General features: G+C 37.0%; 2 long non-coding RNA genes across 2 annotated transcripts; both read right to left on the minus strand.

Moving 5' to 3' along the window:
- Positions 1-23,779: 23,779 nt before the first annotated feature.
- LOC116960249 lies at positions 23,780-31,375 on the minus strand. The gene is made up of 3 exons (XR_004406290.1): positions 31,221-31,375; positions 28,632-28,741; positions 23,780-23,871 (listed from the first exon to the last, which is right to left on the minus strand). It is a non-coding gene; the product is annotated as an uncharacterized LOC116960249 (long non-coding RNA).
- A 5,676-nt stretch (positions 31,376-37,051) lies between these two features.
- On the minus strand, positions 37,052-44,851 carry LOC116960248. Its single transcript, XR_004406289.1, has 3 exons — positions 44,735-44,851; positions 40,545-40,677; positions 37,052-37,183 (listed from the first exon to the last, which is right to left on the minus strand). It is a non-coding gene; the product is annotated as an uncharacterized LOC116960248 (long non-coding RNA).
- Positions 44,852-72,089: the final 27,238 nt, after the last annotated feature.

Consider the following 72,089-nt stretch of genomic DNA (forward strand, 5'->3'; position numbering starts at 1 on the left):
TCATTCATTTGAAAATTACCACACAGGTATCATTTGTTGAGCAATGTTAAATGTAGAAGCACATGGAGACAAAGTCTGTACTTCATAATAACTCAGCAATATGGATTTTGGCCTTAAGGGTACATTCATTCAAACAAGAGAATAGCAGTAAGAAAGCCCATGAGCAAAATCTTGCAACCTTACAAAAGGAGATGTTCATTCAGGGGTGAACACTTTATTTCAAGTTTAATAAATTTCATTTTCAAAGAATTGCCAACTCACACAAATTTGTCACTAATCTTCAAATCGGAGATACTTTTTTTTCTGCTCACAGTGCTAGGAGAAGGCACTCGGTTCCTCACCATCAGTTAAAGTCGTTTGCTCTCAGCTACTGCAGTTTTTTCTCAATTTAGATCGTTACTTCCTCCCTGTTCTTGCTGGATTCTCTAAAAAGCATTGCATCTATATTGTCCTAACCTACTAAAGGACAAAATCCCTCAGCAGTCCATGCTGTTTATCCATAGAGGTCTGAAGCATCACAAATGCTGGAAGGATCATTAGAAAGAATCAGGACAGCCTAGGAATCCTTACATGCTGCCTGAAAGACTCTGCTTGGGAAGCCCCATCTCCAAAATCATCCTGGGCTTACAAGACAACAAAGTTTGGTACATAAAATTTCCTAATGTCACACCTCTATGCCCCATCCAGTATCATTCTCCTTTACTTCAAAAACTTTTATAACAGGGCAGGATGCAGAGGGGTCTTTTTTTTTGATAGTCACCTAAGACACCAAAACAGGCATTCTAGCAACTCACATATTCAGGGGGAACAAGAGGGACTCCCTGAAGTGCAGAGAGTTGTATGCATTTCTTCCACTGCCATGCATATGTGCAGATTTGCTGGGAGGGAGTAGTCATATCAACTGAAAGCTAAGGACAGCAACCCAACATCACATTAGACTCCACTAGACTCTTTCTTAGTTTTCTAGCAGCCAGACCACCCAACTTTATAGGCCTTCCTAAGCCTGAATGGCAGCTACAACTGCAAAGTGACTTCTGGATCCCATCTAATTCCTACTACCTCCACTGCTCCATTTGATATGGCAAAAAACTTACCATGCCTACCTGCTTGACTTCCAGGAAAGATGATCTCTTTAGCATCATCTGAAAAGTGGGAAAAGACCACATCAGTGAGGGATTAAAAACATACCAGTTTCACAGAGGGATGGAGGGACTGTGATAAGATATTCTTAAAACTGATCCCAGACACTCTGTGCCCTCTGCCTTACCCCACAGGCTTTGACTTCAGATTTATCCACAAAGCAAGGTCTCAGCACTGCAGTAGCTGCTCAGAGAGTTGTGGTTGACACACGGAACAGTCAAGCTACTGCCAAAGCAGAACATGCCCTCCAGCTCAGCGAAGAGTAACAACCTTTGCATATTTTCTCTGCAGGGTCTGTGCAGCCCAAGCACTGGAAATCCCAGAGGACATCAAGATTTTCTTCCATTGCCGTTACCAGCACTTCCAGCAACAGAAGGCATGACTGAATGCTCAGGACTGCCTCACTACCCCAAAGAAGTCCCAAGATCATTTCAACCATACATGGATAAGCAGTTTGACAGAGAAACTTCATGCCCCCAAGAGGCACATCTGACCTTGCTCATCTGCCACCATTAGGAATATGAGGTGACAAAGGACCTGTGGCAGCACACATTTCCAGGCACTGAGAGGAGAACACAACAAACTCTCCATCAGATTACTAAGAGGTCCCTGCTTCCATCTTCTGGCTGAAACTTCCTGGTTGAACACATCTGATGCAATCCGCTGAACACACAGGAAATAGTCATTAATTTTCAGCTTTTAACCTGCTTTTTATGTCAGCTTCCCCAGGACTGGAGAGTCACGGCAGATAAACAGTCCTGTTGTGAACAGCAAGTATCCCTGGCTAAACAGAGGAGCTGTTGGATGGTAGGCCTGGAAAAAGTGCCCCAGATAACAACTAAGGGCCAAAAGACTGTTTTCATTTTTCCTTGAATATGCCTGTTGTAGGGAAAGGTGCAGTCCATGTTCTTTTGCAGATTTTACCACTGAAAACTTTTTAAGGATCTCTTGCATGGACAACTCAGAGGTAGGATTCTTCATCCAGATATGAGGGGCAGAGAGGAACAAGGGCCCCCGATTTTGTCTATGCTTTTTCCACAGATAACAAGCTGATGCTACAGGAGCAGCCTTTGTTTCTTAGGTACTTTGAAACAGAACATCATCAGAACAGTTTGAGTTTACATTCATTGTCTTGCAGTATTTTGCACCAAATGATAGTCGTAAGAGGGTCAATGGATGTAGTAAATCTGAACAGACCTGAAGCATTCCAGATCCCCCCATCCAGTCAGGGGGACTGTCTCTATGACAAGCCTGTGCCCAGACTGAGCTGGCCACTATAAACAGAGGGGACTGTATGAAAATAGTATCTAGCTGTGCATTTTCAATACTGTATGATGACTTCAGTAATCTGGGATCTCTTTATGTATTCTGTCTACATTTTGACTAATATGTGCTGGGTTGTATGTAAATGTTTCCTGCCGCTGTTTGTTTTGGGGGATTTTTTGGTTGGTTGGTTGGTTTTTAGGGTTTTTTTTTAATTCTTCTAAGGGGGCATATGGTCCTTGGAATGCCATTAAATGCAGGACTACACAATCATCAATACACTCTCATTGTAAGGCCAATGCAGATTGTTTATACTTGTCAATAAGAAGTTTTTACATTTAGGCCAAGCATTTTTGTGTTTCACACCACCTTCTCAAAGTCCACAGCTCCATCATTCCCTTTCTGAAAGCTGAAGAGCAAGGCCACCTAGCCATTCCCTGTTCCTGGCATGAGGGACATCAGTGCATCTTGGAGCAAGCCAGTAGTTTTTCATAAAACACTTTTCCACAGTTCCCTTACACAGTGGAAATGAGGAGAGGCAACCAGTGAGAGTAACTGCAGAAAATATGCAGAGAAAAAGTGTACCTCAACTTGTGCTTCATGGTTACTCTTCTGGGACCAAAAGCTGCAGCTGTAACACAATAAGCTGAGGAAGTTTGGATCAGAATGGCCATGCAGAATATAAATTCATGTTGTATGACTGGGTCTTGCAATGGGAAGACCCACTTTTTCAGCACTGGCATATTCCAGCCTGTATGACCAGAGCAGTGCTTGTTAGGGTAATGCTGGTTAGAAACTGTTCACAGGAAGGAAGAATAGCAGCAAAGATGTGGAGAAATTGTTTGAAAAACAAAGGGCAGAGGGCTGAAAAGTCTAGGGAAAGAGGAATATAATATTTTATGTCTGGTTAAAACAGCAGAGGGGGTTTATGGCCATAGAGCTGGAGGATCAGGAATCCCAGTCAAGGATGGGACCTCCTGAACACAAAAAAGCATGGAAAAAGGTATATGGAAAATGCACACCATTGAGAACAGAAACATAAACACAGGTGGAAATTTGGTAGAGTGTTGTAAGAGAAACAGAGGTAAAGTGAGAAGCAAGAAATTAATAATCATGAAGATGAAAACTAGATGAAATTACAGCCTATGTTAACTGCCCAATCTTCCCTTTCTTCCTAATCACTTTTGGATTCATTGCCCTATGTGACACAGAATAATTAGAGGTAATTATATCCCTACAGATTTAATGAAAATTAGAAGTATGGAGAAAGACCTATGTAGCATCTCTACCATATATAGAAAAGGCAGATACAAAGCTACTTCCATTTTGCAGAAGACAGCTGGCCAGTCAGCACACGTGCAACTCCTGTCCACTGACAGCATTGCCATCTCTTGCCCACTCATGGCGTGGTTAGGAAAAGATAAAGGATACGTGCCTTGGAGGCCAGACTTCATTTGTTCTTTTGCTCATGAAAACATCATGATATTCTGTTTAAATCTGAAGACTTCTGAGTAAATTATGAGTTAAGAGCCCTACTTCACATGCAAACAATAATGAGGTAGAGATCTTTTGTTTGACTACTAGAATTCTAATTATTCTAATGATATGCTTTTTAGTTTACTATTGTAGACTAGACATTATTAAGGAGAATTTACTCTTGATTAAGATGAGAATGAGGGAGCATAGTCTCAATGATTTATGTGCTTCCAAAGTTTGACAGAGTACAAATTTACTGATTTCCATAAAAGTTCAATGTAACAGTTTTAGAATTCAAGATAACAGTGTGAAGTCTTACTTAGAAATTAACTAATTGATCAATTAACTACATAACCTGAAAAAAAAAAAATTCCTCAGCATTCTTAACTTTCTCTCTATGCAATAAACAAAGTCTCACCAGTGTCTGAAAATTACTCATAAAAACAAATCTAAGCAATCTTAAAGAAGAGTCTCATATAAGAATAAGCTAAGATAAAAAGCCCATGATTAACAGTACAAAAACATGTGTAAAGATAGGAGACAAATTTTTGCTACTCACAATATAACATATGCCATTTCTAGTGAAAATGTGTGTAGATTATGCATATTATAAGTAAAAGGAATTAAGAGATTTTTCAACATCACTACTATATACCAAATTATATTCACATTGGAATATTTTTAAGACACTGTTCTAACAACATCTTACATTTTTCGCTATATTAAGGAAAAAAAATATTCTGTATATGCATAGTGAAAATTCAGACATCATCTAGCTCTTCTAGGCAGCTCAGTTTATAATAATGTAAATTAGTGAGGCATATGCTGATTATAAATGTAGAAGATAGCTACCCATATTCACAGATATTTTAAAAGGAAATCAGTATTACAACACAGAGACTCTGCTTGAAGCTCTAGCTGGTTGGTGAACAGTTCAAGAGAAAACAAGATGTTTACATCAGAGCCACCTATAGATCTTAGCTGTTAACAGAAGAGATGATCTTCCCAGGTAACTGTTTGCACTCTCTCATTTGAAATACATCTTCACTGGTAGAGCAACAGATTGAGTTTGATGGATATTCTTGTTGCATTCTGAGGTGTGAAGAAAAGGCCTGAACTGTGCATATGCTATAGAAGACAGTTTTTGCTATTACTTCTGGTGGCTCATTGTAGCTGTTACTGCTTTGTTCATACCCTTTGCACTCCATGATGTCTCTTGAAAAAACAGCCTTTATTTCACTGGTTGCCTTCAATTAAAGTGGCATTTCTGCTTTGGAGTATAATCTGTAAAATGACATTTGACTCAGTTTTTCTGTGACTCCCAGTCAAGTGTGTTCATTTTACGTATGTAAATGTGCATGCCAGCTACACAGGCACAACCTGATAGTCAAGCTGGTTCTTTTCTTCATCCTGTCTCTGTGAATGTGCCCTTAACTAACTCTTAGGTTGCTTCAATGTAACTGCTTAGATATAGCTGTGAAGAAGATGCAAAGAATGGATATAAACCATCTTGCCCTACTGCAGTTGTTTCATATCTGCCCTTAAATAGGAATATAAATTAGTTAAAAAAAAAAATTTTTTTTTGATAAAACAAACAGTGATTTATGCATGAACACATATGTCTAGAGAAAGATTCTGCTAAATCAGTATTTGCATGACAGGTTTTAAAAAGTTACATTTCACTTTAGTCAGGAAGAATCATGTAGTTCATGAGAAGGTTGTTCATGAGTGTGAGACATGGATTTGTTCTTTGGTTTGGTTTGTTTTCTTTTAACTTGGCTTTTATAAATACTTAAAATACAGCAATACTCCCTCATACTGCAGATTGGAATGATTGCCAGCACCCTTTGGTATAAGGAATTTGAAAGCAACTTAAAGCAGAGAGGATGAATAAAAACTTGATGCAGTCACATCTGTACCAAAGGCAGATTTGATCTTAAGTCCTCTAAAACATCTTCCTTTTCTTTTTATTTCAAGTTTTTCCCTGAGAAAATAGCATTTCTGAAGAAAATCCCATCCAACCAGGACTGATACTTATCCTCGTATTAATCAGTTGTCAAGAGATCATCCCACTTGGATGGCATGATAAATACATCTTAGAATGAACAAAATCCAGTAGGAGTTGGAAAGGACAGCTTGTACATTTCTGATGTGCTTTCCAACACAAGCATAGATAGTCTTTACAGAACTGTTCAAGACAGAAAGTATTAGAATTCCTCAAAAACTAAACCTACTGACTTTAGTTTTTAGAACAGGGTTTTTTAGAGCTTATTTAAGGGTCCGACGATCTTGAGAGAATTGGAATAGTAAGTCTAATTTAACTTCTTATTCATACCCTCATAAAAAGCTTTCTGTAGGAATGAAGACTATTTATTCCATTGAAAAGGTATTAATAGCAGGAAGAATTAAAAAAATAAGTCTGAAAAGTATGGGAGGCATAGTACATACTACAGATACCCTGTGATATAAATTTTTAATTTTTCTCAGATACATGTAATTTAAATCTAAATATTTAAGAATAAAGTATTCAGACCTCCAGTCTTTCTAAAGTCACATCACCCCACAGATTTTAAGGAAATTGGTGAGATACATATTTTGTAAGTCTGAATGTAGACTTAGTTATTTGGCATCCACGTACTCCGTGCCAACTGATACTAAATCTCTTTAGCCTCAGAGTAATTTTTCCCTGTTTCTTACATATGCATTTTTATGTCTCTTCTCCTACAATTTCCTTTAGATGTGAGCAAGACAAAACCAGCTGCTTGGAATATTGCTCAATGTATACATTGAGATTACAATCATTCAGTTAAGCACAGGTTCGTATATCTATCATACAATGCTCTTCCGGATGTTCTTGTATTACTTTCCCATATAACAATTAAAGCAGCTTTGGAAATAGCTTGTCACATATTTATCTCAAACAGGCTAGTTTCTAACAGATATCAGCTGCATCCATGAATTTTATGCCCACTGTATGAAACAGTAATATCAGTCCATATATGCTGGCTGAAACACTCTTACTCAAAGTCTGAACAGATGGCTGATTCACTGTGTATATAGACTCTTCATGGCCAGCATTTTAAGCATAGTGCCTTGCCACTAATAAGACACTGGCACTGCTTTAGAAGAACATGTTCTTTCGTATTTCAAAACAACATTTCCACCCTGAAAAATACCAGTAAACAGTCTCGGAGATGTCCAAAAAGAGTATCAGCCAATCCAGAGGATTCAGGAACAGCAGTATAGGATATTTTTTGTTGTCATGCCCATAAAGATTTTAATTATACTGGCTTGTCTTTTCAATTGGAGGTAGCATTTCCTATTGAACTGCTATTATGGTATTGACAACCTAGGTGTTCAATTTTATTCTTTTGCTCAGAGCAACCAAATGACTTCATATTTATACTCTGGACTAACATTTCAAAAAGCTATGAATGGATTGATGCTGCTGTGGATACACTACCAACCCCTGGCACTTCACTTTGGAATGCAATGCTAACCAAAACCAGCAGTTGACATTATTTTTCTTAGCTGATTTAAGGAGATACATTCCCAAGGATTTTTTAAAATATCAACTGCTATTATTTTGTCATATAGATAGTATTTTAGAGCAGGATTCATCTGCCCAAATATAGATGAAGCTATCTGCACCTGAGCTGCTTGTGAGGGCTCCCTTTATAGTCAGTGGAGAGAAACAGGCACTTTTAGACTGCAATTGATCTTCTCTTAAGATTGACAGCTACACTGTAGACATCTAAAGTTGGATGAGATTAATAGTGTCCCCAACATTTGTTAAATTATGCAAGATTCTATATAAATAGAAGACAAAGTCTCTTCCCTAAAGAGCTTTCATCTTCAGTCAATACATTTCCAGAACGGAGCATCTAAATTGCCTGTCTTTGTCAGATGCCTTGCTTTGATGTTATTCCATAAGGTGCTCTCTGGTTTTCCTGGACAACACACAGCACTCGCTTGAGAAAGCAGTACATTCAGGACAGTGAACAGAAGAATTACCAAGAGAATCTCTGAAAGCTGTTTTTCCAGAATTGTGATAGGTAACTTTTTGAAAAGTTTTTATTTATCTTTTTAGAAGTGAGTTGTATTTTGTCAGTTTTTACTGACAAGTTGGAAAGGTAAGTACTTCAAAGTAGAATGAAGAATAGTGTTTGCCTGCAAGAGCCTACTCTTCCCACATGTGCTGATTCTTCTGGGAGACAGCAAAGTGAATTAGTGGCTCCTCCTCTTCACTACTCTGTGACATGCATGCATGTACACAAGCACAGAGATATAAGGCAGCTAGCAGCATTACTTGTGCCATTTTCCAAGCCTTGGACAGAGCTCTGAAGAGGTAGGAAACCATGGGCAATATAGGTCTGATGCTAAGCTAAAGCTAAATATTACCACCACTCTTACTTTTGCTAACAAAATTACAGCTCAGGGACATAGCACAATTTGACTTTTCTAAGGCAAAAGGCTTGTTTAGAAGAGGACAGGAACAGCATCTACACTTGCATGGAACACACAAATAAAACATCGGAAAACTGAAGATTTTGGTACCTTGATTTGCTGTAACAAAATGAAAAGCAAGCTCTCAGTATTTGTAACAATCAAATATGCACAACTCAGTTTCTAAGACAAAATCATATTTTATGTATTGCTATAATAAGAGCTCAAGATGCTAGAGTGAACAGCTAAACTCTGAAGTACTGCTCTACAAGGTAACTATCTTAGATTTTAGCTAAACAAATACTAAAACACAGCCATCAACATCCATATTTCCATGGAGTGCACGAGTTACTACAGGAATTGTTATAATTAAGAACACTAACAGGTGAGACATACGTCTCATAATATTTCTATATAAGGATTAGAGACAGGGAAACCTTTCAAGGTTCAGTTTTAAAAAAATAATACCTAAAATTTTGCCTGCCTAATCTTAAATGACCAAGTGGATTGAAACTCATTGGCTTATTAAAAACTCACAAGTCACAACCACTTTGATAAGATTTCTAATACACCATTCCCATTACAGTAGGAGATAACATTCAAAACAACACCACACACAAGCTATCTTTTTCACAAACCTCTATATGGTTACACAACAGCTACCATATTTTTTTTCTCTCTTACTACTCCCATGTTCACTTCAGTAAATCTGAGAACACATGACTTCAGGGTTTTTAAAAAAATGTTGTGAATTCCAAAAATTAAAATTTTGCATTCTATAACTAGCTCCCCTGAGATGGTGCATAAAGAGCCTATTAACATGTTGTCAGTAGCAGTGGTGAAAGATATCTTTTTTCATATACAGACTTCTTTCTGATAGGCTTCTGAACCAGATTGGCAATTTCCAGATGGGCTATCTACAGCAGATTGAAGTCTAACCCGTGGGGAAAATAAATAAATAATTAACTTGCTCACAGATAGAGGAATAACTCTGTCCAGAAGCACATCAGTTTTGTCAAATCGATGCAGGATACATCTAATTTGATGAGCTGGACTGTAGAAGAAGTTGAAAGTAGATTATTCTACTGAATATGAGATACCATAACTAAAACACCCAACCTGATAATTAAAGTATCCCCAGTAACAACAGCAGGATAACACGTGTATTTATACTTGTCAGGTAAACCTGTTAAAACAAAGCCCTGGGATTTTTAAAGAATTTTTCCTACCTCTTGTATTCTGTCACTGGATAACTAGTCGAAAGAGAACATTCTTGTTCATTACATGTAATCTCTTCAGCACATATTTAACTATTCAAATTTAGCTAACATACTACTTTTGCTAAAATATAAAGCAAAACAAGATCTCAGTCACGGCCACAAAATCTTTTTTAATGTATTCCTTGTGCTACTTCTGAATATTAATAAAAATTAATAATTAATTTTGCCTTTGGCATTGCAAGATATACTAGTTTTAATTAGTGTACTGTACTCCTATACAATTAAAAAATAATTGATGTCCACACTTATTGGCGGTCTCTGTGATCTCTTTTCCTGTTGTTGTCAACAAATGCCTCAAAAAACAAGTTCAAGAATGTTTTGCTGTCCACTTGATTTACACACCAAAAGTAACAGACAAATCTTTTATGATGAAACAGAACAGTTTTCTGTTTAAATTATACACAAGTATATTAACTAGAAAGAGAAAATTAAAAGCTGATGGCTCAAAGAAATAATGGAAAGACTATCATAATGTTTAGTCTATCAACAAATTTGCCTGGATTGTATGAGTGGGTGACAGAGTATTTCAACTTTAATGCAGTGGCCATCTTGTATTTGTTACGTCAATCCTATTGAGCATTTAATGCTATTTCCCCCTTGATCAGTTACAGCTATTTAAGTTCAGTTTATCACGTTACTGTTTTCCTATATCATATTAATTGTACCATGAACTACTTCATTATATAACACTAAAGTCGCTCTTTCTCACTCTAAAAGAATGAGTCAAAGAATTAAAGTGTAAATTCCCATGGGGAAAAAAAAACTAACTTCCTTTCAATATATTAGCATCAGGAATCTTGGATAAATATAAGTTTTCTTTATTACAGCCACTGAAACAAAGACATTGAATCCCAAATGTAAATTCTCCAGCACAGTTATGAAACAGAACAAAAAAAATCATATGGTAAAGAACAACCCAAACCAACTACTCCTCCTCTAATCCAGAAGTTCATGCTTGTAACTTGAATCTAGGTCAGAAAAGGCATCCAGAAGAGACATTTTGGGACATGACAAAAAGCTAACTAAAAATTGCTGAGCTTATTTTTTCAATATCACAGTACTACACACCTCAGATTTAGACACAGGACAAGGGCTAGATAAACAAACAGAAAAGCAAAAAGGATTTAGACAACACAGGAATAAAAATGCCTTTTTTTTTTTTTTTAACCTAATCCACATGCTTATATGAACATGAAAAATCAGCAACTCGGATATTTATTTAATTAATGTTTTTATCATGATTAATGATCTCAATGGTCATTTTAACTAAAAATGGATAGTAATTCTAGTAACGTATTTAAATAAATATCACTGAAGAACTGGTAGCGTTACAAAGTACATTCTTATTTCTGAAGGTTTTTTGAAGTTATTTCTCAACAACTTTTCTGGCACTACACACAGAAGTCAATGGCTTGACTCAATTAGAGAAATTCAATTGGTTTCCTTTTATGCTTAAAACGGGAGGCGAGTCAGATCAGTAAAATTGCTCAGAGCTGCCGCCGTGGCCTGCGCTGTGAGGGGATCCCTCACGGCTCCCAGCGCCGCAGCATGCCTGCACCGCAGACGGGGTGGCACAATTACCTGCTCCTGAGGCCCAGACCTTCAGGCTTGCTGCTCTGCCCAAAGGTGTGAATGCCTCAGTTACCACAAATATCTGTAAGCTGCTTATTATAGAACAGAAGTCTTCAGTAGATTTAAAGGTAAATCTTACTATTGAAAACAAACAAACAAACAAGACAACAACATAAATAGGTCAGAGATACACAGACATCCTATTTCAGGGAATGACGGAAAAGGCATGTCCCTTACACCTGCCATATTGAGAAACATTAGGTACCAAGAAGTTGCAGTTTTGCTGTGAGAAGCTGTGCTAGCTGTGGAGGACACCCAGAGGCCTTTCAGGCTCCAGCAGCATCAGGAGGCCTTAATGGCACTGAGCCACCTCTTGCCGCCCCAGCCCAGGGGCCCCCTTAGGCCCAGGCCCTCCCAGCCCCGCGCTGCCGTGGGATTTTGAGCAGTGACCAGGGGCTACACCTGGTACTTGGCCTTCGCTGCCGTCCCCAGCCTGCCACCCATGCAGAGGGTCTGCACCCTCCTTGGGAGGGCCTCGCCAGCCCCAGCTTCCCGGCTGGTCTCGTCAGAGAATACAGATGCTTCAGGAGTGTTTTCTCTTTTACACAAATTCAAGCTGGTGCCTGCTTACTCTTTTATTGTCTAGGTGTCTGCCTTTAAAGTAGCTACCTTGGGAACAAAACTACCGAAGTCAACACAGCCACCTCCTGGTTCTCACAGCATACATGTTCATCACCTGCTCATGACACCCAGTAGCTGGGCACCTTGCCCAGTACAGCAGAGCTATGACACCCTTCAGCTCACCCACCTAACCACAGCCTTTAATTGAAGGCTTTCAGTGCCTAATATGGCAAGATGAAACTCGCTAAAAGCCCCGCATGTTCACATGAAAAGCAGCCAAGAGGCCTCAAAAACCCCACTGGCCACAGCTACACCACCACGCCATGGATCAGCCACCACTGCCTCTGCAAACAGTCTGATCACTGCTGCAAACAGTGCTGCCTTTAATGCTGTTTCATTATGTGGATTTGCACTACAACACAGCAAATGGGCGATACAGGTTCCAAAATTTGGAACTTTCTAGTTAAATGCCCAAGGTTTGGAGCTCTAACACACAGTTTAGTAATTCTGGCACTCCTGCTGACCTCAGTTACAGGTCACTGCAGACCAAGTTTATCAGTTAGCAATTGAATGGCACGAGTGGAAGTGAGATCTTTTTACCAAGTTCCTTCCCCCGCACTTTCAAAATTCATAAGAAATTTCAACTGACTAAAAGGTATTAAAGGAACAGGGACAAGAGTCATTAATTCATATATGACCAGATTTCCAATAGCTAAAACCTCATCTTATCTGTCAAAAAAGTGGTAAGCTGTAGACACTTTAATTCCACTTGTATAGATTTTCACAGTCTATGCACACTTTTTAAGAACTTTTCAACAATTTGAAATTTCAGGGTTTTTAATTTCTGTTTGTAACAGTGCCATGGTTACAACTAGTACAATTCTGCACAATGAGCCCATAAACACAAGCACTGACAATAAACTTCCTTCTTAACCTTTGTAATTATCCTCAGTTCAGGGCAGACAAAGTAATAAATGCAGTCCAAAGACAACTACTGCAGAAGGTCTCAGTAACCCAGCCAAGGCTCCAGAGGTCTACTCCTAGAAGTTTTGAATCATAAGTTTCTTCCCAACCCTCCCATAGATGCAGTCCTGAACAGGATGCTTTTCCCTTTTTATTTATGTGAATTCTCATGACATGTCATACACCACATTTGTAGCAATCACTGACAGATAGTTAAAGTATCTAACGGGCTACAGGGGAAACCATTTTCCACCAACTGTTCTCCTACATGCCAGGATAAAATATATCTTGTGGACTAAATCTCTTCCCACTTGTATCCTGCCAAAAAGTGTGGGTTTTGTTTTTCAAACGAGGCTTGAATGAAATTCCATTAGCTATTCCAGAGCTATGGCAGAATAACTATTCCAGCATAAAACAAATCTAACTACAGATAATTGAACTCGTCTCAAACATGAGTTGTTTTCTGGAAACATGACATGGAATAGACTTCAGTATAACAGCAAAGTTATTTGGTTTGTACAATCTTCATTGAATCAAAACCTGTTAAAAAACACTTGAAAACATAAAGTATGTCAGTGTCTTAGAGAAATATTTTTAGATCAGCTGAGATGTTTTAAACATAGATGTCTTCTTCATGGTTGGATGAATACACACCTTAGCTCGCATGGTTTACAGTCTATGTAAGTGGAAAGCCATCAGAACTCAGAAGTTATTCCAGAATTGCTATCATCACTTTTTAAATTGTTATATAACTTTTCAGTATAATATAAGAAACAAAATAAATTTTTAAAAAGTCAGAAGCAACATTGTTTTATCCATGTTATATTTTTGTGATGTTTTATAATGTTGCTTTTGGTTTTGAATGCTATACCAATGCAAGCACTGAGGAGTGAGAGATTTTATATTTAATTTGTTGTAGACAATGAACGTAAATAGACGATATATATTTTCATGCATAGAAAGAATTAGAGCACATTTCTTCTAAGCACTGAACACACAGAAAATTTAAGTTTTTAATATGCTACTGGATTGAGTTTAAGCTTTGAACAACTGAGAGAAAATGAGAAATTTTAGCCAGGCCACAGTAAATCCAAACTTTGTTGGTGTTTGTATTTGATACATCCAAAAGTATATTCAACATTCCTGTCTTCATGAACCCTGGAAGATCCCAGCTCATGATTTCCTGTATGGTTCACCTTAATTCTTCACAGTTTTTTTGATGCAGATACCATACTGGGAGTTGGGAAGGAAAGAGGGTGGCAGCATCAGCCTCTGTACTTACCATTGCAGATGACTCTAGGAAGAACAGAAAATACATGGCTAAGCCATCCTGCTACCCAAATTCTGCTCTGATCCCCCCTTCTCATAGCTTGGAAAGAAAACTGGATTTTCTCCAAGGCTAGACAGGTGGCAGGGAAATATTTTTTGGTTAATTACCTCAGAATGCTGGGAAAGGTGTGCTGCTACCTCATGTCTGCATTGCGCTGCCTCACACTGGTAATTAAGCTGATCAGTACTGGTACATCTACCCACCAATCAAAGCTGGATATAAGGGTTATTTTGAGGAGACAAAGCGTTAAACAGCATTGAATTAAGAGTTTGGGTAATCAAGATGGCACATGTTCTACTTGAAAAATAAGGCCAATCCTTCCAAAAGAGGGACAGCTGGCATGCTGAAAGTCAATCTTAACTACAAGAAATGTATTTCTTGCTTTAAGAGTCACAGTTGGGGCCTCTGTGCAGGCTTGTAGCTAATGAGTTGATAATGTCTCCTTCAGGAGAATGGAAAAAGGCCACTACTCAAATTCTCCTTGATTCCTCTTCATTTGGGATCCTGGCAAATCAAGGCTGGCTCTAATATTTTTATAATGACCAGTCTTGCCAATGGTGGACTTGGTGACAAGCACACTCAACCCAGACTTAAATTAAACACAGAGTTACAAGTGAAAAATTGGAGACTACACATAAGTGGTTCAACTGAAATTAGGAAAACTACGTGCCTTTACACAGCATGTGTGTTTTCAGCACTGCAAATGTCTTACTGTTTCTGAATACTGGACTAACCCTTCATATTGTGACATTCTTGAACACATCCAAATTTAAACACTATTATTTTTAATGCACTGTTTTCTGTAGGGAATATCATGGCAAAGACAATTTTGTATTATTAACAATAGAAAAAGAGCGATTTTCTGCTATCAGTGCTGCCAAAAAAAATGCAGCCTCATGTATTTCTTTAAAGACACATGAGAGATGTTATCTGCATTTCTTGGAGTAAATAATGTGCTACCCCTGACGAATCCACACCAATGTAAAAAGAAACACAAAGATGCAAAGTTAATGACTCTCTTAATATTCTACAGAGGCAGGATAATTTGGCCCAAGCATGAATATGCATGTGGCTTACTGTACCTGCAATTTGCTGCAACTATCTGTGGAAGCAGGCATGCACATGCAAGTAGACAATTTAGTGTCCAGACTTCACAGTGTACCAGTTACATATTTTCAGTCATTTTTGCTATAGTCTTCATACATTAAATTAATTAACTATTTGGTAAATTTAGACACAGAATTAAGCATGTATGTTAACATCAACTAACCTGACAATGACCGGACTTACACATAAATTATTATGCAAGATATTTCTAGAAACAGGCTGCTTCAGCCTATGGGGCCCAAAATGCAAACTGCAGAAGGGTTTAAGAGTAGTAATCAGTATTAATTGCAGTATTCATGGGAATTTTTTAAACATAAATCAAATTAATAGATTGCACAATTTCTAAACTATTACTCCCAACAAACTTTACTCTAGATAAATTATTGCTTACACTGCTTTTTAAAGACACATTCCTGCCAAGTCTGAGTTAGAAACCAGCTTCACTCCTAAAAAAATAAGTAACTTCAGCATTTGCTGAATTGACCTGTTGTTTAATATAAAAATGCTACAATAATAATATGTATTAAGATGGCAAGTTGAGATCAGAGTCCAATTCTGACATGCAAAGGTGATACAACTTGAAAAGCTGCTAGACGGATCTTCTAATAAAAATGAAAAATACAATCAAATAAATTATATGAGGTCATTAAAGCTATTAAAGTCATTCATCAAACAGAAAACAGATCTTTTGATTTTCGGGGAAATACTAAGACTCCAAACAACCCTCTGCAATCTCTTTCATCATTTCAGTAATTTTCAACATGAGTCCATCCTCGTCTGAATCCACTGTATGCTGCCTCCTGCTCCTCCCCCACTTCTCCTCTAATAGTGTTCAGAGAGAACTTCAAGATGTGGGCTAATGGAGCTGGCATGGGTTGGAGTTTAATATTGCATGTGCTTAACTTTTTGTGCAACTGACCAACATGACATGTCTAACTGTATAAATGGAAGTTTTATGGTGATAAGATCAGTAGTTACTGAGATATTTATGTGACATGCTGACAGATATAAAACTACAAAGCTTGCTTTTATGCCTTACATCCTCTAGAAAAAAAAAATAAATACTAAGATGATGGGTCACTTTGAAGAGAATTTATTATCTAAATTACCTAATACCTGGCTAAGTTCTAATATGCAAGATGAGGTCTCAAAAATGCTATTAAAACTATGAACTTTAATTTCAGAGGATCTTAGTATTCTCTGCCAAATGGGGCAGAGTACAGCCAGTTTGCTTCTCTCTCTCTCTCTAGATCATTGTGCTGTCATCCAAACAAAAAGGAGAATGATGACAAAAACCAGAAAAAGGCACAAGATAATCTCTCTCCAGTTTTTACACTCCGTAGGTTTAGGTCTCTCAGGGAGATTCTCATTGCTGCTGAGGTGGAGGAGGAAGACTATCTGAGAGGAGAGAAGGTCAAGATTAAAAAAAAAAAAAAACCAAACATTTTTTTTGTGTGTCTGTGTATATGCATACACACACACACACGTATGTAAGTATAATCTCTAGATGAAGTGAAGTCTCTTTTACATTTTGATCTCAGGAAAACCAACCTCAGAAATTCTTACAGAACAGATGACGATGTTTCCTGCTGCTACAAGGCAGCTCCCCTCCAGCTGTGCCCACAGCTGAAGTTAAAAGCCTGCTCTACTTCCTTCTCTATTTGATGTGAATGTTACTTCACACACTGAGAAGGCCGGCAGCTGCAGCAGCAAGTAAAAGAAGGAGGAACAGCCTGGTGGCAGCAAAGGAGGGAGAAAAATAAAAATAAATATATTTTTTAAAAGAGTTAGAGACTTGTAGGGAAACATAAGGCCAGAAGGAAAGGAAGACTTCACTTCAGGAGACCTATGTACCAGGCAGTGTGCAAAGAATACTGACTGAGAACAAGATAACTCAGAGGACAAAGAATCAGCAGACTGGGGGAAAAAGCAAAATACTCAGCTCTCCTGTTACTTTCCCATGAGGTCAGACACTATAGAGGACGTTCAGTGCCCTTCATCTCCACCTGAGATGCGCCCCACCCCAAACTCTTCTTGTACATATTTTCCACAGGAATGATGTTCTGCATCACCAGTGCCAAGAAAACCAACTACTTCTTCAGCATCTCAGTGATCCACTATAATCATCCCCTATAGTCCATCCACATCCACACCCACTATGACATGCACTTCTGTGGTTCCTCTCTCACCTCCCACATCCAGACACCAGCAGGAAGATACACACACACCAAACATCTGCCACAAATGTCCAGTCTTTGTATATCTCCAGGCACGAAACAGAGAACAGTTAATCTTAGGTGAGAAGATGTGTTTTACTTAGTTAATCCAGAACTTTTGTTTTCCAGTTTCCCATGAATCTCTGTTTTCTCCTTAAGCCTTTCTGCTGCAGCCTTCTTGATAGCAGCTATTTTATTTCTTTGGCATGCTTCTCGTCTTGTCTGAAACATCTAATGGGAAGGGATAAAAGCAGCGGTGGAATCCAAAGTGAGGTTTGGAATAAAGAAATGGAAGAGCATCAAGTGTTCCTATCCTCATAACAAGTGCACAGGACCACCATGTCTGTGTGTGAACCAGGAGGACACGTGAAGGTTCAGATGATGTTAGACATGAGATGCTTAGCCCAGGCTTTGCCATTTAGAATTACTATGTTGGAAAGAAAGTGCTGGAACTTTTTTGGGGGGAATAAACTTACAAATCTTGTCAGACATACAGTATATATGGCATTTTTTTGCATTGGCTTCTTTTATCTGCAACATTTAGGAGGTCAGACTGAATTATTCCACGAGCTCTAAAGCACCTATACTTGTCTTTGGAAGAATAAAATGGAAATTCTCATAAGAATATTTAGACCTTGTTTAAAAATTAACAGTGTCTAATGGCAAATCTCCATTAATCATGCATTCCAAAACTGGCATTGTTAAATTTCTATGGTGATTTCTCTGGCACCATCATTTTAAGTTGATTTTGGATAGTGTTAGAGAGATGTTGTTGGTTGTGCCAACTGATCATGTTGATTAATATATAATTAAGATTCTTGACAATTCCTCTTGTGTCAGCAGGAACATGTCAATACCTTTGTCTTCTGCTGATGCACAAACCCAGGGCTGATTGCTCAGATATTGTTGGTGGCTTACATATGAGCTATCCCCTAATGACTGGATGGAGCTGACAGAAATCAAATTCTAATAATTGCAGGATAACCACATATTTGAATTCAACCAAAAGTTCTAAAAATATTGTTCAATAGTTGTTGGGTTGTCATATCACCAATCAAAACCCAAAAGCTGGTGGCTCTAGCTGCCTCTAAAAACAAGACATGTTGTATTGAACTAAAATCTAATCTCACAACACAGAAGAAGTAATAGAAGAACAGTACTGCTGTCATTGGAGATACATTGGTGTAAACACAAGAGGGGAGAATCAGAGCATGAGCACTATCTATATGGCATACACTATATATGCTTTGGGTTAAAATAATGTACTGAATAGGAAAAAAAAAAAACAAAAAAACAAACAAGGAAACAACAAATCCCCAACCAAACAGAAACTATCTGACCGTTTTCCCTCCTATCCAACATCTTTCCTGCCCATTGCACAGACACAGTCTTGCTTCTTTAAAACAGTTTTGCAGTTTTGCCAGGCAACAGTCTGTTACAGTATACATAAATGTGATTTTGTTTAGGGGACATGAAGGATGCATGTGACAAAAGAGTAGCAGCATATCAGCCACAAACTAAAATCCGTTACTGTATTTTAGTTTATTGATCTACTGTAAGCTTCTCAACATTGTCTAATTTAAATAAAACTTCAATTTGTAACAATACTATAAATAGAAGGCAATATTGATCAGAGTGCCACCAGCCTGCTGAACTTTTGTTATCACTGAAGCCTGACCAGTTAATGTTGAATGTTACAATTTATTACACTGCAAAGTACAATACAACACAATAGCATTTAGATTTATAAACAAAGATATGCTGAACTACTGAAAGCAAGTTCAGTCAGCTCTGAACAAGACGAGCGTTCTGATTTACTGGTACTCCACAGCACTATTTCCCTACCTGAGGCAATATTTCATTACCTCTCTGATACAAACACCTGTTAACTCTTCTGAAGACTGAAAAATTTTATTTCTTTTAGACTCTTTTAAACCCCAGCAGAACATCTGATGTCCATCAGCAAAGATTCATCACTACACTATTAGGGTTTTTTGAGCTTTTGAGGAACATTAGCAGTTAAGATGGGCAAACGATGTGCTGGGAGACAGAACCTTCATAACAAATAGCAGCAGATACCAGACCCCTAATGTCCCTTCTTTTCTCCCCCTTTTCCCTTTCACAGGAGTAAAAACTGAAGTAAATAGATGTAAAAACAGCATACTTTCAGGTAAAATCCACATTAGAGGCTGTTCTCAGGCAGCAAGCATTCACTAGACAAAGAATATTTCATTACAGTTTTTCTACTCCTGAAGGTGCATTGTTTCAAGGAAATTACTGAATTGCCTTAAAGCAAGTTCAGTGTCCCTGTACTCACCATCCAGGAAAGCACTGGTGCTGCTTTTCAGAAGGCATGTGCTCACTTTCCATTCTAGGTGCAGAAGAGAAGGCTCCTCGTGCTCTCCTCCTCTTGGAGAGTAAGGCCACTGGGATCACCTACAAGACAGAAAAGCATCAAAGGAAACAGGTCTTTGGGTTTTGCTTCAGAATAGAGGAAAATCAACACTTCCCAATCAGAGCTTCTCTACCCTAGAGCTGTAAGTGTGTTCTTTTTTTTTTTTTTTTTTTTAAAAAAAAAAAAAAAAAAAAAAAAAAAGAGGAAAAGCCATTAAAGCCATTAGCTGGGCCTGGAGGCACCACTTCTTAGCGAAACACAATGCTCACCCACATCTGGACAAGAGGACATCATAAACCAGCAAGGCATGGCACAATGTAGACTGTTCAGGCCCTCCAGGGGGCAAATCCTACGGCAGTACTATAACAGACGAGAGCCTCTGTCTGCAAGGGTGGGAAGAAATATTAACATGAGCGACGTGTATTTACCACTTTCCTGTAAAAATCCCAGAAATATGACTCCACCAGTTATTCCACTCAAACTCTGAAAATGTGAAAAGGTGAAACTCTGATATGAATCTGCCTGCACATGTTAAAATGAGCATCAGAGAAGGGATCTGAATCTCAGAAGGTAGGCTGCACCCAAACACAACGGGCAGGAGGGACCCTTCAAAGCAGAGAAGTCCTCTTACCCACTTTGTCTTGCCCAGGCAGATGTCTTCCTTTGTTTCCCTCTGACCGGCAACTTTTAACGATTTCCTGCAACTCTTCCTCCTTCATGTAGCCCGTCCCTATTCTCTGTCATAGCTGGTTCCTTCAGAGAATAGGCCTCTTCTCCTGTCATCACAGAAGTCTGTCTTCTCAGGAGGTTGAAGCCTCCTCTGTGCCCTTTCCTTGGTCTCTGCCACACCCACACATCAGCACATGTCACAGAGACTGGCTGCAACCCAGGCGCACTCTTTATAAAGAAAAATAACCTATGCTACAAAACAAACCACAAACATAAGCCTGAGAGCATCTGTCCAGGACACGCTGCTTTCTCGAAGGAGAACTAAGCCATAGTTTGCCGGGGAAGAAGCTGCAAGAGGAGCAGCGGCCTTCAGCAACAGCCCTTTTTGGAGAGGAATGCCAGCCCCCATGGGCTACTATGAGCGGCGCACCAGCCCCAGCTCCAGACAAGGCAGAAATGCCCAAACACCCGCCAAGGCCCCGGCTGCAGCAGAGGGCAGAAAGGAGGAGGATCTACAACAAATTCAGCTACAAAACAATGCAGGGAAATCATGTACATAGCACCGATACCACTCTTATTTGAATTAAAAAACAATAAAGTAAATAAAGTAATATTAGTACACACATTTCCTGAGAAAATTTTCTCTCTACAGAGCTTGATGTCTATTAGCCTTCAGCCAAAATAAATGTCACCAGACAGTAGATTCCTTCTTTTCTTCCTTTAACAGAGAATGTAATCCAATCTGATGCTTTCAGATTGGGAAATTATTTTATTTAATCAGGAACAGTATCTAAACCACTGTTACAGAAACAATGTCAGCATTTTAATTTGACTTATTTAAAAAAAGAACAGGTATGTTGAAATGTTTTCAGGTGAATGGGACATGATTTAATGGGAGTTTTGTGGGCAGGATATGGATTATTAGATTAACCTTTTAGTCTTTCATTCAAAATTCTGCACATCTAGATATTTTTGATACTGTCATGGTAGGGGTAACATGGTCTTAATGTGTTCACTATTTACAGGTGCATGCACTCCTAGTATGCCCTGACACACATAAATATGCTGACAGTCCCACTGTGCAGGCATTCCTGCAAACATAGTGCATCCCTCCTCAGTACCCAGTAAAGCAGCATAGGGAAACAAACCAAACTAAAATAAAAACAGTCATTACTATGACAATAATTTAAAGCTTCATTTTTAGGTAGCACAGATGTAAGGTACCCAACTTAGAGAGATCAGGTAGTCTGCAAATTAGTAAGATTCCTTGGTCAGGAATTGCATAGGAATTTGGCAAATATAACTGTCATTTGGTCCCTTCCTACATAAAATGTAATTTGATGTGACAATATTAATCAGTTCTTTAAATCTTTCTAGAAAAAACAAATTTTAACTTCAAATCACATCTTTAACTTCAATTTGAAGAATTCCCTAACTATAATTATTAATTTTTAATTTTACGCTGATGAAATCTTCAATCTACACAATTCCTAGTTCTGAAATTCATCCAAACAAGAATTTAAATAATAACATTTTACATCCTTGCAAATAACGAAGACAGGACAAAGCATGATTCTTTGCATAAACTGTTGCAAACATATCAGGAATATTTTCAAATAAAATTCATAAATAATATTAACTAAATAAAATATAGAATGTCTCAATCTGTTGTAGAAAGCTTTAAAAGCAGAAAAGAGGTTACATTCACTGAATATTTTATTCATTAAAAAGTATTGACACCAGTCTAATCAAAACTTTGGCTTTTGCATCCCTCTTTTCCTTTTCCAGCTGTCAAGTTCTGGTCTGAACACCACATTTGTTGACTTCTTCTGCCAAAGTCTTGTTTAGTTTATGGATTCACAACTGGACAGAAGGAAAAAGGGAGGCCTGAGACAGGCCGAAAGATAGACAAGAGGAGAGTTGAATAAAGCCAGATCAGGTGAAAAGGAAATGAGATCTGGAAAAAATCAAAAGGCAGGAGGCCTAGGGAAGGACAGGAGCACATATGGGAGAGGATTTTCAGATTGAAGGATATAATAATGGGGAATGGCAGCTGAGAGACAATGAAACCAGCAAACAGATGGAAGGAAAAAGTACAAGGAAAGAGAAATAAAGTTCAAAAGTGCCAGAAATAGAGTAGGAGCTATTTAACAGAGAATCAGACAGAGAGGGAAAGAAAGAGATAGAATGGAAGATAGAAGATTTGACTGTTGAAAAAAGCCCCTACATTAAACTCTTCATCACACAGGGTTCCACATCAGGAAGCTATATTTCTATTTCTTCCAAGAAAGTCCTATATTTGGAACAGTTTCAATGCTAAGGTAGAGCTGGTTAGAAAAAGAATGTATAACTGAACCTCCTGTATTGTTGTAATGTTAATAGTAACAATATCTATTTTAAATAATCCTACAAGTACTAGCCGGAACCTTCAGAGAGGTCCTCTCCATTTCTCTGTATATAAACAGAAAGAATTCCAAAAGGCAAATAAACACCTCTTGCCATCTGCTGAGAAGCAACCACTAAGGATCTTTATGAGTTCATTTTAATGAAAAACTTTTCAGAAATGCATTGTGTGTAACATGATCCATCAATGTTTCAGTTTCACAACCCTTATTAAGATAGACATGTACAAAATGTAGTAGATTATCTGCTTTCTGAGAACAATATACGAGTTACTGGATAATTTTAAAAAATGTATATTAATTTCTATAAACCTTACTTAAAAAAAAAAAAAACCTTGGCAGTTAGTATAGACCAATGTATACACATATTAGTATAAAACCTCACATATCTGAAAAGCTTACAGATTGCAAGTTTTTTGTTTTGTTTTGTTTTTTTTTACATAAATATGACCTATGCTAAGATATTTTAAAAACACATAGATTAAACTGTATTGGTTATTCATTTTTTTCATTCTTATGACTATTAAGAAAGTACATATTTAGGTGAACAAAGTGTTTAGGTGACCTGTAGAAAATTTTGCTGCCTGTTCACATTGGAAGAAAACTTTAATGTCAAATTTCCTGCCATTGACTAAAGGAAGACTGGATAATCTCTGAAAACAAATGTAGGTTAATAAAAATTTCATTGATAATTCAGTTTCTTCGTTGAATAGAAGGTACACCAAGGGCCTTTACCCTGCAAACAAGAATAAAACAAAGTACATCTACTCATGTCAGGCCTTAGCTCATAAAAAATTAGCAAAGGTCATTATATCGAGGAAACTCAGAACATCATAGATAGTCTAAAGATTTGTCCCATGGAAATCACTTTAATTTTACCTGCCACAGGGATCCGAAGGTCCTGCTCCATATCAGAAGGAATACTCATGCACAGCTGTAGTATCTATGTATTCTCTATAGTTAAAATGGGATAGTTTTTTCTTCTCCTTTCCTGAAAGTAAAAAAATTCTTATAAGAGCTTATTTCCACTTGAGAAGGAAAATGTTTTACAGAAGTGTAAGATCAACTATGAGGGGGCTTATACAGGTACAGCTGTACCATGCACATTCATTACAATTATCACATCACTAACTTTGTTACCAGTATGCAATTTCTGAGTAGTCTGGGCATGAGGTATCTGTTAGTGGACAGACAGGCAGCCCTTATAAACAGCCAATAATATTTCAGAAAGAAATAAATAGATTAATATTTAGGCAGTGTTATACATGCTGAATCACATTAATTTCTTAAATAAAAATGGCCATTGAACATGTGCCAAACCAATCAGCTCCTAACCTTATTTGGGTTGTTTGTTTTTTGGGTTGTGGGTTTGGGATATGTTTTAATGTATATTTTGTTTAAAATAAAGCCCCAGGTCAGTCTTAGTGTAATTTTTTTAGCTCGTCAGGTTATGAACCCTTGAAAAAAAGTGGTTTTAATGGAAAGGTTGACAACTCCTTAAGTGTAGTGCTGTGAATGATGGCACCTTGATCAGAGTTGTAGAAAACGTTCAACATGATATAAGCTACTGAACTAAGTTGTAAAATGACAAGGACTGAGTGAACAGTTTTTAATACAGATAATATTGTTCATGTAGTCTATAAATATAGAATTAAATGTTGACCTCTATCTCCCATGTCAAAAGTCAAAGTCAGTGTCAGCACATATTGTTTTTATTTGTTTCAAGAGAAAAATAGATCAACAACATTAACCTCACAATGAACAGAGAATTGAATGAATTAAAAAGTAGTACCCCATAAATCCCTTTCCTTTTATTGGCACAGTGATAAAAATGCCTAGGGCTTAGAGGAAAAGGGTAGTCGCAGACACTAGTCTGAGATGCTCTGTGTACACAGAGCTGTACATCACATGCTAAAACAGAGGAACAGAGATATTAAGATTTGTACAGTCTCATATAATACACAATATCCATCAAATTGCGTCATGGTATCCTGCAAAACATGGCATGTCAGATATCCCTAAGACAAGTAGGTTATCACAAGATCATTTTCAAGCAACATTAGCCTTCCACCTACATTTGAAAAACACATTTCACTAAACAGATTAAGTATGCAAAAAAAGACTTTATTCAATATTGTCTATAGTTGCAGTATACCAATAATTTAAGACACCACCTGGAACAAATTCCATTGTGTTTAGAGAGTTACTAGCTTCATTGGTCAGGTATCTCTTTAAATTGTTGGCTCATTGTGATAGGGCTGAGAGATATGACATTCTTCTCTTGTTTAAAAAAGTCATTTTTTTCCAAAACACCTCATAATAATAAAGGCTCCTATTTCACAATGCCGTAGTAAATTTGACAGTTAACTAACATGAGCAGTTTCAATTGCAAATTCAGTTTAATTGCAATTTTTAGTGCTGCATAATTAAACTGAAAATGTTCTAAAAAAATTCACATAGTCAAAACTAGGACAGAAACAAAAGCATTTTCACATTGGTTTAGGGGTTTTTAATCAGTTTCTAGAGAAACTGACAAAAAGTAATATTTAAAAATGAATCAGTTTAACAAAAGAAAAGCAATGGTATCATCTGAAAAATTCAGCTGTTAGGTTTTGTTTACATTTTCTTATCCTCCTACAGCTTGTAGGATATACACAAATTCTTTTGGTTTAATGCTCCAATGACTTTGCTGGCAATGTTGCATCATGTGAAAAACATTTTACAGCATTTGCACTGTGTACTAAACACACAAAAGCAACTAATTATGTTTGTCAAATCTGAGGCATGTTCTGTGGTAGCTTACTGGAACCAAACGCTGTTTTTCTTCTTGAAAAGGACTGGCTGACTTCGAGTTTCACCAGCAAAGTGTAGGCTTGGAGTGAATTCTTGACTCATACATACTGCTGAAGGCTGGTATGCTGAAGCTAATCTATACCTCGGCAAGAAGAGCCTTTTCAGGCTGAACATTCACAGGGTTTGAAAGAATTTTTACAGCTGGCTATAAAGAGCAACTTTTCTGCTCCACATGTATTCATGCAGCTTCTGGGCAGAGCCAGTCATGGCACTTTTCATAGCTGGATGATCAGAAGACTTCTCTATAACCTCTACCAAGGAAGCAAAGACATATATTTTATTATACTAAAGGATTATTGGTGTGTAGGGCAATACTGAATGGCTGTATAACCCAAGTCACTTAAGATCTTGCTAAGCTTGTAAACTTAGTCATAGCTTCACATAGAGAAAAAAAGTTCAAACAGGGTAGGTGCTTTCTAAGACACATGGTTGATAAAATTAGCTTCAACCTTGTGTTAAAAGATCTGCTTTTGACTTGAAGAATACAGCCTACTGCACAAAAAAAGGATGAGTTTGTCTCAAAGGCCTAAAAAAAGAAATAAAATGCTTTTTTCCTCTCTTTATGATGATTTAATTCAAAATGGGTTCTTTATACATTAACCCAGCTTGCATATTGGTAACATTATAATATTTTAAGTTTAAAGTTTAGCTGCTACAACAGTCAAGTAACAGATGCATCAACTCTATAGTGAGAATAATATGTTAGTTTATGGTAGGTGGTGGTTCTCCACTGAGAAACAAAAATAAGGTTCTGCATTATGACTTGTGTCAAGGTGCCCAGCTAGCAGTCTGGCAGCACAGACAGCTGCCAGTCTGCACCAGAAACTATTGGGACGAATACTAGTAGAAGTGAAGCTCTGCAGAAAGGGAGTGAAGAAGAGTCACAGAACTGCTGGATCTCCAGCAGCATCTCTGGAGAGTGTGCTGACTGGGGCAGGAGCTCAGCTGGGAGCTAAGCATGGGAATGATGCTGCAGTCTCCTCCTTGGCCTCATTTCTTCAGCTCAGCCCTTTAACTCATGCTTCTCTCAGTACACTGATATGGTTTGTTGAGGCTTGTTGTTCTTAAATGTTAAACAGCAATAAGTTCACCCCTTAAAAATGTCAAGTTTCCTATATATTTATAAAAATAATGACCACATTTATTAAACTGATAACCATATTGCTTAACATAATTCCAACACTAACAAGATGCTGAACACAGACAACTTCAAACATTAAAGAAGATTCAAGTATATGAACAGGAAATACAAAAATGACTGATAGTGACTGTTGATACTAACAGATAAAAACAAAGTTTATTTGTAAATAATAGTATCCCAACTCATAACTATTTACAATTTAAGAAATTCAGCAATCAATCCTGTGATATGAATTCCCTGTTTGTCATTTTCTCTGAGAATTTTGAAAGCTTTATTATGTTTGTTGTACAGGTGGGGAATGTCTTTCTCCAAACATCACCCAAGAAGTTTGGCATCAAATGTGGCATGATGGATTGCACAGATATATTACCTGGCATAAATAAATCAGCTCAAGTCTCAGTGTAGATGCAATTATAGATTACAAATAGCATATCTATATGTTAGGCATGTCTACGATTTTCAACAACATTTCTTATACAGTTTTTAAATATGTAGATACCTTTTCAAAAGTACAGCATTTAACTCACATAGCCTTTTTTCTAACAAATCTTCAATGTTAAATGACAACACCCTAGATTTATCAAAAATTGAAGATGTGTTCAACTTATTCAATGACCTTCTTAAATTCAGTGAATTCTTAAAAAGAAACATAGTTAATGTATTTACTATTTATTATTATTACTATTATTATATTAATAGCGAAATCCAGACAAGTCTTTGGCTAGTTGAAATTTTAGCATGAGCTCCAAAAACTTCACACATTTATCATACTGATTCCAGTTATGGAGAAGCAATTTAGAAGATGAGCATTGTAATAATCATTAGTTAAAATTCTCTGATACAAACTGGTGTTAGCTTCCACATTCAGAGCTGAGGAAAACATTCATAAGCTTTTATGTCTTGTAATAGAGAATTCACTGTTGACTAAGATTCAGATCCCATGTGTTCAGTCTCCCTACAGACATGAATTCTCTTTTAGGGATTCTATCAAAAAGCTCTCACTGGTAACAAAAACATAATAAAAATACACCATGATAAAATGCATTCAGTCAGTAGGATCTAAAGGTATTGAAACCTGCAACACCAGCTGCAGTAAAAAAAATAATCAGAAGTACAGTTTACCTTCATTTCTTGAAACCACTGTCACATGAGAGAGAATATTATTTTCTATTAAAATATACAACATGTAATTATTGATTCTTCCTGCATACTTTTTACGTCTTACATACCACTCCTTTAAAAAGATACATGTTTTAAACTTTCCATTGAAATAATAGCTAGATGATAACAAGGTAGGTAGGCCAATTTAAAATCTTGCAAGGGCATTAAGAACTTACTACTAGAAAAATAAAATTTAACAGAAGAAATTATATACCACATTTTCATATCTGGGCTTGCAGAAATAGCTTTTGCAGCTCCCATGTTTCCCTCTATAAATGTGCTCTTATTGTCAGTCTTTTCATCTATTTGAAGAGAAATAAGGACAACCACAGAGCTACGTATGTCACTCAAAAACACAAACATGCTCAGTGATATCATGGAAAACTAAATAAGAGCACAGACTTGCTAATAAAGGAAGGAGAGGGACTCCTTAGATTCTACAGTGAAAACAAGCTACAAACCAATCCAATTCAGAATTCATCCTTCTCATTTACACTGTAACACATTTGCGGGATCTAGTTTGCTAGAAATCGCCTAAGGGAAAAGAAAGGGTATCTAAAGTAATAAAAAAGTGCCAAAATGAATAAAGTGCTCACAACTACTATTGCTTTGCTGACGCTGGAGAACAGAAGCGGACGGGGTTTTGTCACAGTTCTTATATTACCCAAATGTTGCTGCTACAGTATTTCTGCCCTTTCAGTACAATCTGAAAAAAAAAAAAAAAAAAGTATATACATTACTTAGTACACTGACAAGCCAAACATTTTTATTAATATTTTAGTTTTTTACCCATTTATGGTTGCAAATTAATGAAATGACATGAGACTGAAGCCAGTGACAACTATTAATCTGTAAGCAACAAGCAAGGAAAAGCTGATAGGAGTACAGCTGTTTTATTTTAATTGAGGAATGATTTTATGTTGGAAGCACTCAATATTCACAGCAAATTAAAAATAATGAAGTGAATTGATACCAATGATATTTTTTTTACCTACTATCCCTTTGTAAATCTATTTCTTCACACAAATTGACATGTCTAATTGATACATACGCTATTATTCCTCATTAGTAGGCTGAATAAAATAATTCTTGATTAAATTTATTGCAATTTACAATCCAGCATAATGTTTGCAAGCTATAAAAGTCAATCAACAGGAAACAGAAAAAAACAGATGACATTATTACTTCTTATATATACACAATAATTTCATGTGTTTCATGGAACCATCCTAAGCATCTAATTTCTTCTCAGGAGCAAAGGTCTGTCTCCAGCAGGTCACTTCATTTTTTACATGACCATAATTATACTTCAGTGCATACATTCTTCTGAGTTTTGTGATAAATATCACCTTTAACAAGCAAATTATATCTGTATTTAGCAATCTGTTATAAGTTGTCTGGAAGAGTTAGTCTTTTACTAACACTCAAACAAAATTATGCAGAACAGCTGATGATTTACTTTGTCTGGATTAGGGTGTTTGATTTATACTGTGTTATCACTTTATGAGAAAGGTTCAAGCAAGTAGCAAAAATTCTGAATTTCAATGCAACAAAGAAAATCAATGGCAAATTTGACAAGCGAAATATATATTCTATAATGCAAAATTTCCAACCAAAAAGAAAATTGTATCAATGACAGGTCAGTCTGTTCTTTATAATTTTAACTTATTCCACACCTTGCCCTGGCCTCCACTATTTTCTGGGAAATTCTCTGGCATTATGAAACTAGTAGAGCGGATATCTTCTCTAATGGCAAGAACGGTATGTTATGACCAGACCATTTCTGTGGCCTATTGCTCCCATTTCTCTGGAGAATGCTGGCAGCTGGCACAAGATTGCTGCCCTCACTTAAGCTGGCCTTCAGACTTGGGAAATAATTTACCTGAAAATGCAGTATATATGCTATATCTAGTACAGACATAGAATAGCCATCCTATTTTTGTCATCTTAAGTTAATACAACTTCTTTTTGAGGAAAAGTTTCTGATGCCCTGATTGTGTCTGTGCCCTGATTGTAGCCTGTGTCTCAACTTGCCCAGATAAGACAGAAGAAATCGCTCTAAAAATAAGATACTATTGCATAGGACCACAGAATTGGATTTAAAAACTAAACTGTTTTGGGAATGTTTTCCATTTGTATTACATATCATGTTATTTGTAAGACATTTAGTAAAATCTTATTTTCAAAAAATTTATTTCTGGTTCAAATCTAAGTTCAATTTATAGAACTGATAGGGCAGTCGCCATCTAAAATTAAAAAAAAGAAATACATAAGTTTTCACATGTAACTGAAATTAAAGTATGGATCTTAAAGCTGTAACATGAGAGTTCCCTTTGAAAAATAATCTATTTTTTATTATACAGATATTTTAGATTCACAATTGCATTTTATACAACATAATTAGATTAATTAACTTTTTTTGTTGTTGTTACTTAAGAATTTTGATCAAGCCTTTGTAAGAGGCAATATATATCAGTTCAGAAAGACCCCTAACATTTTAAAACCAATTCTTACATTTCCAAAATAAGAAGAGGACATTTAATTTCCTATTTGATACATATTATTCAGTAGAGTAAACAACCTATCTGCCAGCAGTAAAAAAATCAAAGAGCTCTATGCCAACTGAATAGCATCTTTTAAAGAACACTAGAAAGTGGCCCAAAAAGGAGCCCTTAGAAGCAGGTGCAGGTTTTCTAGTGTTCCTAGGGGAATCTGCCATTTCAGAGAAAGTGTTGTCACTAAGAATTGCACAGTGCTCCACATCCAAGATTACCTATAAGGGTGACCAAAAGTATTTCCAACTACAATGGCTATCCACAACAGAGCAAAAATAATCAGGAGATGTGGCAACCACTAAGCCTTATTTAAACTGAATTCTAAAAGATATGTCCTCCCTGTTGCATTTAGCCTCCTCTGTCAAAGGCAACTAATCTTTCCAGACTATTTCTCTAGACTATTTGAAAAATAGCATGCCTATGCAGTTCATTCCTTCAGATTCAGGGTGATATCTAGACCTACACATACCCAGAGAGGGTAAAGGCTACCACTATCTCAGTAGAAGCAAAAATGAGGGCCAAGGGAGTGCCAGCTGCCTCCAGAAACCAGGGTGTAAGGGCCAAGTCATCACCCCGCGCTGGGCCTGGCCGTGGACAATGAGCTGGCTCGGGGCTGCGGGTAGCGCTCACTTGAGGGGAATAGCGTGGGCACGGGTGGCTGGAAACGTCACAAACCGGCGCGATGTCTCTGAGAGGGCTCCCAGGGTGGGCCAGCTCAGCAGCCTCCATTCTGGCCACCGTCGCAGAGCCACAAAGACGACTTCTGTATTTCAACATGCATTATCTTGTCATCTCTTTTAATCTAGAAATACCATATTAAGAAAAGCTTGATAGAAAAGATTATGATCAGCTTAAATACACTGTTTTCATTCAGCTCTAACAAACTCAATAGGAAGACTATTTTACAAATGAGCACAATGAACTGAAATTCAATAATCTAGTTAATCCAAGCATATTGAAATAAAATTACACATATATATTTACACACACGTGTGCATGTGTGTGTGTGTGTGTGTACAGTGAGGGGGGACCTACTGCCTTCACATATGTACTATTTCTGTTATAAAGTATGGGTAAGTAAGGAAAGTAACACCACAGCTCTTTTAAGTTTAAGGATGCTCTCCTCAGGATGATTTTAGCTGCAAACATAAACCCAAACAAATAAATTTATAACAAATTTGTAATTTAAAAATCTTAATACCATTTTAAATGAGTAAAAAATAAAATTAAAATATTCAGTGATTTTATTATATTCACCATCAGAGAAGACAAAGGTACTATCCAGTTGAGTCTATACGAAAAAGAAACACACACATTAATATCCGCAATTTGATACCCATTCCAAACACAAGAAGTAACAAATTTGGTGACAAAGCTGTCAAAATATGTTCCACAAATACATTGGCAAGAGATCCGGACATACTAAAGAAATTCAGTGAAACAAAATAGGTGCCAAATGGGGATGTTTGACAGAGTGTTCAAAAATACATTTAGACCAAAGCAGGAACACATCCAACAGAGAGATTCTCTACATAAATTATCATGAAACTATTAGAAATAATTGGCCAGTGATTTCAAAATATTACATATACTTTTAATGTTATCAAAGAGCTGTGTTGTGAACCATGTGTGATTTCTTGGCGATTTAATTTTTGGCCACACAACAGCGTTTTTAAATGCAAGTGAAAATACTATATCCCATACTGTAAGTCAATCTGTAGTCTTTGAAATTGCATTGAGCTTCCAAATGCTTTGAAAGGCTGCTAGGGGAAATACTATAAAATTCTGAACACTCTGCGAGGCTGCAGAGCACGGTCCTTGCAGGGGCTCAGCCAAACATGCCTCCCTGCGAGGCCGAGGAGAGCCTAGATAACAAAGACGTCGTGACCAACCGCTCCAACGGAGTGCAGTGGTGTCTGCGGCCACAGCACCCCAAACAACCGCGTCAGCGGAGGCGTTGGCACCTGCAGCAGGTATCCCAGTGCCCATCCATTCTGGTGCACTCCTCTGCCATCGCTAAAGGTAGATAGGCACAGGGAGGTGTAAGTGTTTGGCTGGTCTAATGGGAGCAGATTAATTTATATAGAGTGCTGTATTACAGGTATTTTTTAAATAAAGTCAACTGAACGTTTCCTGATACATTTTTGAGTGAAGATACCTACATGAGCAGCATCCTCCTGCCCTGCACTTCAGCTGGATGTGTTGGTGAGTGAAGAGGAGGATTGGAGGTGCTACTCTGCAGAGCTACCTGTTCGCAACCTTCACACACTTTGAAATTCAAATTTCTATTGTTTAATGGTTCTCAAAAAATAGAGATCTACAACAGATAAAAATCAGAATAAATCAAAGTAGACTACTCAGAAAGGAGACAAAAAGAGGCCAGGCAGCACATATACATAAAAGACAACGTTCTTCAATGTCAAACCATTTCCTTTCATTCAGTCAATACAAAAGTAAACAGTACCGCATATTAGTTCTCTTACCACAGAGAAGCACCAGTGTAAACAAGCAGCATTGGTAGAAGGGCACCAGGGGAGCTTGTTTCAGCCCAGATTTGCACACCAGCTAAATACTTACATTTTAAGCATGCACTGAAATCCAGAGTGCCTGCACAGATCAAGTCGAAAGCCTAAGGCTCTGGGGTTAAATGCTGGCCCACCTGAAGTGTATGGAAATATATTAATTGACCTCACTACAGCCTATTATAATCTACAAAGGTTTCAATAGTGCACTGATCTGGGCCTCCCATTAGGGCATTGAGCCAAGTGAATAATCTTTGTTGTATGTTCTCAAAAGCTTGCTGTCGATTGTTTTAAAAACATTTTTATATACACATAATGAAATTTCCCCATTATTATCCTAAATCAAAGAAACCTACCCTGAACTTGAGGCAGTACAAGGTAAGATTTGTTATTGTGCTTAACTCCCGGCAAGCTCATTCCTTACACTTGAAATCACCCTCTGAGAAAGCCCTCTACCGCACAGACAAGATTTTTCTTAGTGCAGAAAGATCAGTTTTCCTGAACAACCAAAAAGAAAAAAGGCAGAGATATAACTTAAGTAGCCCATAACTCTGTTTATTCAACTGCAATGAGAACTTTCCAGAAAAGTCTCGTCCAGTGTATGCTATTACTTCTCCTTATTTATTTGAACATCCTCAAGGGCTGCCTCCAGCTCCCTCCATCCCTCACAGTGCTGTCCCAGACTGTCAGTGGGCTCCTTCCCTTCCCACCCCCCGCTGCCCCAAGCTGTGGCAGTTTTGGGAGCAGGGCAAGGAAAACCTCCAACTTCTGGTGGAATAGAAAGCGGGAAGAGTTTTGCGGTTGCCTTGAATTCTGAGAAAACATTACATTTTTGGACAGTAACAGGAAAAATACATAACAGCATAGATAAGGTTTTTTACTTATTATTAAAAGATCATGATTTTTACCTTTGAACTATACCTTTTGGAATTGGTTATCGAGCTTTAAGAGCCTTTGCTGGACATATATGTATAAGCTTTTTTGCTGGACAAATTTAGTACAAAAAATTACTATCAGCCATGCAGACTGAGTTACCTAAATGGGCATTTTTTCTTCTGCGTGAGCACTTTAAATTTAATATCCTGTTAAGCAGTATTAACCTTTAAGTTGCCATAAAATCAAATAATTGTGTTTATTAATTTGTTTTAATTGCCAAGCACAGATAAGCATATGTCCTACTTAGCCTGGGAAAATCTGAATGCACACCTGCTCCAACAAACAGTCTTTAAAATGAGACGTGAGGAAAATATTTGAATTACATTTCCTTGTTCCAACATACCATTTTTAAAAAGCACTTTCAACAGTGAACTAGGCCTTTACAGTTAAGGCATTTTACAAGATGATACTGAGCTATGTTTCCTGTCTATGAAGAAGGCACCAGCATATAAAATGGTAGTGAATTTGCATTACCTCCAATCCATCATTCTTTGAGTGCGCAGGAAAAACTGTGAGACCTGCTGCAACAAAGCACAGCCTTGTGTTGACAGATTCTTATTTAAGTGACTGTGAATACAACAATTCCACAAATAATTTGTCAAGTGTGTGGCTGAACTAGCTCTGAACCCTGATAAATACCAACTCTCCTCACTGCTACAAAAGGCATGATGTTCTGTGTGCGGGCAGTGAGTAACAAGCACCAGGATTTAACAATCGATGCTACTATATTTCTCTTTTCTTTGTGGTTAAAAAAACCTTGAAGGGTGGCTCTTTCAGCAGTGTTAAGTACTGGTGGTGGCTATGCCTTACAAATCTAAGTAATACACTGCAGGCTGAGGTGGAAGGAAATAGCACACTGCATCCATTTTTAGCTGCATTTAAAACATATGGTTTACATTCTCTGGTGAAAAACAGTCATTACTGTATAGTTAGCAGACTCTTGTTTAATATAGGCTATTATTAAACGGACCTCTTTCGAGTTACGATAATAGGACATCTACTTTGCTGCATTTCGCATCCTAAGGCGTCCATTTGGGCTGGGGTAATTCAAGAGAAGAGTCTCTTTTAAGAAAAATAACAGAAACTCTAGAGGAACACATGTACATATTAATAGGGGAAAAACACACTCCTTCCAGGTATTCAATTGAAATCAAGATTGCATTTTTCTATCATGCAGTGCATTCTAAAGGCATTATGGATGTGTGAGAAAAAAATAATTTTTAAAGAAATGTAAATCTAATCAGTCTTGAAGCTAGCAATATATACATAAATGTCTCTTGCAGACATAATTTAGTATGCATTATTAATTTATTTTTCATAAAGCTTTCCAGCTACAAAAAGGATAAGTGGAAATGTGCACCCACATTGACGATAATGCTCATTTGTCAGGCAGGAGTGAACATATTAACAAATTTCCCCCTCCTGAAATTCCAACCTAAAGAACGTTCAGAATCTTTGCAGAAAGATCAGATATGCCTATTGCAAACAAGATCATTTCAGACATTTTAATAAAGTGCCAACCTTTAATGGGACATGAACTTCGGCATGCAATTTTCAAGGCAAAACTGTTACAAACTCTGGACAGCAAAAAAATTATAATCATATAAGTCAATTATATTTATACTTTTGACTGTAAAATGCCAATGCCTATAGAAATAATTAAGTGTGTGATATCAATAACTAGTCCCAATGTAAAATGCTAATTATTTATTGTTTATAAAGCAATTTCAAATAATGCAGAACTCATACACTAGTACTATCATGATTTTCCAGTCATTAACTTAACCAGAATTTGCATTTTGGGACTAGAGCCAGTGACTTACATGCACTACTTAAGTCATTTTTCAAACACCCTGTCCCATCTTAATCTATTCATCATTAATCATATTTGGTCACTTTACATACAGAACACTATTCAGATGAAAGATAAAAGAAATACATTAATAAAATTAAAGCTAGAGTGAATACTTGAAAATATAAAGTTAGTGGAGGAATATGGTTATCAAAGCAATTTATACATTATGCCTATTAAAACAGACTTGTCTGAGCAAAAGTTCTGAGAGTTATTACAGGCTTTTTTCCTGTAATGGAAAGGGTACTTAGAAAGCCACCTTTGTACTTTATCCCTCCCAATCACCTTTAATTGTGTTTACAAAGCAAAGAGAAGATCCCTAAGTTTTGTACCTTTCATGAAATAGGAGGAGAATATATTGATAGCTGTTTACTTGTCAATACAGCTGAAATTTTAGATCTGTGAGTAACCTTAAACTTGTGGAACTGGCTTTTAATTACAGGCTCTGCTTATCTGAAAAGATCCATTGCTCTGACTCCTGCATCTGACTGACCTATTCTACCTTATATCAATCAAACCATGGAAGCCTTATATCCTCCTTGTGTGGGTCTGGTCCACCAGAGGATGGAAAGAATAGGAGATTTCTTATGAAAGCAGTTTTGTTACTTCTACCTTGCACCTCTCATCTCAGTGCACCAGCTGATCATACACCCACCACAGTACACCAGCATTAGTAAATGAATGAACTGAATGAACGATGCAGCTCCTATGTTCTGGAGATCTTTGTATTTACAGCGCAGATTTCACACGGGTGACAGCAGCTCTCCAGCAGTATTCCTTCAGCCTTCTTTACTTCTCACTTACTGGCACTACTTCTTGGTCAAGAAATGAATTTTCAGTTCTCACTGAGTCTTTGATTTCTCTTTCTCAGATTGCTGAAAAACTGTCAATCAGTGGGAGTTGTGACAGGTTTTTTTTTAACCATAAAGAACACTGTTCTTTTTTAAAAAATTCAGTGATACCATGAAATAATTGACTACAAAATCCCTGTATTTTTTGTTTAAAAAAATCACAAGGCTCCATCAAATACTACTACAATCCATATGCCCATTTCACAGTGTTGAAAGTAGTGCTGCAACATTTGGTGGCTTTTGTGAAATAATTTCATGATCTCAGTCTAGTTCCTAAAGGATAAGTACACATACCTCACTGGATTTTAATCATCTTACATATTTGTGGGGAATTTCAGCTGTAAAGGTGTTTTCTACAGATGATCTTGAAAGGTCTTCTCCTCAGAGCCAAACAGCAGCCATGGAATCCATCTGATAACCTGAACCAGATACCTGCATAGAACATTGCCTTATAATAAAAGTTAATTGCCATCTGACTTGGAGCATATAAATGTACAATATCCTGAGGATATTTAATTTTTGAAGGAATGAGGTCTCCTAGGGGAATCAACAGTTATCTCATCTTTCTGACTGAGAAGTCTGTGGTTTTATTAATTTGTCACCTTAAATATAAAGCAGAAGTTGATTTTTTTTTATAATGTAAAAAATAAAAATCTTCAGGTACCTATTTTGTATAGATTTAAAAATACTGCTAAAATGTTATTTTTTGTAGATTTTCACTTTTTCAGATTTTCAGATCTAATTAATTAGGAAATATCTTGGACAATTTTTAAACAAGATATATTGTCCTAAGTTTTCTTCACTAACAAGACTGCTGCTGAAGAAAACTGTTTCTGAGGTTCCAGTCAAAGAGTAGTAATGTTCTATCCACACATTAATGATTCCAAAATTCTCCATTATGAACAATATTTATCAAAAACAGCCCACTATCAGATGAAAGATGTGCCTTATCTTTTCTTGTCAACTAAAGCATTATTCACTGAAAGTTTCTTTCATATCTGTTTCAGGGGTTTCAGTGTCATTTTAAATTGCAAATCAATCATAGATCATGCAAGCCCTACTTCTGTAGGAGAGATTAACGCTCTGGCTAAAATTGTTTACAAAGCCATTTGTAAACCTTCTGCTGATGCAGATGAGGCAAGTTTACCAGTTTAACATTGTTGATCCCAGAGAAAGCCTTAAGCAATGACTTCAGAGGGCAAAAAAATTTGTTCATTTATCATTATTGTCATGGGCTTTCGCAAATGATAACAATTTGTCTTCATCCTATTTTTAGACAATGAGCCACAATAGAGTCCAGAAAGCCATTTTGCCAGATGGGAGAAGGTGCTTTCATTGCAAAATGTTGTCTTTTCTTTTCCTGCCCTATAAAATTGGCTTAAGTGAGAACCAAGGATATGTTTTAATGTCAGGTTTCCCAGAAGACATGATGACATACAATAACAGCACACAGTGCCCGGACAGCATGTTGTCCAAATATATTGCATTTTTAAACACAAGAACAGTCTTTGTTCTACATTTTACTAGAGAAATTGTAATTAATACAGAGAATTCTCATAGAATAATTGTCATAGAGTTATTATAAAATCCCTGAGAAATATCTAAATTTAATAATAATTCCTCACTTTACACTTTGGAATGCCAAAATATTTCATGTTAAACCAAACTAAAAATACTACAGATCAACAGAATATCACTTAAGCATTTTACAGTATTATGACATTAACTCTGTTCAGTTCAACTTTATTATTAAATGATAAATCCTGTCTCCCCCAATTACACAGACAAGTTGAACCTCAAGGAATAAAGACAGTTGTGCCAGTGCCATGGGCAAGACAAAGCCTGGGAGACTTTAACCCCTTTTTGTGCTGGGGTATATGCGAATACCTGTCCCACTGACAGAGAGCACCAAGCAAGGGGTTATAAAGCACCTAGGTCAGCCCCTTTGTGGTGATTTCCCCACAAAGAGTAAATATCCAAGGACCAAACCAAGAAGCACTGGTGTATATCCTCTCACCCTTATAACCTTTAGTTATCAGCTGTGTTTAGGGCTGATGTGTCCCTCTACTGTGGTTCAATTAAGTTTATCAGAGTAAAAACCCTTTTAACTCAGGCTTTGTTCCATTTACCAGGATCTGACCATGTAGAACCTTTATGAACAGAAAGAACAGATACAAACACTATTTTCTTATAGACTGCACCAGTCCCAATATGCTGCTCTTTAACAGACATATTAATAATCATTCTCTAAAAAAACCCAAATCATAATTTTGCCTATGTACAGAAACATGCCCACAGAACAGAAAGGATGTTTCTTAATCTGTGATGAAATGCTGCTTTTAAAACAACAATATTTCTGATTTCCAGAGTGAAGTCCATCTATCATTCAGTTTTCCAACCCATAATCCCGTTTCTCTGTCTGCTAACAATTCCACAAAATTTCTAGTAGTTCTATTTCTAAGCTTTTAGTAGAGATGAATACTTCACACATAAATTTACCTTTAAGAAATTAAAGAAAAAATTAAAAAATATTAATCGACTGTGCACAAATGTTCCTTGCTGTATACTTGTCATTATCCTGGAATTGGTTTTCAAAGCAAAATTAAGGAGCTATCAACAACAATATAGTCAGTAATCTACTCAGTGTTTATACAACAGGATGAAGGTGGGCATTACCAAGCCATACTGCACAGCACCAACAATGTTAATTACCAGCCCTGCAAATTAACTCGCTGGATCTCTACGCACTGAAAGTGTCCATCTGCTACAGTAAAACTCCTCTATATTTATTACACCTAATTCTTGTATTTCAAAGGTACTAATAATTCTGTAAAGAGCATTACTGAATATATTGATATAAGTGGAAAAATCTTGAGGATTACTGGATATAAAACATTGTAATCTTAATCAGCAATAGGATCCTTTGTTGACAAAATTGTGTCACAGAAGTTGTAGGATTTTGCTGTTTGAGTTTTTTGGGTTTTATTTAAAAATACCAAACTTTTTCATTATGCATTTTTCAGCCTCAACAGCAAAATAGTTAATTGCTACTATGCCAGGTGTTTCATTAATCCTGTTAGCTGTTAGACAAACCCTGCAGGAAAACAGAAGACAACAGCCTCTCTGCTTACTCTCCTCCCCAGCCCATGCTCGCCTCCTCCCCCTCCATTCCCCTACAGGAACTGACTGATGGCAGCGCCGCTTTGTTAAACTTGAAGGCTAAAACTATAGAAAATTCCATGCTTAGTCAGGAAATGTGGAAAACCAGCAGAGGTAAGTATGAACTGCTTTTTCCCCTGCTGAGATTTAAGATAAAATGTCTAAATATGTGGGATTTGGAGCCAATCACTTTTGAAAATGGACTGACCTACTCTAAGCAGATGTGCTAATGAGCATTTAACCTTCACACTGAGACAAAAGTTCTTAAAATTCCTCTGCTAACAGTGGTTATAAACTAGGCTTTTTGGAGCAGGGATAAAGAAAGCAGGAGAGATCGGGGAAAGAAGTTGTACTTTTTCAAGATTTGTTTGCTGTATTTGATCAGTCTTTTGTGAACCAACATCTTTGTTCACACAGTAGGAGCTGAGAAAAGATACTAGAGAGTTTCTTGAAAAGGAGAAAGATGCTTAGACTGTGAAGCTGAAGGATCCAGCTCAGCACAAGAATGTCTGTCTCCTAACAGGAATCTGGGAAACTGGTTTCTGACACCGGAACATTGTGGGTCATTTTGTTCTTCATAAATTTATTTTAAGCCTCATTCTTTTTGGTTCTATTATAGGCTTTATTTACTTACCACATTCCCAGAACCATGCACTGCTCAGGCTGGCAACCACAGACCAGTGTGCATAACAGCATCCTTCTAGAACCCAACCTGAATCAAGTCAAATGTTTACACTAAAAGAGAAAATCATAATGGAAGGCAGAACCTGGTTAAAAAAAAAAAAAAAAAAAAAAAAAAAAGTTTATGATATAGGTACACAAAATCTATAGCGTAATCTTAGTCCCAATTATAAAATTCCCAGAACAGTGTCCTTCCTTTCCAGAGAAGGGGCACCTGACTTACATTTTATTTCTGCATCACTACAAAAATCATGCAATGAACACACTAAGAGGTGAGATCTATCAGTGTTTGAGAGCTTGCCCTCCATGGCTGAATATGAGAAAACTTTGAAAAAACAGATTTAGTACAAATTCTAGGAATAATATCTTCTGAAACTTAGAAAAGTTTGATCAGCTTTTACAGCTGAACCAGAAACAAATAGAGGTTCAAGGTCCCAGGGATCTACTGCTGTACTACACTATATACTACATAGAAAACTGGACAGTAGGAGAGGCTTGGGTTTCTTTTTCTTTCCGGTGGTTGAATATTCTATCTGCAGTCATCTTGTTCTGCAGCTAAATCCAAGTCTGCAAGGGATGACGAAGGGTATATTATAGCTGCATTGTTTTGTCTTTGCCAGGGATTGAGAATGATTTATTTGGGATTCAGCTGGTGTATTTACAGTAGTTTTAGTGACCCATAAAACATTGGATCTATATTTTGAAATATTTACAAGACTAGCAGTCAACAGTTCTTTATCTACAATACTTTTTAATACTTCTGTCTCCTCCTTTCTTGTCACTTTTTTTCATCCTGCTTTTTTTGTTGTTTTTCAGCTCAGAAAATCTTTTGTTGATCGTGATATTGTGCTAATGACTGAGTGCTCTTAGATAAAACACAGGGCGTTCATAAGTGTACCTTTTAAATTTTTTTTTTAATAACAAATTTAAAAATGAGATGCATCCAAATTACCCATGCACCAAATAAATTCCCACAATGATGGGAAGAACTCCAAGCATTAAGGACTTTGGAAAAATTTACAGTACATTTGCACTTCATGCAGAACAACTTCTCCAGTGAACTGTCTGGGAATACTACATCAGCCATCCCCAGAGACATTTCCCCAGTGAAGGGAAGATTGTATAAGGACTCGTATACCCCCATTCTTAGAACAGAGACACTTGGCTTTAGGACCAGATTCCAGCTATTGATTGCACCTAAGCTCTGATCAGGAAAGCCACGGTCCAAGAAAAAAAAAGCTAAACAGAAAAGTATCTTTTTCTTCTAATTTCTGATCTGACAGGTGATTAATTTTGTTGTTATTTAAGAGGCTCTTTATGACCATGAGCATAGTGCGTCCCATGCACTATGTTGTACATGCACACCATGTCATGGTAACAACCAGTGCCAGGAGTTCTGCTTGAGCAGAGGCAGCATATCCTTGTTTCTATGAAGGGCTAAATCCTGAAGCCTCTCCAGCCCATATCTCTAGTCTGTTGGGGGTCCTGTGGTCTGTTTGAAGGCTGGACTATAGATGACAGTACAACCAAAGAAAGAGGGAGTATTGACCTAATATAAATTTGTAATTTTTATATTGGACTTAACAAACAGAATCGCTTAATTTTTCAACCTGAAGCTTCTCTGTAAAGACAAATTCCTGAATTAGGAATAAAAGCAATAATCATTCTCCACCCCACCGCTGCACAAGTTCGTCTGCTTAGAAATTTCAATTATCCATTTACATAAACAAACCTTTCATAGTCTACCTACTAGAACTCACCTAGGGAAACAAGCCTTAGTTTCCAGACTAAATAGCATATGAAATAAAATTCCAGGAAAAAAATCAGGTAAAATAATTTCCTGGAACCAAAAAATTTGAGCAGCACTCTATAACTCTCCTATCAGTAGCAGTGGAGCAATTTTCCGGCTCAGATAAATAGCAAAGGAATGAGTAGGAAATACAAAGAGAGGGAAAGGTTTAAGTCAAATTTCAGGCATACATTCTCTCTCCATATCCTCAAAGATGCACTAGCAAAAGGCTGCCCAGTAAAAGAAAACAGAAGAATAGTTCACTTTTTTTGTTTCTTTGGCCTTTTTGTTTTTCTCTTCCTGAGCAAGATGGTCATATTGTAGGAGTTGGAATAGAAGAAATCAAACATAAGGGGTGGCCTGGGCATTACCAAAAGTCAGGGGCAATGTTTTGTTGGGTATTTTTCGTCCTTCTGAAGCTCTTCTAAGCTGGAAAGATAAATCATTCACAAACGTACTTTAATTGGAATAATTCAGCATCCAGTCCTGACAGTCCTTATCAGTTATATCTCCAGTTATATTATCCGGTCCTATTTATAACTAGGGAATAAAGGTAAATGGAGTTATGGTTACCATATTGGCCACTTTAACAGTCCATGTACAAACCTAGGTCACATTTGAAATAGTAGATACATCACTGAATAAAGGAACGGGAGCTCCTTCAGGAGCAGGGCAGAGCCAGATCACCTCAATCCTAATGCCCCTCTCGTTCTAGCTGCATACAAGGACAGCACAGGATGAAGCATGCTGATGGGCAGCGGCTGTTCCTGCTGCCACGCTAACACAAACAAAACAGGTACAAGAAAGGTGGGAAAGGGTTATTGTGACACTCACTATCTAGTGCTGGGGCCAGAGACACAACCTCATCCCAAATGGTCAACAGTGCCTTAAACAAGCAGAAGTTAAGAGAAATTAGGAGAAACAGATTAAAAAGCTAGGGACTTCTTAAAATAATAAGAGGAGGCGGGAGTGCATCACCACCTGGAAGATTGATTCTCTTCATTTTACATTTTAAAGCTTTTGTTAACAACAGAGTCTGAAACTTCCATTCACTTAGCAAGGTGAGCTCAGACCCTCTTACAGGGTTACGACTCCAAAGGCAGGGCTCTGAGACACGCAGCAGCTATCGCAAGATTCTTGATAAAATCATGAGAGGTAGCAGTCCTGACTGCAGTGGCTGACAGCTGTTTTAAGGCTGTATAATTATTTAGGGCAGGCAAGCCCTCAGGGAATGCCTTGAAGGAATGAAGAATCTTTTGCTTACAGCTTTTTTCTAAGACAGGAATGCTGAGAAATGGGGAGTTGGGGTATGTTTTATACTTGCAATTTCACTGTCCTGTGCTGCATAATAAAACTTCTGAGGTTCCGATTAAACATTTTAGCTACAAGAGCCTATCTGTGCTGAGCTAAATTATTTAATTTGCATAGCTATCCCCAAATATCCATCAACATGGATGATTTATTTATAAAACCTGAAAATCATTAAAAGTGTTACCTCTATGACAGCAGCAGCAAATGTCCACTTTCAGACCTAACTGCAAATAATACTTACTCAGCACTTTCCATGTAAGTATCTAAAACTGGTTTAGAAACATTAATGGAATAAACCAAACAAGAGACAGGAAATTACAGATAAGCAAAAAGATTGAGAAAATCTAAGCAAGTCAGCTAAGGCCTCATAGAGAATTAGTGACAATGACCAAACCAGCCTCGCACCACAAAAGCATCTAGAATCAAAATAAGATATTGATTTTGAATACATTTAATGTTTAAAATCAAAAGTAACCTTAATTATTTTGAATCATTTTTTAAAAGCAAATGTAACTTGTACATCCATAATAGTTAGAATGAAATTGTGCTACTGAAATGTGTAGGAATTAGGTTACAAAATTAGTTCTACAGTTTATAAGGTATGCCTGTTTGATGCACTGTAGAAGAAAACAATGCACAAAACCACCAATGCTCAGAAATGTTTGCGTATATGCAAAACCAAATAAAAAGGATGGATTGGCAAGTCATTGTAAATGCAGATTCTGTGTATTCTATTACTATTTCTTCATATTACCATCCTTTTTAAAAGCTAGATAAAATGCAAAAGTTTTACCACAAAAGATTATGGCAGCTCTGGACTTGAACAATGTTACAGCATCCCTTTTAAAGTTAAATCATACTTGACTATAGTTATAACAGTGTCCATAAAAATACAAACATGAGGGTAGTTCAGCTGCTGAATGCCCACTGATAGTGCTTTTTATTGCATGGACAAGATCACAATTCATACACTAACCCCATTTTCCCAATTCCCCAAGTTTCATTCTGTCAGGATTTGGAAATATTGTGGAATTTATACTTACAACTGTAAGGGAAGGAGGGAAACTGCAAGGGCTGCCAGTATCAAGTGATTAAAGAGTCTGAGCAATGCTGTAGGAGCCCAGCTCCCATGCTCTCTGCTGAAGAGCACTGTGGTGGTGCAGGACCTGGGGAAGGAGAACATGGTAGAAGAGTTGGGAGACATGGAGGAGAGAGGAGATATGAAGAGGGAGTTGAAGGTGTCAGAGCGGAGGGGGATGCTGAAAGCCACAGAGAAAATGAGTTTATTGCTGTGGGGAGGGTGTAAGAGAAACAAGACACAAATCTACAAGAGATCACAAATTGTATCATTTTTTATATATGTTGCTCATGGAACAACTTGTTTATACATTAATTAGATGGTAGCAAACTTGCTAAGAGCAAGTTATCGATAATAACAGTAAAATAATACAAATAAGAAAAATTACATAAAACAAGAGAAACAGAAAAATCTGGGTTTTAGAAGAGAAAAAAGTGAAATTTATAAACACTTTTAAAATTATTACACTTGGAGAGAAACACAAGCTTCCTTTTGTCTAATATCCCTACTTTTCTCTTCTTTAAAAATGATGGTAGACCAATAATATACACTTCCCTATGTGAGAACAAAGAAAACATTAAAAAAAAAAGTAAATTTGCAAGTATGCTGAGAATTTGTTCACTCTGCATTATTACACAGTTCAAGGGCAGAATCAGCTGAGCTTTAAATGTAATAAAGAAATGATTTCAAAGCAACACTATAAGCATCATAAAGTAATTGAGAATAGAAAAACAAGGATGATAAAAGTGTCCTATGTTATTGATGTTATAGTTCATATATGAAGTATTTCTGTGATGGGATTATCAGAGCACTGATGACAATGTGTACTTACTTATCAAGCTAAACAAGGTGTCTCAGAAAAGTGAAATATTAAATTATGTGCTATCAGCCAGCCATACTGTTCAGCAAAACTGTGTGTACATAGTATGTATTCTATACATCTGTATTTCTACATGTGACCCTCACTAAACTAGACTCTCTACAGTGTTTGAATAAAGAAGAAAACCCTTTGATCTTTTAAGAAGTTTTGAAATGGACCCAGGTTTAGGAACAAATTAAATTGCATCAAAAAACAAGGAAGAATAGTGTTATTGCAGGTTATCAGCCTTTCTCCTGCAATACTTATTCTCTCTTCTTGTCACAGATTTTGTTTTATTTTGTTATAGCAATACACTATCACAATTTAAAATGCACATTCACCTGAAGAAAGCTGTGACATGCCTACCAAAAGAGACATACACTGCTTAACCTAAATTGACCCTTTTTTCCTTCTATTCTAATAGATCTTTTTTCTTTTTGTCACTCAAAATGAGTGTCTGATGTATGAGCATAAATTGTTAAAAGCAGTTTTAGGTAAAGGAAGAGAGAGTGAAGTGGAGTTTTCTCACAAAAGCCAACCTCAATTTATGTCAAAGAGGGTTAAAAGACCTTGGGATTAAAGCAATAAACTTGCTGCTGTCAAAGCTAAAACCCGCTAACAATCTAGTGCCAAACGCATGTTGTTCAATATCATTTCATATTATATTATGTCACAAGTAGGTGACAGTTCCACATCAGACTGACAGGGCTGATTTACTCTGAAGAATTCATCGACATTTTGCAGAGTCAAAGCTGACTTCATTTTGTTTGGATGTAGGGTGGGAAATCTCTCTCTCTGCCTGAGCTGGGATGTTTCCCTGAATATTACAGACCTTGGACCAGCTGCCCCAGGCTCCCGTGAGCACTGCCAGAGAGGTGGTGGGGGGGGGGGGGGCAGGCATTCCTTTGGCACCTGCAGCACGGCTGGAGGCTCATTTCCTTCACTTGTCCTAAACAGCATCAACTTCTCTATCTGTGCCCTTTTCTGTAGCTGCACTTTTTAACGTGATTCACCCTCCTGCAATTCTTGAAGTATCCAACTGTCCTGTTCAATATTTTGATAATATTTTCTTTCTGAATTCAAGCTTTGATGGCTATCTAAAATATATCTATTGTCAAGGTTTGAAGCAGAAAGCTGTGTTAAGAAAATGCTACTAGCACCAACTTATATTTTAAATAGGTAGTAATAATAACTTTTTTCCCAGAATGTTAATTAGATCTCAAGGTCAAGTGTGATGAGAGACCTTCCTTAGGCCAATGGCAACAATACCATTTCTTTACATCAAGATGTCTTTGGCAAGAGATTCCCAGATGATTTTTTAAATATGGGTTCCAATTCAAATTTCTCCCAGGACTCTGGGAAAACTCTGAATAAACATATGCTTTGTTTTGTCTCAGGAAAATCTAATTGATTTGACTTCTCTGTCAAGTTGTTAAAGATTATTCAAAGAGTGAGTCCTTTTGCTTCTTCAAAATCCAGTGCATTCTTCCACAGATATTTGAATCCCTGTGCAATATTAATTTTCATCTCCTGTGGGCTATTGCTACAGAGCAGAAATTACAACTCGGCTCCTGAAGCTGAGAAACCAGAGCACCTGAATTTCCCTGAACCAGGAAGAACTGTGCTAACACTTAAGTAGTCTTGTTATATGTGCAAACAAGAATATTGCCCCCTCCTTTCTTTTTTCTTCTTTTTAAATGTGGACCAAATTTTCAGATATCATAGTTTGTTTTTCCCTTTATTTCTACAAAAATCTAGAAATATTTGTGGTCTTTAAACAAACATATCACTGTTTTCTCCATCTAAACATAGGAGTGGGTACATTAGTGCCTGGCCATTAACTTCTGTAAACCACTTAGTGATTCTTCTGTGGGATTCTTTGGGCAATGTTTGCTGTTCATCAAGGAAAAGGTTATGTGGAACAGCACATTGTGTGTAAAATGGCCCCATCATCCAACACACACTTGTTTTTACTGGCCATATGCTGAACAACTATCAGGCAGCAAAGGGGTTATCTCGTCTATTATGCAAAATCATTGCCAGGGAGCAGAACTTCTAGTGAATTGTTGGACGGATTAGCGGATGTTTAATCTTATTTGACATTTAAAGCACTTGGAGGTAAATTTAGTGTTCACCTGCCCGAGAGTGTACAGCACAAAAGTGCTTCTACGTATCTATTCTTGTTTAAACTAGTAGCTCTAATGACTGGAGGATATACAATACCTGGCAAAAAGAGATATTTCGGGGAAAAAAACCAAACATACAAACAAAAAAACCCAACAGATAAATACACATCCTGGCTTTAAACCTTTAGAGTTTTTCATACTGAGACATAAATTCTATTATTTCTGGATTATTATCTCACTCTGACACAGTCATACTCTTGTTAACTTACAGATTCTGCTAGTATGATCAAATTCTAATACATTTTTAATATTAATATTTCCAAGCTCCATTTTCTGCTGCCCCATCAGTTATGTACATGACAGACAAATACACATGTGTATCCATGTTGCACCGAGTGCAAGGCCTAAGGAATCCTTTGATCCAGTGAGAAATCTAAAAGAGAAAAAAAACATTTCTGCAGCCTTTTCCTCATAGAGATTCCCCCAAACCCACTGTGGTGCACATGTAGGTCAAACCATAAAGGGTTCAAGGAATTACAGTGGAAGAAAAGGGACGAACGCAGAGCTTTGACACAGCCTGATCCTGCCTTTGCTTTCTGCAAAACTCACCTCTGTGGTGAGGACACAAGAGGTGAGTTTTGAGGCACCCAGTCCCTTTTGCTGGGCTCTAATTGAGCATGCTCTCACCTTCAGTTACCTACACCTCTATGACAGAGATCAAAATGAATTATCATGTCTCTTTTAAGAGGGAAATACTACAGCCTCTCTCTCAATACAGGCTGTGACCTTTCAATTTATGCTATCAGTTTACTCGGTGCTTGCTCTGTGGTTCATGATTAACTTGAAAGAGTTAGATCACACTCTCTCCAGGTCCTCAGGAAGGAACTTCTGTTGACTATTAGAAATCCCTCATGCAATAAAAGTGCACATAGTATGGCTGTATAAGCCATCTTTCAAAGTTACTTCACTTCAGTAATGAGGTAGCAATTCTTATCCAAAAGCTCCTAAAAATATTTCTACTCATATATTTTTTTTTTCTTTAGGGTACTATTTATGAGAAGACAAAGTGCAAAACAGCCACCTGGTTATTAATAAATATGTCTTTGCTTTCATAAAGAGCAACTCCTTATTAGAGGGTCTCACAGCTCTCAAACATTAATTAAACATTCTTGTGTAGTCAATAAAAGATGCGTTTCATTTCTAACTATAAAGGGTAAACTAAGACAAAGAGAGACTTACTCACACCTTCCTGCTGAGCCCCTGGCAGACCCACAGAAACCTCCCTCTTCCTGTAACCATGGTAGCGCAGATGCCCCAGCATGTTCTAGAAAACAGCAGTAAAAAGAGTTTCATAAACTTTCTTTTTTTTTTAAAGCTCACCTGTAGACTTTTCTACATTTCTTTTTAGAAAAAATATATACTGGCAATTTTCTTAATCTTCATTAAAAGGTAACCTAGGAGATGGGGTGGACCGAGGAGCAGATACTGGACTGAGGAGTTGCATCTCCCCCTGCCACTGGAAGAGCAGTATCTGCTCAGGTCGGTAACATGGGGATTCTTTTTGTTATTTATTATTATCCACAACTCTCTACTTTAAAAGTGCTTGCTGAGGGTGGGTACACTCTTTCAGATAGTTTTGTAGTTCTCCACAGCTGAACATTTCCCTTCATTTATCAATGAATATCGGATGATGATGGGAAAATCGCTCCCTTGTTCCAACATATGTATGTTCCAAACAGAAATAATAGCAAAAATATCAAAAGACCCCCCAAATCAATTTTATACACTCAAAGGATCAAACAGTCTATGTTATCTTCAAATGCAGTAGCAGCTCAAGCTCATTTTAACAAAACCAGATAGATTTGATTATATTACTTGTACTTCTTCACCTTTCCAGTAGGGAAGGGTGGAAATACAGAGGTGAGCCAACTACAGAGATATTTAAATAGCTAAAACAAATTGAAAGTTTTTAAGAACAAAATCTGAGATTGTCACAGATAAGTACATGTAACCTTATAAAGATATATCACAGGATCTTTAACTCTCAGGACCTTACAGTTTCTTAATGACATTATAAGTCTAGCTTACTGTTCACCTCACTATAGTAGGATCTGACATAATTGCTCTCACTGTACTACTTGCTTTGTCTTAAATTCAAGAGAAATCCCTTTTTATCACTCTGCATTCATGTCTTCATGACCCCTGCTGCTCTTGTCTGTTAATGACCACCAGTATCACTGAGGGATGCTTAGGCTCCTGATTCATCCCTTTAGCCCCCTGTTTTCTCAAGGAAAAGGTAAGGGTGAAACTGGCCCTGCTTCTGTCTTTGATTTTTCCCGAGCCTTTAAAATTCTTCCTATGACCTCAAAATTGTCTGGGAATAAAAGTGTTCCTGCTGAGGTTTCTGTATGCCCCCAGATGTGGGGACAGGATGGGATCAAAGGACAGATTCTCAGCTGGTGTCATCTGAGGTTTCACATTCGTTAAAGCAGAAGGAAAACAGTGTACACTGGACAAAATTGTCAGTCATGGACCACAAACCTGGAAGAAAGGAGAGATCAGTCCTCTATATGAGAAAACAGCTGGATTGCAGAGTTTCCTGGAATTCAGGGACAGGAGAGTTCACCTAAATTGACCTTGAGGATTAAACCCATTTTAAGCCCTACCGTAGTCAGCAAAGTATTTACATTTTTCATTTATTATTTTAAATAAAGTATCTTCATAGATAATCCTTCATTTAGAAAAAGGAATGGGGGTTATTAAATGGCATTACACACCTGAAAAACAATAATTTCAGTAATTGCATTTCCATATAAAATTTCAGGGGCTAAAGAAATTACTTTATGCATTTGGGGTGTTACTATTGTCTTCACTTTTAAGTTATTCTTTTTCCTTTTATAATAATAGCCATCTAATGCTATTACTGTAACTTCTTGTCCAGATCTCCCTTTGGAGACTTTCTTACTACTTAACACCATTTTTCAATTTCTCTACTTATGCATATACATCTTCAGTCCAGATATGAGAATTTGCTAATGGACTGCAACTTTCTTTCCAAGATTCCCATGTGTAAAATTGTACATAGGCTGATTCAAAATCTAAACTCTATTTGCCAATCCTCGTGCTAGGAACATGCACGTGATAATCAACCCTAAAATTATGCTGACATTTTGAAGTATTTATTTAATTTGAGTAAAAAAGAGGGCAAAAAGTATCAGATTCTATATTTACCATAACATTAATGTGTACACATTGTCAAATGGATAAAAAACTGGTGTGTATTAAAATGTGGCTACCTCCTGCACTATATTCATTTTAGCTGCAGAGTGAAGGATAACTGGCAGTGGTAGAAAATGGAAAACATGTAGGTAGGCACACCTATCTCCTGTTCTTGAGGTCACACCACTTTGCATTTTACCTACAACGCAGATAATGCATCCATCTGGATTTTTTCATTCATTCAAATAACTCTGTGACACTCTCTAGTGGAAGGCAGACATATACCACCTCAGCCACGCTCAGTGTGTGACGAACAGTCACAGGGAAGCAACACCATGAGAAGGGAAACTGGCTGAAACGGATCTTGGGCACTGTTGCATGTGTTTTGCTGCAGTCTTATTTTTTAACACCACAACCAAAACACTTACAGACAGGTCCCTTCTGTTTGAAGCCCAGAGGATAACGTGGTACTGAAGCATAAATAAAGAGTGCCACTAGCAAGGAGTAACTGGCAGCAGACAAAGCCCAAGCCAGCAAACTGTCACAATTGCTCTAGAGGGTTTATAAGCTTTATCAAATCTGTGCTAGCTAATTCACTTGCAGAAGTGTACTGATAACACTGTTTCTTTTTTCTCTTGCTTTTATTATGAACAGAAAGATAGACAAGTCCTTAGGACAGATCCTTTTCACAGCTCTGCTCTCTTCTGCCAGCACATGCTCTTCTATTTCTCACAGATTACCAGGTTAAACTATGTATATCTTTGAGCCAGAAACACTTATTGCAATAAAACCCAGTATATTTCCCAAAAAAGCTTCCCCCTCTTTTCTAACACTTACACTGTAGTTGGAAGCAACATTTAAAAAAATATACAGCTCCAATCTGGTGTTCCTTGTCTCAGTTAATTTGCAAGTGGCTGTTTTTCACCACTCCTGATAAACATACTGAAGTTATCATTTCTGTGTGGACGGATGAAAAAAAAAAAAAAAAAAAAAGAAATTATATGTGTGTATATATATATATATTTAGGGGTGGAGCATTTGCCTGCTCTCCCCACCCTCTCCCCAAGTTTGGATGCATTTTTTTGCATATTGTTATAACAATGCTAGTTTATCAACAGCTATTGTTAAACAACAACTGCTATTAATCTAAATGACATAAATTAATACCACCTGCTGTAAATGCAAAGGAAGTTTGGTTAGCACTTTTAAGTGCAGCTTTTGAAGTATCCAGGACTAGAGGCAGGTAGATCCATGGATCTGTAACATCTTCTCTCCTCATACATGTACTGCTCAAAATTATGCCTTTGGGATGGAAAGATTTTCAAAAGGAATACTCAGCTTTGAGCTTGTTGGCTTGCACTGTCATTATGGCTGCGTTCCTCCATGTCTGGTTCATCACTTCTGAAGGCTTCCTCAAAGATTTCTGGTAATCCTCCCAAGGAGCTCTATGCACAGCGGCCTGTGGAAAACTGACAAAACACTGAAAAATTCTGCCAAATAATAAACAAACCAACCCCATGTTTTTTTTCCAAAAACATTTCCATTAATAACTGTGAGAGCACACTTGCTAATATTTCACCCCCTCCTGCTTCTTTTTAATTTGTCCTGTCATTCAATTTCTGTAACTAATTTGTGGAGAATTCTTTAATGTTTCACCACACTGCTAAAGCATAGTTTTTGCTTGAATGTAACACAGAACTACTTTAATTGCAGGGAACATTAAAAATCTACCCCATAACATGAGATTATTTCTTGTGCTAATTTCCAGAAGCCATAACTGTTGGGAAGTAGATGTGACTGAATTCAGATTCCTGTTTCACACAAACACATGGGGAAAAAATTCTGCCTGAAGTCTATTCAACCCAGACATCCATAAAATATCTCCATGTTAAGTCTTAAGCAAGTTTGGGGTCAATATTTTTCCTATGAAAGTTCATTAAACAACAGTTTTTAAGTCAACTGTCATGAAATATGAACAAAGCATTCACACAGCTCAATTTTGGGCACCTCACTTAGTTGCTTTCTAGACTAGAGTGAATGGGGAGAGGGATCCTCTTCCAGGTGATCCAGAACAGGAACTGAATGTAGGTGCTCCAAGTTACTCTCTGGAGGAGCTCCTTTCTCTGTTGACTACAGATAGTGCTGGAGGAGACTAGGAACCTATTCATATATAAGAGTAATGATCTTCACAAAAAAGCTTTGTATAATTGTAGTGTGGAAATTTGGCAGTTTACAAACTGGAAGCACAAAGATCATCAAGAAGTTTCTGTCAGCAGTTTAAATCTTGTGATATTGTACCTGAAAAATATACAAGGACATCAGGATCTGCCTTTGGAGGATGCAAAATCAGTACCGTGGCATGAGGGCAAAGGTGCTGTCACTGGTGATCACATCACTGAGCAGAACTAAGCTTTGTCACCTTAAGAAATTCAAACTTTAAAATGTCTTAAGTTACTTATTTCAGGTGCACATGTAGGGAATATTTAGGTCATTACCTTCACTTTGAGTATTCTTCTCAAAGTCTCTAAAACATCTAATATTTTCAGAAAATATGAGGGCTTTTGAGAGATAATATGCTTGCTGTAGCCTATCATATTTACCATGGAAATTCCAGAAAATAAATCCAAATGTGCTAATTTATAGTTAAAAAGATGAAATTCAGAATAATCTGTTTGTCTAACTGCCAAAAAGTGAAAATACTGTTAAAAAAATATTCTGCATGACCAAACACACATGAATTGTATTAATTTTCACCTAAAGCATTTATTATTTTACCTCTAAGAAAAACATCTCTAATTTTCACTGCTGGGAAATCAACAGGAAGTAAGTGCGGCTGCTACATAACAGGCAAGAAGTAAACAATACAATAAAACATGTACAGTACTTTTCACATGATAATGTCTCATGACTTTTACGTACAATGAAATATTAAATCACAAAGCATTAATGAAATACTACTAGAAGTGGTAGTTTAGCACTTTCAGTGCTAAAATTTAGATTTTCTAATAGCTGAAAATGACAAGATGCACAATTGAAACAAGGAATAAGAAGACTAAAATTAGAGACCTTAAAACTGCACTGTAGTTAGTTATATTAACAGCTAGACTGTGATCTTAGGGAATTGCTCAACAAGACTTGACAAAGGAGCAACGTGGCTACTCTGACACTGTGAGAAAGGGAAATATCCAAAAATTAATGAGCACTTCCCAAACTTTGGTTCAGTCTCTGTTTGGTCCAGAATGGCATAGTGTGAAGCAAAATAAATTAAAAAAGGGCAGTCTGATGTTTTAAAACCTAATGTTAATTTATTAAGATAGGAAACACAATCAGAAATAGGAGATTTAAAAACTAGCTTTATTCCCAGAGCTGTACATGTCTAAGGCTGTGTCAAGAGCTTCTCAGGCAGGACTCCTCCATTCAGAGTTGTCAGTGAGACAGAAAACAGCAAATTAGAATTCCAGTCAACTTAGTGGAGTATCAAAGGTTAGGGACATTTTAAATATGACTTAGTAAAAATTAGGTCTGCAATTTATCTTTCATTCTGAATTTTATCAGTTGTGATGAGCATGAAGCCATCTGTGAAAAGGAAAGAACTGTAGAACTAAATAACAGCTCAGATATCTATCCATTTTGCTCTCACCTCAAAGAAGAAAGTCTGTTTTACCCTCATGTTTAGTGCTTAATGCACAAGACCATAAATACCTGCAGTAAGCAAAGATGTATGATTACGGAAAAATAATTCTACATGAATATCATTGATTCTATCTGAAGAAAGACACCTGTAAAAATTCCATATCTGACTATAGAAGAGGTTATAGATATAAGATAACATGGCATCTTTAATATAAATCTCAGGAATTCCACTGCTATCAGAAAATAAATGAAATTAAATCAAAAGATTTAAGCAGTTCAGGTGATCTCCACACAGAGAAAGAAGCGGGGGATGGAGTGAATACGTACACATGCTTTCATGTGTAAAGAGATCCAAGAGAGTTCAAGTAAAAGCCAGCCAGGGTAAGCAGAGGGAGTGTCACCAGAGATTTCTGGTTTGAGTAGTCAAAGTGTAGTGGTGAGTCTGAACTCCTAAGTGAAACCTGTCAGACATGGCATTTGAATTAAGATAGATCTTGGAGGGAGAGCATCATTTACTTCTCAGATAATCTGGGAGATAATTCTTTCTTGGACACCCACCCAAAATAGATAACCGTATGAGGAAAAAGAATTCCCTCTGTTCTCCCACAAACAATAATTCTGTGCATAGGGAAATACACCCACAGACAGCACACAAAAAACCCCAACACCTCCTTCTCACATGCATTTCTACTCTATTCAAAGCTACACTATTCAAGTGAAGAGTATTTTCTATAAACCATGGGCCAAGATATGTTTAATAAAGAGAACTCATTGAATTTAATGTGAATCTTTCTCAGTTAAGAACCAAAAATACTTACTTTATAGGCCATCTGGGAACACTTCCCAATTCCAAATTTAGGGTCCAGTAACAAGTCCTACAAATAATCTTCGTGTGTGAACACTTACTCTTCCTGCATTGAATTTCACTGAACTAGAGCCAATATGACTTTGCACATGAAGGAAGCTAACTGGAGGATCAGAAACCTGGCACGGCTAAAAGCCATAGTTGGAGGCATCCAACCACTCTGCTTTGCTCCCTTTCTCTACACAGACTCTTCATCCACTATTGTGGATGCTCATCTGCTCCAAAATATGGGGGGGCAGTATGTGTGCGTGTGTGTGTGTGTGTGTGTGTGTGTTAAGAACTCTATTTAAAAAACATCAAAGCTGAAAACCTTATGGTTTGAGGATTTGTTGAAAAATAAAATTTGGCTGCTAAAGTAAAGGCTAATAAAAAGATAAAAAGTAATCAATGTATCATTTCCTTCCCATCCCAGTACTGTATCAATTGTTGAGCACTCTTAGAAATAAAAATAAGAAATATTTAATTTTTCTGTCTGCTTAGGAATAAAGCGTATTTGCATCAACTTTAAAAAAATTGACAAAAATTATTAGGGATAAAGCAAAAGTAATTTAATTGCAGAGGAAGTTCTGCAGAACCCTTTTAGGATGCACCAAACTTGAGTCTTGACAAACTGAGACATAACACTTAACGAAGTTTTTTCTTCTTCCTGAATAAGAAAATTGTCCTGAATTGCATACATATAAAGTTGTTTCTCCCCTCAGTGCAAGTCCCAAGTGTGTTTAATGATTTTGCTAAATATGGTTGAAAGAAAACCATGCCTGAGGGAAATGATCCTTTGCTAGATATGTATAAGGGTTGAAACAGCTTGGTCAATGAGTGACCATAGCATATGAATCTAAAACTAATCTCATAGAGCCTGAGGGTAGCCAAAGCTAACCTAGTCAAGTAGTCATTTTTTTCATGTGCTTTGAGCTAAATACACTGTCTATAAAAGACTCCCTGTGCACCTCAAAGCAAGTGTTTTGTTTTTCTCACATTAAAAAAAAAAAACAAAAAGTTTTAAACAATATATTGTAGGAGGTGCATAACAGCAAACTAAAAATAATTATGTAATAGAACAAGCAGCTTCTTAGTTGTCACTAAAATAAGACTCAGTTCTAGAAGTTGTTGAGAAAATGCCCATCTAAGTAAAACTAATTTCCACAAGACTACTTCAGAACTTAAATTTGTGGGATCAAATCCTTTGTTGCTGCTTATCCATAGATGGTTTAGAATCACTAAAAAATTAAGAAAAGCAGTTCAGAAAGATATCACAGCTATTTTTCTGATCCATAATTAGTTGAAATTCCAGATAATAATTCAAATTTTTAAACAGTTTTCCTAATCTAACTGAATATTTGCATCCCCCTTACTAGTTGCCCAAGTCATACAGTGAATTAAAAGTATATTTGAAAGACATGTTTCCAGTGGCATTAAATTTTATGAATTTACCTGGGAATCCCACAGTGATTACTGTTGTGCTGCAGTTCATCATGTCTTCTGTGATCATCTCTGTCTAGCAAAACAGTCTCTTCAGCCTGCCAGAACACCTCAGAGGATTTTTCACCTCATTCTTAGGACTCTGTCATATTAATTTCATAGAAAAATTCATGGGTGGAGAATGCCAGTTACTTTCTCATAACCTCATGTTGGTATTTCTATCCTATTCAGTTATTAGGGTCCAGCCATGGAATAACTGGAAAATTATAGAAAATAAAGAGCTGTACAAAAGGCATTAATAAATAGCATGCATCACTTCCCCTTCTCCCTCCACCCACAATGAAGATCCAGTTCTCTCTCTAATATCAGAGAGGGAGACCATATTAACTGTAGCCACAAAAATGCTGTTCTGGTCAGGTGTTTGTAGATAAATACCGATGTCGTTTCCAATATCATATCAGATCCACCCAGCTCAGAACATCTAGGGAAGTAATCTGTTGGCTTGCAGCCGTGATTCACTACATTGAATCTGTGGGTCCACCACCAGTCAGCTCCAGCGAAATCATAAGCCTACTCCTGACCTTGGCTCTCTTGACTCAAACAAGAGATGGGTAAGGGACCAATGCCCTCTTGCCTCACCAGTGCAGACATCCTCTCTTTGAGGTTGCAGAATGCCACTTCAAAATATAAACCAATCTTTACAAAACTAAAGAAAAGTTGTGGATTTTTTTTTTTTTTAATACAAATCTCTATTACCTAAAACCCTAGGAAATGTACAGAACTGATTTTTTGAGTAAACTATGATAATGAACAAGTCCAATTACATTTTACAATAAAGCTGCATGAGACAGAATGGCTCCGTAAACAAGGGCAAGGGATGGGGTGAAAAAATCACTGAAAAATATTAGTCCCCTGAGCACCACGGGATGTGCAATTTTCATTGTGCTCTGAGACATACTTGTGTGGCCTTGTTGCTTCTATTGATCACCACAGGTCTTTCCTAATAGAGTTACAAGACATTTTCAGTTGCAGACTCAGAAACCTGTGGGAAATGGGATCCAATCATCTGGCTGCTATGTTTCTGTAAGGCCAGCTCTGTCTTGTTGCTACTGCTCTGTTGGGCTTTCAACACAATACCAGCACATCTACAGCTGAGAAGCGGGGAATAGAGATTGTGCTGGCACAGGTTATGAATTTCTCTCAAGCAAGAACCAAACCTTTCTGGTCATTTACAAAGTACAGTTAATTTTCTTATTATGTTACTTTGTTATAAAATTGAACTTCTGATTTCCAACAGGGTTATGAGTGCAGGAAGAAAGTGGGAAGCATTAAGAGGTATTTTACCACACCAATAGGTATAGTAATGAATTAACAGAGAGCATTTTTTAATGTTATGCTGAGGCAGAAGGTATTGGAAATACTCACAGAAATCTCAGTGAAAAGAAATGTTACTTTAACTAAGAAACCCAAGGCACAGGGAATCTCAGTAAGAACCTGTATTTTGGATTCTTACTTGCATCAAAATAAACAAAAGACATTTGTGTTTTGCGTATCAGAGCTGCAAAAAAAGAAGGGGAAACTTGTACATTTGACAAGTTTCTGTTGAAAACATTACATAAACAAGTCACCTAGCACAATCTGTGACTTACAAAGTGAAGACTGAAATAAAATACAAACCACTTTCCTTATGTAGTATTGGTAATGGCAATTTATATCATTTAAGATGCTTATTTTTCAAAAAAAAATGTCTAGGTAAAATTCAAGGCAAAACCTGATCCAGCAAACTGTGGAAAAAATTCAGTTTATGCTGACATGACCTGAAGTTTATGGAGCACAACACCTTGCAGAATCAGGCCCACTGATGCTCTCCCAAGGCTTTTAAAAGGAGTCCTGTAGGTTCAGGGGAGTTAGCTTAGGACTCCAGCAAGAGAGCAGTGTAATTGGGTTGCAAATGTAGGAGTAGGTAAAGGGACTCTATTACATGCACAATTATGTTCATGGACTTTCTGAAATAAAAATAAATTTAACAGAAGTCTTCATGGCAGGATTTCTCTTCTCGAAGAGAACATGGCACTAGCCAGAAGGAAAGAATACATGTTCATCATTGAAAAGTAGTAAAGTGGATTAGTTTCTGTTCTGTCCCATCTTGCAATGCACACCTTTCATCACATCAGTGTGACAGTGCTGAGATTAGTGGCATCCTGAAACAGCTAAAACACTTCAATTTTTGGTTCCATAGTTAAGATTTCTTTACTGTTACAGTGTAGGCATAAATATTACATCATGGTCTGGAGGTCCTTCCCAGGAAATAACACAATGCATGCAAATTTCTATGCCTATAAGCTGAAAATGTACTTAATTGTTTAACTGTAACTAAATGATTATGCTGACTTTGGTGAAGTTCACTGAGATTCTAGGAAACAGAATTTCTGTGGTATGCATTCTGCTCTGCAAGACGTTATCTAAAGAGTCTGTACAAGCAAGAGATCGGGGGAAAAAAAAAAGAATCACTCCAAACTGAGAGAGAGTGAAATGCAGCACAAAAGTACATATGAACATTTAACAGCCCAAAGAGGATGATATGGTCCATGAAGACCTGCCCTCATAACCTCAGGAAATACAAATCAATCTGTGTTTCATCATCTGAAACTTGAACTTCTAGCTAGTAGCTCTATGCTCTTCCCCCTGCCTTCTTCAAAAACTCCTCCTTGAACTGATTTACACTATTTGCTTCTACTGCTGACTTCGGCAGTTTGTTCCAGACCATATTTCAACTACCCTTTGTGTAAAACTGTTCTGTCTGAATATATCGGAGTCCCTAAATTCTGGTACACATATTGGAGTGGTTACAGAAGTAATTTTAGTGTGCCTGGCAGCTGGCCTAACTTGTGCTCTGATCTCTCCTCCCCTCCCTCAACTGAACAGTTAATACTTTGCCATCAAAGTCAGCGCTGCTACAAAGAGAGCCTGCTCCAGCCAAGTGCCCAGAGGTGCACTGCTTGAACATGTCACATATTGGCCAGACACTGTGCCCAGAGCAGCCTTCCCAACCCTTAGAAAGGGACCAAAGTAGTGAAAAGCAAAGAGTAAACAAATAAAGAGGAGCAGGACTCTATATCTTACTATTCTAAAAAATCTGTCCTATTCACAGAACCTTTATCTGCTTTCCACAAACATTTTCATAGGTAAGTGTTGTTTTTTGTTTTTTGTTTTGTTTTGTTTTTTTTTTAAAAAAAAGGGATTTTTCAGAAATAAACCTCTACCATAAGATTTTATATGGGCATCTTGAAAACTTGACAGTCATCTACGGAGCAATCAGGAGCAATATGTGTTCATTACATGTTCAGTGTGAATAATGAATATTGCGAGCTATATTTATAGCAAATATTTGACACACTGTCCATAGGTCTAAAATATATTGATATCAATAATCTGTAAAATAAACTTGAATATAAGGATTTGTGAAAACTGGACTTTATACCTTTTTTTTTTTCCTTTTTTTTTTTTTCATTTTGAATGAAAAAGGGCACTAAATTTGTTGAAATCTCAACTGCAGCTGTATGTTGGCAATTAAGTGGCTGGAACGAAACGGGAGAGTGAATAGCAGCCTCCAGATCTTGAATAAATTGCCAGTTTATCGTAAAAGATAAATATAGGATTCTTAATTTTTACTTCTGAAGATCAGCATTTTCTAAAAGATAATTATTTGAAAGTGTCTTTTTAAGTCCACTTTTGTGCATGAACTAAGGTTAGGAAAGAGGCAGACAACCTAACAAGTGTGCTGTAACTTTTCAATGAAGGTGGCATATTTTTCCCAGTCAGAACAACTTTCATCGGGAATATTTTTGGAAATCTAGAAAATCTCTTTGATGTCAGAAAAACTGTTTCTCACATTCTTTTGAAGCAGACAAAAGGTCAATGTTAATTGCAATATGTTGTAAATCATATAGATTACTTTCAAGAAAATATTTAAGGGAGATATCTTATATGTGACATTCATTCTTCAGCCAGACAGACAAGGATGTTTAATTTATAAAGAATTAAAACAATGGAATTTAATGAAATTCTTCTGTTTTGTTACTAATTCACAGATATCATCTTTTCTTATTTATGGAGAGAAGTGTATTAATCATCGCATGCAGAGTTGCAAATTCACAAAAACATAAATTATAAGCCCTAAAACTCAAATTCTTTTCAAGCATCTGTAAAGCTAAAAGTTTTGAATAGCTTGGAGAGAAGAAATGGACAAGAAAAGATAATGCATCTTTTGAAACACAAACCTGCAAAGATGTTATGCTCAATTACTCTGACAAAAGATTTGGAAACCAACAATATCCCCTGTGGAATACCACTGTTAAACTAGAATCCTAAATCAAAATCTCAATGTTAAGCAAGAATAATATAGCATAAACCACAATAAATGTGTGTCATCCTTAAAGCTAGAACCCTCTTGGATATTTATTAAATAGTAATTTCTACTTTCACAGAGAGAAAAAAAGTAAAATATATTTCTGACCAACTGTGAACGTAATAAAATTACCACTCTGAGGAATGGTGGGACTGGGCAGGCTCCATCCCGGACTGCAAATCCTCTGGCGGCCAACGAGAGAATTAAAATGTTGTTTTACTCTAAACAAAGCTTCAGAGAGCAGTCTTTCAGGCTTATCTTAATAGACAACAAAAATCTCTCCTAGAACCCAAGGCAGGGAGGGAGCTGTGTTTGGAAGGTTTTTAGTAGATGGAGAGGTATAGCTATGGATGTCATGCTGGTCACCAACAGAAAAAGCTTCTGTCTACAAAGGAGGATTTCTAGCAACCTACTGAAAAAAGGTGCTGCAGGAACCTCAGTGAAGCCATGTTGCAATGGTATCTTCCAGTCTGATGGAGGAAAACAGGCTTGTTTTATTTTCAAGAAATGCTTTCAGCCAAGCTGCACAAGGAGCAGGGTCAGCATGCAAGAAAAAGCTTCCATCTGCCAGAAGAAACAGGGATGCATCCAGCCACCTACAGTGGGATCAGGGCAGAGGAACTGTTGGGGAGACTGTTTCCAGACAGCGGATGTTATCAGCACTGTTCATCATTGCATCACTGTAGAAGTTTGGGAAGCCACTGCATTTGGGACACAGCTATCCTGATGCTGATGTTGAGTAAGAAGGAATGGAATGTGGGCTGTTTCTGAGGGATGGGAACAACATTGCCAAAAAAGCACTAAGATTACGAGTCTAATTTAGGCCAGTCAGTTCTTATTATCTTCATTGAAATGGCAAGTTCATACTTTTGGCTGTACAGAAAAAAGAGATCATCTTTTTGAATTACAGGCCTAACATACAGAGCTGCTGCACATGCAGCTAGGGAAGGCTCTGGAAGGACCTCAGTACATGGTAGGTGGATATTAGAAACCTCGAGTTCCTGTACTAGAACATAACTGTCATAAATAAAAGAACTAGGAAAATTTAGGTAAATTGTGGTATCATTTTAATTTACCTGTTCTAGACGTTTCCCCTGAATATCTGAGATCTGTGCCCTTGATAACAAAGGTGTCACAAGATCAGGTTTACTACACTACTTGTTCTCCAGACAGATATGCCAGTCAGCAGGGAATCATTATTCATCTGGAAAAGGATGAATTTGTTGATTGATGTTAAAAGCTGATAGGGAAGTTAAAAGGACAACAAACAAGGAGAAATACAGAGCACACAACTGTGGTTTTAAAGTTAATTAGTTTTTCCCATCAGGTAATGCTGTATATGAAATAATAATGCTGCTAACTAAAACATTAGTTACTACTTGATGATGACACTTTGCATCTTTCTGTAAACCTCTTACTGATACTAGCAGAATCTCCTGTGAATAAGGAAGAATAATGTCCCACACTGATATCTGGTGTATGTAATGTGTTTATATAATCCAGTCCTCACCACAGAATTAATTTGATCCATATGGTTTGGAGCATGTACTGCTGGTTACCTGTGCTCCCTGTGTGCTTTTATTTCTTGAAAATGCAGCTTGTTATGTTTTTTGGCATTTTGGCTGCCTACTGAATAGGGGTAAGAGCAAACACTTAATAATGGTAGTCTACTGACAATCACTGTTGCCAAACAAAGGCTGTGTTCATGTGGGATGCAAACAACAGGCACTCATCCTTCAATTTATGAACACCAAACTTCAAATTGACAGGTAGCTGTTAGAGAACTTTCACTTCTAAATTATTAAGTAAAAGAGAAAGAAAGAGAAAAAAAGGCTAGGAAATTAGAGGCAGTTACTGAATTACTCCTGTGAACAGTATCGATTGACAAATCCAGTCCCAAAAATCAGAATTAAAATTAACTGCACTTACTGCATCAATCAGTCACATCGCAGAGTTTGAAAGTACATCATGAAAGATGAACAAATGCTGAAAGATAAATGAAAAATGTAATTATAATATAAAAATATTTGCAAGTTACATTTTACACAAGAGTAACACATCCTTGCAAGTTGGAAAAATTTGCATCACTCAGAGGGAGAGAGTAACTACTTAACTTAAAACTTTTTCAAAAGGTTCTAATGCAAGGGATATAGCTATCAATCAAAATCAAATTAAAAGGTTTTATGGCAAATGACTGAAAGCAATACAATTTTATTCTTCTGATGAGATTTATTTACACAGTGAGATTAAAAATGTCTGAGATTTATGCACCCACTGTAGGAACATGAATTTCCTAGGTCTTAAAGCTTTATTGAAATAACCTTTAACCTAGTTTGAGGTAAGCCTATGTTAGCATTTATAAAGTAGGGTCTTTCTAGCTGTTTGGTCCAGTATAATAAACCACTTCCTCCTTCTGCATTAAATGATAACTTTTATTCCTTTAAAGCCCTTTTCCTTTAATCCAGCATTTTCATTCTATTTTCCTCCTCTTCCATAGTTCTACCTCCAGATCTAGAGCAATTCCAGGAAACTTTCCCTAGAGATTCCTCTAAGGAAAACAAGATTATTTCTCTGGGAACACATTGAGGACTAAAAGGTTCATCTGGAGGAAAATTAGTGGTAGCACTGCCTGGGATTACACTGGAGACTTAAAAGATCCACAGTTTTACTTTCTCTGCTAATGCAAAATAGCGTGCATTCATCCAAGGAAAAGCACTATAACAAAGGAGAAATTTACAATACTCTCATACACTGGCGTCACGCATGCACACAAAAGCACATTTTTGTTGTCGATTTCTGTCATTAGGACTGTTTTCCTGGATTTAATAATTGGACACACCAAAATCACAGTCCTAAATAGCCGTCTCATTTACTACCTACCTTTCAATTAACATCAGTTTTTCCAGACTTTGACCCACAATCATTGTCAGTATTCCCTTAAGAGTAGTCCTAGAAGCTATACTTCTTTCCAGCCTTCAAAGTCTTACAGTTGGTGTTCCTTCTCCTTTTCATAAAGTGCATTAGCAATAAGCCACAAAGAGGCCAGAAATGGCTAGATTGGAGTAATATAGAAAGGACTCATATAATATTTCCACACATTTTTAAAACTCTACAGTTTCCCAGGACTGGTAAGCTGTTGAGCTCTGCTCAGTGCTCTTCTACAAATAAAACAGACATCCAAAACGCAGCAAGAATACCTTATTCTTCACAGTGCCTCTTATGCTCTTTGGCAGTTTCCCTCTAAAAAACATGAGAGAAGGAATTATTAGCAGGGCACTGAAGCAACATGCTCGGTTAGTTAACAAATAAGGCAAATTTACTTCATTAGGACATGCCATACTTGGATACCTGCTTCCCACATCTCCATAATCACAATGACAAGAAGCAGGACTTCTTCTACTTGCTATGAAGATTTCTGGATCACTGGAGATGATTTTCAGAGTCTTGCTGCACAGATTCTGCAAATTTGCGTTCAAACTCTTTTAAAGACTGTTAGAAGCAGCCAAACAAGAACCTGGCATAGGAGGCAAGTCCAAGTGCCCAGGCTGCACAGTACCTATGACAAAGGTATGAGTAATCAATAACTAAACTCCTCATAATCTACTGTTATGCAAGACAAGTGAATCGAGGAACCAACACTGCTGACATAATCGTGGCCAAAGGCGAGCTGGACTTGTTGAAAACTTGTTAGAGGTTTACTTTTTATCCTTCGCTTAATCTTCTTGCTCATCCTATTTTGTTTCCTCTCAAACAAACCAAGTTCTTGTGGTGTACCAAAAAAAGAAAATGTGTAACAAAGGTGCCCAACTACAGCCTCGGGCACAACACAGCTGTCAGCTGCCCAAGTAGGATATGGCATTTGGCCCATGTCCCATTCCCATTGACCCACTAGGACAACAGGATTATTGGGGACAACCAGTAGCAGCACTCTGCTCCCAGGTGCTGTATTTGTCTGCCATGCCCTGTGTCACAGCCCTGTGCTAGTACAGAGCTAATGGGCTGTGCACAAATATTCTGCATGCCACATGTGCCGTGCAAATCTGCTACTCTTGTGTGGGTATAGCACACCTGTACTTCACCAGCTCAGTACTTTGTATCTGAGGATACATAGTGAAAGATCAGTGTTTCCAGAATATGCTGGATTTTGAAAGTGCTGATCATCTGTCCTGAGCATGCCGTATGTTAACAGGTGTTGCTGGGGGTACTGTGCATGAAATGACAGAACTAATGAATGCATGTTAAGCTTTTCTGCAACAGGTGAGAGATGACAGGGTGTGGCAATACCTTGAGATCCAAAGAAGGTAAATGGCACAGTTAGCACTAAAGGTTGACTACTAAAGTCCAAATAACTCAATTTACAGTACCGCAAATCTACTACTGCAGAATATAATATCATCATGACTGAGACTGTCCTAACCCACTGATGACCTCAGGGAATTTTCAAGAATATTACTTCTATTTTCTGTCCTTTCATCCCTAATGTATACAGGCAGATTTAGCTATGTCTGCAACAAGAGAAGGCACTATGTCTCAAGAAAAAAATTGACCACTCCCATTAGCTGAATGCCAAATTTCATATATTCAGTTCACCAATATCCCACACTAGCCTTTTGACTAAGCTACTAAATGAGATGGGCTCAGATCTCTAAAATTACTAGAATAGAAGCAACATTTTTGTCAACTGCAGCATGAAACCATAGAAAGAAAAACATAGCTGACACGCTAAAATATGAAAAACTGCCATTATATTTAAGGTGTTTCTAAGAAATAATATCATATTTATTATTGTGAATAAATTCACAGATTTACCATGCATCATACATTAGGCTTTATTTTTCTGTATAAAATAAATATAGCTGGAGTATAAGATTATGACTTCACTATTATTTTGTAAAACCATTTAATTTAAACAGAGATGTCTATTCACCTGATACCATAAAACCAAAACCAGAAACATCAAATAATTGTACAACACAAGTACATTGTACATGAAGACAACATGGGTAGAATTTCTTGTGAAACTACCAGCTTTTATCACTGTTTAATGATTTGTTGCACTATTTATAGGATAAACAATAAATCAAACATGATTCATCATATTAGCCTATAAATCATGAGACAAATCATTAGGCAGAGTGATAAAATCAAGTGTTTTAGAAATAAGTTAATCTACGATGCCAATGCCTAATCTAAACAGTTGCTTAAAAACCCTATTTACTAATCATTTTTACATAAAGAAAGACTGATGATTATGTAGATGAAATGTGTATTTATTCCTATAAGCAGTAGATAATCACATGTTCTGTGCTGGTCTGTTTATAAAGAAAAAATATATTAAAAAAATCCACTGGGAAAAAAAGTAACATCATTTTGATTGTATTTGTATATTTACAGAGAGCTGCCTGCACCACTTTTGACTCTGCCTTAGACTTTGGTGAAGAAATAGTTAATTAAAAGCATGCTGCAAGGTTGCTGGACAGATATTATCTTTAGCTATGAATTCCATAACATCCTAATTAACAATTTCATTAAGACATGATGGCTGGTTCTAACGCTTCTTCGTTCTTCAGTCTGAATATAACCCTGTAGTCTTTCTCATTTGTGACAACTGTGTTTATAGCTTCTCTACCCATAGAGTTTCATGGCACTTTGAATTATGCTCAAGAGTATATGGGCATCACGTCACATTTGTGTGCCTGATATCATACATGACTAGCTGCGCTCCAGCCAGGGTCCTTAATGTACATTCTACAGATGGACTACCCTCTGAATGCTTATCCAGATATTAAGTTAAATCTTTTTAGAGTCAAGCTTGTTTCACATCAGTTATACAAACATATTGGTTCTTTTAAAAGGACAAATGCACTGAGAGTAAGACAGGGAATCTAGGTTGGAAGTATAGGAAAATAATTTTAAATTTTAGTTTAGCTTTTAAATTTGAAAATCTCTTCTGTGGGAATTACTGTTATCCGTGGAGGGTTTGTTTTCATTTACTTTATCCCAAAGAGAAGTAGCTGAGTAATATTTATCAAGAAGTAGGTAAGCAGCACAGTTTGCTTAACCATGAAAGAAACGTAAACAGCAAGGCAACCTCCTTCCCTCTCACTTTCTGTTTTGTATTAAAATATAACAAACCTGACAAGATAGTGACAAACCAACATGATATTTTCTAGTTCAGGATTTTTCCTCAAAAATGAAAAAGAAAAATTAACGTGTATGCCACTGCCTGTCTATCTATCTATGTATTTATCGCAATGGGACTATGTCATACATACTGTAACTTCTCGATAAGGCTAATCTTGGGAACAAGGTATCTTCCTCTAACTGAAAGAATATATTTGAGTAACAAAAGCATCTGTAATTAGCGCTGTGACTGACTGTCACATGGAGTCGGGTGAATAAACCCCTCCAGCTCACAAAGTACTCTGGAGGAGGGAAAAGGAGGGGCAAACCTGGTGCTGGGAGGGGGGCTATGTCAGAGTGGCTGAAGGGAACAGCAGAGATATTGTTGGGTTTGTTGTTTTCTTGCTTTTTATCTCAATCCATACACCATGTTTTGTAAAAGAAGTCTGAGAGACAACTAGGGAAGGGATAGCAGTTTGATACTTTATGTATTATAGGTGGGGATCACTTGTTTGTATCTTTATTTGGTTTATAAGGTGCAGACATCCAATACATATAAAATGTAATAACAAGGAGCACACCAGAATCATATGCCTGCAGTCCCTTGTTATTCTTTTAGAACCTGCTTATCTTTTGCTTCACTTTTTCCTGATGACACTTAAGGTCAGATTTTTAAAGGCACATAGATGCCTCATTTTATTGAAATCAATGGTAGCTAGGTGCTTAAATATCTTTGAAGGACTAGCCCTTTAATGTTTATTAACAACGCCTTAGATGAGGGTACATCCCAGAAAACATAATAATTGCCTTCCTTTATTAACTGTGGTGTGTCGAGATAAGATAGAATCAAGTCCTCGAACTCATCTCCTCTCAATGATTTCCTAAATGAGATCAGTTCCCACTTACATCCTGAATGACCAAGGGTGACTAAATCAGAGCAATGAAGTACATTTACGTCCTTGAAACTCAAATCATCTTGCAGACACTTCTCCCAGTGTTGCTGATTCGCATATTATCAAGTCTGAGAATGTTTGGTGTTTTTTTCAACACTCAGCTACAATCATTTTAACTACAAGATAATATCTCCTTTTTATCTTTAAGCAAAAATGAAGTTTTTTTTCCTTTGGGAGCTTAGACTCTCACATACTAACTATGGAGCTACAGATTAAACAGGATTATTTCCTTGTATTTTTGCCCTCATGCTTTTAGTCTTGTGGATTCACATACAGCTTGTTCATCAATGCATGGCACAAAGCAGAGTGGCCTCCAAGTTGACCACAAGGTGCAGAATACATCTAGCATCTTTGGACAGAAAAATTAAAGAGTCAGGAAAAAAACACAACTGTAATAGAGGCCTTTGGATGACTGATATGGAGAAGTAAGAAAGAGAAAGGGAAGGATAGTTTTTCTGACAGACCTTCAGTATCAGTGGAGAATCTTTTCACCCATTAGAATTAGTTTTGGCTCAAGCCCTAAACTGAACCTCCTAAGGCTCAAGATAGTATATCCCAGCATTTCCCTTTGTTCCCAGAGAGGCATATATCCTTCAATACTCACTTCTACCTTTAGCTTAACTAGGGACAGTCTTGGTTACTGTATTATTGGTGGTAACCTTTCTCCATTTTTGTCTGCTATAAGCTTAGCAGTCATTTATTTTCCTCTAGAAAATCTCTACTGAGTTTTATGTACCTTGCATACCAACCAAGAGGTGTCCATGTTTTCAAAAGAAAGATATACTGGTGCCTTTAAAGTAATCTAAATCTATTTTTTTGTTGCTGTGATTCTCTTTTTAATTGCTGTCTCTATTTTACTCTTCCTTTCTCTGAACATTTTTCTCTCCAGCTTCCCTCCATTTTCCCATATTTCTCTTTTTTCCATCCATTTCTCTCCAGCTCTCCACACACATTTCTTTCTCTTATGTTCTCTCTCAGTTCTGCTTTTGATTTTCTTTACTGCAAACTAGTTGATCAACATTAGACACAGCAAGTGGCAATCACCTCAAGATAGATATCAAAATTTTAAGTCACTATGTCAGATCCATATTCAAATACCTTTGAAAATGTGATTGATGAGAAACTGTGAGGATTTCTACCCTCTCCCCAGGCATCTTCTCATTTTACTTTCTGCTATCTCCATGCACTCTCTTCTTCTCACAGGGAAATGCTAGAGGGAACAGAAATAAGCTGCCAATAGCAAGTCACCCAACTACTCCAGTCTAACTAGATTGCTTCATATGTGTCTGCTCATTCCTTCATCTCCTTCCTCCTGTTTTTCTTTTTTTTTTTTAATCAGCCCATAGTGATGGACCAATAGACCACCACTCTGAGCAGTGAGCACTATATGCTAATACACCATGAGATGTATTTAAGACATTACCAGCCATCAAAACAGTGAAGGGTTTGAGTTCAGACTTAGCTTACTGCAAGAGACCATCTCAACTTTTTACACCACTTGCCTGTAATCTCCAATATGACATGGGTTTAGGGATTTTTACATTTGTTTTTAGCCTAATTTTATTTCCTCTTTGTAAATCTTCAGCTGATTTTCTGAAAGTCTCATTCTCTACCTGAGATATATGAAACATGGGGATTATTTTTTAATCAGTCCAGAACTGCTAGGGAGAAGACTGGATTCGTGTTTTGTTTCTGCAGAAGCAAGTGACTCCTGGTCACACCACCTCTCCAGAGTAACTGTTTCTAAATCCTGCTAAATCAATTTTAACACTCTTCTGTTTAATAACAGCATAAAGCACAGCCCTTGTGTGGATTTAATTAGAGCCATGCAATCTACATAAAGCACACAGAACAGTACTCCACTGAAAGAAATGCACTCATTATCTCAATAAATTCAAGACTGACTGGACAGACACTTCTTAAAAATTAAATTTTTGAGGTATTATGATCAGCGAAACTACCCCAACAGCTATTCACAGATAAAATTGTAATGTTCCAAGTACCTGCCCTATCCAAAATGTCTGTTGAAATCAACAAACATTCTGTGTCTGTTTATATGCAGGACCAGGGCTATTTCATATATTAGCACTGATATTTTTTTTTCCTGCCACTATTCAATCCAGATGTTTTCAAAGTGATAATCAGGTCTTGTGGGAACTGCATGGCTAAAGTATTGAGTAGCACTGAAACCGTATTCCTATAAGTTTTTGCATATCTAGATTTTAGGGTCAGAGATTAAGGGGTTTTTATCTAAAACATCCAAAATTATTTCTAAAGTAGTACTGCAAAAACATTTTACAGTGAATTACTTTTTAAAACATATTTTCAACAGAAACACATCGCCATATTTTCTGTGGGCTTGAAAGCTTATGTTAAGTTTCCAAATAAGTCAATTCTATAAAGATAACATCTTTTTTTAAAAAGAAGTGTTGCAGGCTAATACTGTACATAACAAATAAGCCTTAATTAAAATTTAAATTGAAATCTGTATGGGCTAATCACTCCTGAACAGAAAATATTTTAAGGCAAGGTTTTCAAAAGCTCTCTGGTCAAATGTTTAGATACTTAGTACCTATAATTAGGGTAAAAATGTCAAAGTCTTCCGTTAACCAAAGTATAAGCAGAATTTACTAAAGTACTTGATGTCCATCTGTTCCTACTGTGACATTTACAGCTGAATTTCTACACAAGCTTAGCACCCAAAATGCTGAAGTCCTCTGGGAATCTGGATGTGTTTTGACAAACAGTATCTGAGCACAGGTAGAATCTCTGCTGTTTTAAAATCTAGTTCCAGTTGCAGATGATGGACTATGATGAAAATCTGCTCTGTAACCATTTAGCATTACGGTGCCACGTTTCTTTTCCTTCACACAGGTGTTCTGAGGGATACTGTAGTGCACATAATACTTGCATTATTACAAAAATTGTATTTTTTTTCATTCACACACAACTAATTTTCCGATTAACTTGTTATGTATCTGACAACTATTCTACATACAGAGACACTCAGATCACTTAAGCCACATGCAAAAATGAGCTTCAGATGAAGACGGAATGAAAATTGTCCCAAGAGATCAGTATACAGTCAGATCTGCTGACCCATTAGCCTGTTCATTACTGACGGAGGTAAATAGCTGTAAGAATATTAACAATGAGACCTGAGGCAGTCATAAAGCCCTACCTAAGGTGATTTGAGATATCACCCTATACTTTTAACCCATTATAAAGAATCAATAAAAGCCAAAGTCAGCAAAGTGAATACATATCATATTTAAATCTAATTAAAGGTTATTTTTGTACAGATCTCTAGGACTCTTCCATAGGGATAATTTCATCTTCCAGTCATGATCTCTCTGCACATATTCAACACTACATACTACTGAAAGCACGCAGCTGACTTCCTAAATAGTCTCTAGGAGATAACGACTCTTTTTATTGTGTTTTTATTGTGTTTTGATTCATTTTTTATAATAAAGTAACTTTTAAAGTTCCCCCAACACAACATTATCTCTATATTTTCCTAAGAAGAAAAAACAAGTATGGTCCTTAAAAAAAAAAATAAATAAAAAAAAAAAATCTTTTCAGAACCCAACATTTTTATTTTCTATTGAAAAAATGCTACCACAATAAAGTGGATTATGTAAATATATTAAAAAAAAAAAAACAAAAAAACAACCAAACCTGTCAAAATCTGCATGAGTTGTTTAAGCACTAG

Source organism: Tyto alba, unplaced genomic scaffold (genome assembly GCF_018691265.1).
Source record: "Tyto alba isolate M040663 unplaced genomic scaffold, T.alba_DEE_v4.0 Super-Scaffold_26, whole genome shotgun sequence".
In the NCBI taxonomy this organism is placed as follows: domain Eukaryota; kingdom Metazoa; phylum Chordata; class Aves; order Strigiformes; family Tytonidae; genus Tyto; species Tyto alba.